This window comes from Anguilla anguilla, chromosome 1, assembly GCF_013347855.1.
Source record: "Anguilla anguilla isolate fAngAng1 chromosome 1, fAngAng1.pri, whole genome shotgun sequence".
Lineage (NCBI taxonomy): Eukaryota > Metazoa > Chordata > Actinopteri > Anguilliformes > Anguillidae > Anguilla > Anguilla anguilla.
This window is the reverse complement of record NC_049201.1, coordinates 29,562,967-29,635,055: the sequence shown is the minus strand read 5'-3', so window position 1 is coordinate 29,635,055 and position 72,089 is coordinate 29,562,967. Positions and strand designations below refer to the sequence as shown.

At 42.6% G+C, this 72,089-nt stretch overlaps 3 protein-coding genes across 5 annotated transcripts; 1 reads left to right on the top strand and 2 right to left on the bottom strand.

Moving 5' to 3' along the window:
- Positions 1–16,267: 16,267 nt before the first annotated feature.
- On the bottom strand, positions 16,268–55,737 carry rnf144aa (ring finger protein 144aa). Of its 2 annotated transcripts, XM_035432926.1 has the most exons (10): positions 55,587–55,722; positions 54,966–55,039; positions 35,916–36,032; positions 29,898–30,076; positions 27,806–27,910; positions 25,994–26,054; positions 24,068–24,278; positions 23,020–23,167; positions 21,601–21,690; positions 20,747–20,878 (listed from the first exon to the last, which is right to left on the bottom strand). In XM_035432926.1, exons 4-10 carry the CDS (start codon positions 30,030–30,032, stop codon positions 20,747–20,749), a joined length of 882 nt encoding a protein of 293 aa, XP_035288817.1. In that variant the 5' UTR covers positions 30,033–30,076; positions 35,916–36,032; positions 54,966–55,039; positions 55,587–55,722. The 2 variants fall into 2 exon arrangements, with proteins under 2 accessions (XP_035288810.1, XP_035288817.1); XM_035432919.1 differs by lacking the exon at positions 54,966–55,039 and having other exon boundaries at positions 16,268–20,878; positions 55,587–55,737.
- Positions 55,738–56,431: 694 nt separating this feature from the next.
- On the bottom strand, positions 56,432–60,260 carry rsad2 (radical S-adenosyl methionine domain containing 2). 2 transcript variants are annotated; one of them, XM_035385945.1, is made up of 6 exons: positions 59,860–60,260; positions 59,522–59,683; positions 58,525–58,796; positions 57,934–58,083; positions 57,442–57,474; positions 56,432–57,318 (listed from the first exon to the last, which is right to left on the bottom strand). In XM_035385945.1, the coding sequence occupies exons 1-6, from the start codon at positions 60,182–60,184 to the stop codon at positions 57,154–57,156; spliced, it is 1,107 nt and encodes a 368-aa protein (XP_035241836.1). In that variant the 5' UTR covers positions 60,185–60,260; the 3' UTR covers positions 56,432–57,153. The 2 variants fall into 2 exon arrangements, with proteins under 2 accessions (XP_035241836.1, XP_035241917.1); XM_035386026.1 differs by having other exon boundaries at positions 58,525–58,754; positions 59,860–60,257.
- Positions 60,261–61,109: 849 nt separating this feature from the next.
- On the top strand, positions 61,110–67,771 carry cmpk2 (cytidine monophosphate (UMP-CMP) kinase 2, mitochondrial). Its single transcript, XM_035394505.1, has 5 exons — positions 61,110–61,783; positions 62,684–62,798; positions 63,264–63,465; positions 65,274–65,507; positions 66,983–67,771. The coding sequence occupies exons 1-5, from the start codon at positions 61,184–61,186 to the stop codon at positions 67,101–67,103; spliced, it is 1,272 nt and encodes a 423-aa protein (XP_035250396.1). The 5' UTR covers positions 61,110–61,183; the 3' UTR covers positions 67,104–67,771.
- The last annotated feature ends 4,318 nt before the right edge of the window (positions 67,772–72,089 follow it).

The window sequence follows — 72,089 nt, the reverse complement described above, 5'->3', positions numbered from 1 at the left end:
GCCCTGGCACCGCGCGGGCGCGGGTCGCGCCGGCGCCCCACCACTCGGTCAGCGCAGACGAGCTGTGGGAAAGCGAGCAGCTGTGGGAGGAAGGAAGGAGCATAAGGTGGGAGCGCGTGCCAAATTTCATCATCCATTATGAATCGCTCGCGAAAGCGAGCTCCGCGGCGACCTGGGGGCTAGCTTCTCCAAACACGCTCGGCTGCCGATCCCGCCGCAACGACGGCGCGTTTGGAGAGAGCTCTTTCTTTAAATAAATGAGTAAATAAAGAAATAAATAGATAAATGATACCCTGCGCGGTTTTCTATTTTAAGCCCGCAAGTTAATTGCTCGTTGTTGACGTTTTGGAAATGTTTCGGTTTTCCAATAAACGGATTCCTCTGGAAGAAGAAGAAGAAGAAGAAGAAGAAGAAGAAAAAAACGTGGCTGGTATTTTTCCATTTATCAACGTTGCGCGAGGTATTGGGCAAATATTTTAAGCATTTCACTACACAGAGCTGCGGGCACATTTTTGATGAGCCAAAAATAAATAAATAAAAAAGTCATTTTTATTTTGCATAACAGCACTATTATAAAACATGATTTATTAATGAATTAAGTTGTTGGTTACTTCTACCCAGACTGGTGAACAGGGCTATCATGGCATGATATGCTGTATAAATAAATAAATAATTTGAAATAAATAAAGACCAGATACGTATAACCGAATATAAGCTAATTCAGAGAGACTTTCCAATTCTCTCTTCTCAAAGCATGGACAGGACAGAGAAAGAAAGAGCAACCACAGGGGTAAGGTGAGAGTGATTGTGAGACTCGTGATGAATTCACATCCCAGTGACACACAAATTGTGTTGTACTACAATTATAACATGATATGGGTGCACATACACATTGTACTGTACAGTATGTGAATCAAATGCATCTTTGAGACATGAGTAAGTAATGGATTTACTTTAGCACAGATGAGGTTCAAAATGTTAGCACACCTGTAGTAACTTTGCTATCCATAAGGTGTGTAGGGTTGGGGGGGTGGGGGCTGGACAAGTACAGACATGGACTGTAACCAGAAACCGTGACAACGGATTCAGGGGTAGCCAGCCAGAAAGATCTGGCCGTGGTGTAGGGTTTAAAGATCGATTAGGTGCAGAAGAGCTGTTCCATTAACTGCCCTGGAGGCCAGAACCTAGGCTTTAAACGTGATACGAGCTGCCACAGGCCGCCAACGAAGTGAGACGAGGAGGGGTGTGACATCACCACACTTGGGGAAGTTCCAATTAGACATGCACAATTTGGGAGAAAATTGGTTGGGGAGAAATAAATAATTAAAAGCTCAGAATAGCACTGCGTGCATCGATGGAGAAGACTTTTTTGGCTAGCTCCTAAGCACTGGCCAAAGCAGCATCGCGATTGGCTGGCTCCTATAGGAGTGCCTGTATGGGGTGCGGTGTCGCAGAGAGCATTTTGGCAGCCTACGTTAGCCGCGCAGCAGTCAGTCTCCACGTGCATTACAGGGCTAAGGTAACACAAACTGATTTGTATATCACCGGGAGTGGAGAGTGTGTCTGTCGTGTAAATTTAATTAAACAGCAGGTGCAAAAATCAGGTCATATGGCTTTGATGTGTCCCATGTGAGAATGGCAACTAGACAAAGATTCTAATACGGGCGCCATTTACATATTTTGTTTTTTTTTCAGGCGAGCCCCCCGCCTGTGCGAGACAGCGGCCTTCACCTTGTAGCGTATTAAACCCCTCACCCCCCCTCCCCCCCCAGCCTTGCCCCAGTCCAAATCAAATGGGATTTAAATGAGCCATCACCTTTAATTTAGGAAGATCTTCACACAGAAATAAATGAAGCTCTTCAGAACTGGGGTCCGCGTGTCTTATGGTCGTGATCGCGACCATTATCGAGATCTCGCCCCGGCACACGACGCCGGGATTTAACTCCGAGCCGAAGGGTATTCACCGTCCGGGCGAATCTGCCAACCCGGCAGACCCGGAGCCAGCGTTTCCTCATTATGATCGAGGAAAGCTCGGAGGTGATGTCATGCGGCGAAGCTGAAAACCTGTCCCATATGGGTCCGTGTGACCGGTGACACCTCTTCGGGCCCCCTTTGATTGCTCTGACTGGCGAATATGTCGGCGGTCGACCCCGGTGGCAACGTCTTTCTTTTTTTTTTAACGAAAGTGGCCGATAATTACCACCCAGGATGTGGCCATCTGCTGAACCCGCTAACCTGCTTTAAAAAAGAAAAGAAGTCTACCGGTGACAGAGACAGACCCCGCATGCAGGAAACAGGGGCCTTGCACTTGGGAAGTATTGAACAGGGTCACAACCAAATATTTTAAAGTCCCTCATTCATTTTTACATGCACTGGTTCAATTTTGTGTCAATAATCCAGCCACTGATTCTGATTCCGATTGTAAAAATGACACGCGGTTGGCCATAGTGACATCCAGGGAGCGAGCCTTTCAGTTGGAAGGGTATAATTAATAATTAATCTCACATTGCACCAAAAATATATTCGCATACTTTTCCCAGAAAGTATGCTGAACTGTTCGTGTGTCTACTGCTCCAACTTGTCTGTGTTCAACTATCCATATGCTGTTGTTATGATTATTACAAGGATTTAAAGACATTTGCAAGGGCACCACGCTAACCTGAAGTTTTAATTTTTGAGAGAGAGAGAACGCTTGAGTAGCGAATGATAATCTAGACAGCAGGCAGACAGTGATGGCCTACAACACTGAAATTGTGATCATTATCTTTGCTCATTTAGCAGACAATAATATCCAGAGTGAGTCACAAACACATTAAAAGGCGAGGGATGCAATGCATATCATAAGAATATTGCAGGCTAACAGTCGTGAGAAATGTGCCTCTACTGCAGATTTCTTTAGTTTACGTAGCCTGTGGTACGTTTATAGTCCCTGGCTTGCAGATGAGTCTATTGGAGAAACAGATACACACTCTGCTGCAGTGCTCCTTACACAGATGAGGGTAGCATGACCATGATGAGGACACTCAGGATATTACGCTATATAAATTCCAGTTCCAAAATTGGAGATTTGAGGGCGATGGGACTAACTAAAAAAATGAAGGCTCTGCAGGACAGGGGCAGGGATAATGATGCAGAACCAGAAACTTTATCCTTTTGACATATAAGGTCCCTTTTTTCTACTCTTGTCCTGTTTTTATTTTCGTTATCTTATTGCATTTCCTCTTTTGCATGTGGTACAATTGACGCATCGATGATGCGAGTGCATTTGAGTTCACTCATTTCAGGCACGTCCAAGCATGGACGACGGTGTGAACAACAAACACGATCATAACTGTGTTTTCTCCGTAAACTATTAAACCTTACTTACGTAATACTAAGATGCTTTCGGATGCTTTGCGTTGACTCTGTGATTGAGGGTGACACCGAGATTCTCTTCAGAGTTCTGGGTGGGGCTGCGCAGGGTCACGTGGAGGTCTTTTGAGTGGAAAACGGTCGGTCGGCAGGTGCAGCAGGTGTGGAAATGACTAGCCTAGGGTGATCATTTGTCATTCAGGCGGAGCCCTGTGAGTCAGTCGGGAACGTTCGGTAAGCAACGAGAAGCAGCACATCGCTTATGACACACAGAGCCTCAGCATAATAAACACAATTCAAATTCAAAAAAGAACTGAGCACATTATGTGGCGTCATATACCCCTCCTTGCATTCACCATAAAGAGAGGTCTTACTGTTCATATGTTATTGTATATTCCATTTAACCTAATTGGCTTGCATTAGTTTGGAGTCAGGGTCGTCCACACTGGGCATTAGGATTCTAGATTCCAAAGTCATTGGGTGGAACCAATGCATGTCTCATTAGGCTACTGGAGTATGTTTATGGGAAATGGAGTTGTTTGGAGAAAGAGAAATGGTCTCGGTCATTTTTTCACTATTCTTTTTTTACTAAAATTTGGCAAAGCCTAAAAATGAGCTTAGCTACAGTGTAAATCTATCAATTTTCTATCTATTTGTTCAGTCGATCTTCCATTACTCTTTCTAGCAATCTCTAACTCTTTCTAGAAATCTCTCACAGCAATTTGTCAGTTTGCCTTCTGACATCTACCAAGATGTTGTCAGTTTATCTATGTATATCAACCCATCTACATCTTTACATACTGTTAAGTCCTACTCTATCTGTCCATCTCAAACAATCTATCTATGGTAATTTACCTATCTATAATCTACTGTCAATATATTGGTGGAGGAAATAATGCTGTCACTGAGGCTTCTGAACTCAATGTTCCTCAGTTCAGTTAATGCAAGCCCGTAGAACGATTTTGGTAAAAATGTACTCAATCAGTTTGGCCCCTTTCAATTTCAAACATGTTCCTGCATCTGCAAGTGTTATAAGCAAATTCCTCTAGCCGGCCTGGATATGAGGACATGTCAATGCCAGACCCCCCCACCCCCACCAAAAAAGAGAGGGGGGGGGGAAAGCAGGTTTTCCCCTGGAGGGCAGATGACATAGGCTAAACAAATATGTTCCAGGTACAGTTGGATGACTGCAGGTGAAGTGCTGGAGGCACTGGTGGGGTGGGGTGGGGGTGGGGTGCAAGGGTGGGTTTGGCGCAGTGGGGTCGGAACCAGGCAAAGCTAGGGAGCTGACAAATCTAGGGCACATTATGGCTCTAATAATTTTAAATGTTCTTTATTTTGAATTCATTTGAAATACTTTTAATCAAAACCAAAAACGCATTCAGGCCCAGGTAGAAACAACATGGATCGATGATACCTCTGGTCACATCCTACGTAACAAAGTCCCCTTCAGAACCACCTCCACTACCTCTGTAGTAGTATAGTGCATAGGAATACATTACATATATAGACTATTCACAGGTGGACACTTTCTGCAGATTCAGAGTAAGTTCCTTGCTTAAATAACAATTGCAGCATCACACGAATAGTTTGAACAACAAACCTCTAGTTAGCTTTCCAAATCTCTGGGCCACACCTGTACTTGATAAGTCACTTAAAGGTCTTAGCTGTTAGACTGTTAGATAATAGTTGTGTAATTTGATGTGTTATGATTTCCAGAAGGTACAGGCAAAGGCATGTCCTTTCCAACCTTGGCCCATACTGTAAAACCTCTCATAAAGGAGTCTCAAACATTTTCATCTCAAACCCCCTAAAATGATCACCCTCTGGCTGAAGATGCCCCCACCCCTCCCTACTACCTCAGTAAAATGGTTAAAATGACACCTTTATCCAACACTCACCGCAGACTGCAATGCAGAAGCTAACACCTGAGTGCATGGAATCATGTCTAAATTTTAATGTAATTACATTATATATTAGCTATGTAACTACTGCAATATACATTTTTTTAAATTGCAATGATCACAGGTGTGTGACCTTATATTATGTATGAAAGTCTATAATGTGTAACTTAAGAAATATATAATTTAAGAAAAGCTATACCTAAATATTCTAAAACAGGAAAAGCATTTTTCATTTTGTGAGAGCTTGCACTTGGCTGGTGAATGGAAGATAACTGATGTGTATGATACGTGACAGAAGCACAGGTGTAGATTTAGGTTGGGAGGAGGGGTACAAATCCTCACCAATGTGTCAAAACTTAAATTGTCTCCTGTAATAATTTCCTTCAACTTTATTTGTCCATTCATTTTTATCTGCACCCCAAAAGGTTAACTGTTTCCACAACCCCTTGTTAGTCAGTTAATATGCTCGTTGGTCAGAGTCCACTACCTAGCTAGCTAACATTTGTTGAATATTGTGGTCCTATACTAACTGGGTAATGATTACATCAATTCAATTCAATTTTGTTTGTATAGCGCCACTGTCACACAGATGTTTTCCAAAGACAGGAAATAGGAAAGATTGTCTCAAACCCGGCCCCCTAAGAATCCAGAAAGTGAGGTAAAAACTTCCCAGCGGGAGAAAATATATATTTGTTTTTATGACATGTTTGATTATGCCCATCAGCCAAATTTCGATACTGGTTTTGCAGGTGACAAAACCACCAGGGAAGGAAAAAAGGAAAATATACATCAGGAACATAAGGGAAGAATCAGAGTCACCAGGTAGCTAGAATCAGATCACTTACAGTTAACTCACAGTTGATAATTATACTTAGCATATATTCCCTATTACTAATTTATTTAAGTTAGCACAGCCAGGTACAATTAGACAGCTCAGGCATAAACCATCTTTCATGGAAGCCTGCATATGTATTATGGTGCGTGTGTGTGTGCGTGCATGCGCGCACGTGTTTGTGTGTGTGTGTGTGTGTGTATGTGTGCACATGCATGTGCGTGTGTGCCTTTCCGCTCATGCTGGGAGGGCAGAAACATTGGTAGACTGTAAGACAATAGTCAATTGTGTCTCAACTAATTCTAAAATCAGATCTAATCGAATGTGTACTAGGTGACATTCCTATTTCTGCACTAGAAAGTAAATAGAAGCAGAATACCTATATGAACAATAGTTAGCTTCAGTAGGATGGGAGAAAAGGACAGGCAGCTGGACCTTAATGAAGCAAACATAATGCACAGGTTACACAAACAGAATTGCTCATGGATAATTTGAGATGAACAGGAGACGCATAAGAAAAGCAGTTCTTATTGACTTGTTGCTGTGCTTACAGATTTCTCATGGATTTCTCCTTGAATCTTGCAGTTATCTTGATTTCAGACAAATAAAAAGCATTGAAGTGAAAGTAAATCAAGAACATTGTAAGAGCTTATATTGTTCTCTTAGTGAGACCAGCAGGGTTATTTCTCAGAAACAAAATTTTAAAAGTATGAGAAAATAGTCGAAATCTCACATGGTGTTGAATGGAACATATTTCTGACTCAGGGAAGTCAGTGAGATAAGAAAATATCTTATTTCAAATTATCCTTTCCTCTGGGTGAACTCCAGCATTAGGATATAGATAACTAGCGGTCAGTCTTTTTCTGCCTTTCAAAATAAAAGAACAACCTTGAACTAATTTAAGAAAACAATCCTTTAGTTCCGGCATGTTGTTCTGTTCCTGGAAAGGCTCGCGGGAGGTCCTGTTGGGACTATGCAGGTTGATGCAATACTGTATGTCCTTCCTAAATGATACCAAAATGCTAATTTGTTCAAAGTAATGGGCTGTCCGTTAGTCTGCGGAGTCTCTAGAGTGGGCGGGCGGGGTGGGGGGGGGGGGGGGTGGGGAATCAGCACTGATCCTGAAGAGTTACATGGTCTGGTGGTTATCATTTTCACTTTAAAAGTAGCAATTGTTTTTGACTAAAAAAAGAAAGAAACCAGGTGAAGCAAGATAAATGTGTAGCAAACTGCTGTAATTGATCAATGTGTTGAGTTACCATAGAAATCAGCAGACCCTATAACTCCTCATGAGAAGGACAGCCCTGCTCTGCTAGGTAGCTTGATGTATTGGCACCTTCTGGTGTGATTTATAGGTATGTGACCCTTCACACAGAGCTGTAATCAGCTGTGGCTGAGAAGACCCATCACTGCATTCTCAGAGTGACTGTGAGGTCATGATTTTTTTTTTCTAGATGCAGATTTATTTTTGATATCATGTCTCCAGAATTTAATTAAAAACCATGTGACGTATTTCCCATTAGAGGCCATGTAATGTAGGTCAGCGTGGTACACTTGTAGGTTACATTGAGATGTAGGCATAGGAATGAGTTTGAATTATTTGTGGCTGGTTGCTGGGTGGCTCATCCAGTTAAGATACTGTTCCAGTGTGTGAATGAGCCCCAAGGTCTAGTATCAAATGTAGACCATGCTGGTGATGACTGTGACAGGCAGCCAATCAAAGGGAGTGCATAAGACTGAAGCAACACCTCTGACGAGAAGCGACTTTGTAATCGCCTCCATCATGTCCGCAGGGCATGCTGGGATAGCTGGCAATGCGAGGTAAGCCGGTGGAGCGACCGGAAGGACGGGGAACATGGTGCGATAACCAATCAGATGAAAGCTCTGACGTGTAAACAGTCTCCGATTTCTAGTTTTATTTCTCCGTTCTACATAGTTCTGTTCAGGAAGACTCGTAAATTAATTAATAGACTTAATGGTTAATGAGCAAGGGTGTGGGTTATCGCGTTATAGCTGTCATGAATAAAATTCTTGAGTTTGTGCATTAGCCTCCCACTGATTTTCTTAAAATATTTGTAGGTGTAAACAATCGAAACAGAGGTGGAGGGACCAGAGCACTACTGTTGAGGTGATGACCCAATTGTCTGGAGTTTGGTAATCAAGATTGTGTTCCCGCTAGCTACCAATATTTATTGTTACAACTGAATTGGGAATTGAGTGCACAGCCAATCAGACAGCACATAAGCAGAGATATCCAAAACTGTTTAACTGTGTGGAATTAGCCTCAACTCAGTTTGTCCCCCAAACAGAGCTCAAGGAAAAGGATTGCTCTGCTAGCATCTAATAAGGGCTAGGTAAAATTTCATTGATTTAACTGTAGGAAGCCCCTGTGTGTGTGCCAATTGCAGGCACGTTGGCCATTCCAAGCGACAGTGCTGGCCAATAGAAGGGGGATGGAAGGAAAAGGGCCAAAACAGCTGGGTGCACAGCAGCCTCAGACAGCAGCCTCAGCCTCCCAGACTGAAGGCACTCCTACATTTTAGGACCTATTGTCTATGGTTAAGGCTACGGCTGATGCTGATTAGACCACCTAACCTCTGGGAATCCCTTTCATCGTCCAGCCCTACAATGATGGAGTTAAGCCTCTGTTACAGCAGTGAGTAATTTGCTCATAGATCAGGAAGGCTGCCCCTGTGTTACGGTTTTGGTTGGAGGCTATGAAGGAGCAGCTTGCTCATTAACTCACCAAACTGATTTCCCTCAGAGCAGGTCCATTTAATGGGAGTGGGAGGCAATGTATTAGCAGCTCAAATTTCAACTACACAGGTCCATTATCTACAGCAAGAGGAGGCTACTGGTTTCTCCTAGTAGCAATAGATACTGTGTGTTCACTTGCTGGGTAGACGCATTCCCTAGCAGGAGGAGTGATGCTGAAACTACAGTTTGTATCTTTTGGGAACAGGTGTTTTCACGACGGGGATTTCTGAAACGACTGGAAAGTGACAATGGAGAACCATTTATTTCAGATGTAATGCTGCACCTTTGTACTTTCTTATGGGTAGAAAGACACTTCCACATTTCCTATCACCTGCAATCTAGTGGTATGGTTGAACAATTTAATTGCACCATAAAACAAGTCCTCGAAAAGGCTGTAACAGAGGCAACAGAAGAACTTGGAAAATCTGCTTCAAATGGGGTTTCAAAACTCCCGGGTGCTCTAATGGCTATTAAGGCAACACGGCTACGTACTACTGGTTATAGCCCTTTCGAGCTCACGACAAGCAGGCCAATGCAGATTTCCCATCCTTCCACTTCCTCTTCCCTTCACTGCAATAGCCACACATGACGAGTTTCTTACCCAAGTGCTGCAGGCACTTCAGAGTAAGCCTCTCAATGCTGCTAACAAGATGGGAGCAGCCCATCATTACACAGCACAGACCTATGTCCCCACATGCAGAGTGACTTTTTCCAAATTGGGGATCAAGTAATGCTTAATTTTTTTAAAGCGGGAGGTTGGGAAGCAAACTGGGAAGGTCCATATGAGGTCATGGACAAACTTTGCAAGTAAATTTGGTGAAATTGGCAATACAAAAGCGGGGTAGGCCAATACAGTATTTCTGGTGTCATGGAGATGAATGCAAATTATACAGCAAAGCCGAGCTTGACACCAATGTCAGTGTGAAAAAAATGATTCAAACTGCATAAGAATATACACTCACACTTGGTCTTTCTCTCCCCTACAGAACTAATCAGGATGACGACAATGGTCCTGGTATACAGGAGCAGACTCTGGTTTGGGGGTCAGTGCTAAGTTCCTGTCATATTCATAAACAACACAATGTGTCAAACAAGGACAATTTGCCTAGTTGCAGTTTAATTCACCGATTGGACTTCAGACATGGTGGAAAGAAGGTGAAACATTTCCAACAGACGAACCATGGAAAGTGTTAAGTGAATTATTATATAGACCACATATGACTGAGCGTGGAAGAATGACGCCACATTTTCCAAGAATAGAACAGTTCAATGTGACAGTAAATGCATGCGATTGGACACATTGCGATGCCACAATAACTACTTGGGCTGAGGGGCAGGAAAACCAGGGGAGATGGGAGGTATGATTCAACATATTACGTTGGTCCAACAATGATGCACCTACATTGATATGGTTAAAAATATGAAGGTACATGAGAATAGACAATGTCAACCTCTAAAGGAATGGGAAGAACTAAGTGGTTTGACTGGCATAGAGGTGGGGAGTGCTACCATCTGGGCCCACAATTGTACATGTAAGTTTATAAAAAATATCACTAACTACATGTAAAATAGACAAACCAAGCAAATGTCCCCCGCTGCACCCTATTCCATGAGAAGGCATACTTTTTGCACCGAAAAAAGTTTCAAATTATGTAAATATGGTATTCACATATGCTATTTATGATTTGACAAATGCAATTGTCCTGTTTGGTCAGTATTGTGAAAGGTATGAACTGATAAGGTGCAGCGTTGTTTAAAACAATAGATTATACACAAAACATGCTGCTATGAAAAAAACACTCATGTAAATGTTAAGCAGTTGTATCTATTAACTATAATTTGACACTGAGATGGAAGTTCATCCATTAGAGGAGATGGAGAGGGTGGTACAGGTGGGTTAGCATCACTGGTGTATTCTGAGTCACCTCACAGGATTTCTCTATGATAATATAAGGTGTAAATCACCCCCTGGTTTCTGTCTCGCACCAGCCTACACTGTTCAGATGAGGAACATTCCTATACCTACCTACACCTGATGCCGGTGAGTTCAACATCCTGGCCACGTAGGACGATACCTACTTGGCTCCTGAATCAAATGTGTTTGCAGGTTCCCACGCTAGGTGAAGAAATGTCTTATGGAGAGTGATTCAACACGTCTCAAAGCTAAAGTGGCCCAGGCAGAGGCCACAGTCCTGAAGCCATACGGATGGCCTGGTGAAAACAACACATTCTGTGACTGGACATTCCTGGAAATTGTAGAGCTAATAGTAATTATTGTCCTCAAAAATCTCATACAGTGTTGTTAATGATATAACTTGAAAAGAAAAAAAAGCTGGAGAACGTCATTGATAGAAATGAAATGGGAATGGCTCAGACAGAACCGATAATTATAACAATTTTTAACGTTATATTTTTTGTTTGTTTGCATTTTTGTATATACATTTTCTTCATGTTAACTTTTTATTGAAAGGTTTAAAAAAAAAAAAAAAAATTTAAGTAGGGATCACTGGAAGACATGGGAGCCAAGTACACCCCCCGTGAAGTGTCTCACAATATAGTGGGCCAATCACAGATAATCTAGTCTACCCCCTAATCCAGCCAGATTATCTCCCCTTCATATGCAGTATCTTTATGTAACATCCTATACCCCCTACCTAAAACCACGTCTCCCTACCTCAAACCTTGTTTCTTCCCCATTTTCTGTGATGTGTTCTCATTCGAGGCAATGACCATGATGGTCCTGTGTTTCTCCCTCAGTTGTTGGTTCTTGTTGGTCTTTACCAGGGGAACAGACCCTTTAGTTCCTTAACTATATTAAAACAACCTATTTTAAAACAGAGACGTTCCTGCATTTATATTTCTACTTTAAAAAGTACAGAGGAATAAATAGAACTCATTTAAACATTCCAGTGATTAATATAGTTCATGAACTGAGAAGGATGAAAATTTCAATCTTTAGTGAGTTCAGCATCTGTGAATTCATATAATAAATTGGAATATTGAATATTGTGTCAACAGAATTTATGATGCAGAAACAACTGTGACACACATTTTGTGTAGCACTTTAGTTCCCTCCTGTGGCCAATAAATGTATAGCTTTCCTAAATAATGAATTTTGGGCCACATTGACAAAAATGGCCATCTATATGTCACAAGGAGGTGGAAAATGAATCCAGGTATGCTCAAAACAGCTTTGATCATGGGGACAGTACTATAACTAACCTCTGTAACACAAACAATGAAGAATGATTAACTTGCAGGTTTACATTAAAAAGCACCTAAAACATGGTAGACTCCAGTTATAATGTATATGTATATGGATATGTATCACGCTATAACTTTAAATACAGAGATTTTTTTCTGGAAGTATTTGTAGATGATCAACCAGGGAAAGGATTCAGGTGGCCATTGCAAAGGAATGTATTTTATGATGCCATTCTGATTATGTAGCACACTAGAGTAGCTGTGTGCACATCCAACCAGTCATGTGGCCAGGTGCACGATAAAAAATGTGAAGATCGAAGAAAAATGGATATCCGCACATTGGATTACAGCTCCCAGTATTTTATTGACTAAAAAGCAAAGCAACGTTTCAACCCAACAGGGTCTTCATCAGGCAAATGACTCACATGCTTTGCTTTTTAGTCAATAAAATATTGGGAGCTGTAATTCAGTGTGCGGATATCCATTCTGATTATGTGACATACAAATACATAAACTGCGCTGCAAAATAAATAAATAAATAAATACATAAATAAATAAATAAATAAATAAATAAAAATGAGATCTTTCGTGTTTTACTCCAGTAATGATACTTTAAAAAATAAATAAATAATAACTTTTTTCTCTCAAGTAGAAGATATTTTGGCCTTATTTTTGCTTGTCAAGTGAAATTGTCTGAAAGATTATTGGCAATCTTTCTGTCTTATTTAACAGTGTAATAGAAATAAGATTTTAAGTTTGAATATAAGACCGTTCAAATTCTTATTCTTTGGTTTTCGGAGTATGTGGAGTCTTTGTTACTGGAGGACTGAACTGCTTACACTGGCAGCGCAGGCAGACTGTAGGCACCCATTTGGCCAGGGAAGTTGCTCTGGTGCCATCAGGTGGACCAACAGTGATTCAAACCCTCCTTGGGGGGGGTAACTCTCAGTTATTCACAAGTTAAGAAACCTGTATGTCCACCCTCACCTCCTACTCTTCCTGTACATCATTGAGCCAGTTCTCGTATATGCTTACAGTCTCCAATAGGAATGAACCTTTCACAATCACACGTTCAGGCACCAAAATGATTGGTCTTGCCACTCCCTACATGTCTGATCTCATCTCCACAGCCATAACATGCAAGGCAAACATAATTGCACATGACTCAGAACACCCACTGTGCTGTAGCATTAACCTTCTCCCCTTGAGTAGCAGATACAGACACCATGTGCAGGAGAGCTCATTTCATCAAAAGCTTTGTACTTTCTGCCATACATAAATTGAACAACACTCACCTCCCACTGTGATTCCTGTTTAACCACAGCTCAATATTGCACAGCTCAATATTTCTGCTTTGTTGCGGTGTTGTTATGCCATTGTGTTCTTTGCTGTATGGTGTATAATTGAATATGTCATGTATAATTGGCTTTTTTATAATTGTTTTTTTTGTGAATGGTGCCGATTGTGAAAAAGAATTTCCACAGTGAGGACACTAAAATATTATTGGCAGAAATCAATTCATTAAATGGGCAACAAGTGTAAAATGCCCAGAGCAAGTCTGGTCAGGAAACTCTTTGTCGGCCCTTTGTCGGCCTCAGTAACCACATGTGCACATACTAATCCAATCACATACACACATTACAACATGTTCTGATACTCACATGTCACTAAGTGTTCAGATACAGATACTCAACCAATTGCTTACTCACATCACTACACGTTCTCATACTCAACCTATCACATGCACACACCCCTAATAGAGCACTTAAAAAAAAAAAAAAACAACAGTCAGACCTCTCCCGTGCTGGCCATTGCCTGCGCTGCTCTTTGCATGCTACGCTTGCAGCAGCTTACAGAATTACGCTCACCTGCCACCAGTCCAGTTTCCACCTTGTTCTGCTTGCAAATACTGGGTGGGTATTGGTAGTTCTCCCATTTAGTAGGAGAGATTTATTGCGCTCCCTGTTAGGTTGGCTAGCATATGCTGGTGCATGGACAGACCAGAGAATGTGAGAAGAGTAGAGTGGTGGGAAATGTCGCTCCTTGTTCATGAGTTTGTTTGCGCTCCACTGCCTGGCTCCCCGTACTTTTCCCAGCTCCACTCCAGAATCACTCACCGCTCACAGAAGGAAAGCTATCACTCAAAATGTGCTTAGTTCTTCTTCTTTTTTGTTTTAAAGCATCACTAAACCCAAACATGTCTAATCCTGAAAATATTTTTAACCAAAATTTGTGAGTTGCCCTGACCAAATTCCACTTTATTAGGTACACCTTGCTAGTACCGGGTTGGACCCCCTTTTGCCTTCAGAACTGCTTCAAGATTTGACGTGTTGTGCGTTCAGAGATGCTCGTCTGCATACCTTGGTTGTAACAAGTGGTTATTTGAGTTACTGTTGCCTTTCTATCAGCTCAAACCAGTCTGGCCATTCTCCTCTGACCTCTGCCATCAACAAGGCATTTTCGCCCAGAGAACTGCCGCTCATTGGATATTTTTTCTTTAACGGACCATTCTCTGTAAACCCTAGAGATGGTTGTGCGTGAAAATCCCAGTAGATCAGCAGTTTCTGAAATACTCAAACCAGCCCGTCTGGCACCAACAACCATGCCACGTTCAAAGTCACTTAAATCACCTTTCTTCCATATTCTGATGCTTGGTTTGAACTTCAGCAGATTGTCCTGACCATGTCTACATGCCTAAATGCATTGAGTTGCTGCCACATGATTGGCTGATTAGATATTTGCGTCAACGAGTAGTTGAACAGGTGTACCTAAAAAAGTGGCCGGTGAGGGTATATATATACACACACACACACACTGCATATATCTCTTCAGAAGGCAAAAGATGAGAACCAATGGAGATGAATGAAATGCATTAAACAAAGTATTAATGGTGATGGTTTGGGTGGGGCCAAGAGCAAAGCACAGATCACATAACATTGCCCTGTAACTGAACAAGCTCTAGGTGGGCGGGGCTTTTGGGGGTTTACCATGCTTTACTTCATAACTTTCAGGTGACCTCCGTAGCCGCCACCTTCTGAGTACGGTCCATACCGCTCTTGCAATCCCCCCCATATGGGCCCTCCAAATGGCTGAACTTAACGCACAGGGACAGCTGGTGGGAGACAATGTATCACCGGGGTTATTATTTGGCATTTGCGCTTTCATTTTGGGCTTGTGGGTCGGTGCCCTCACCCAGCATCCGTCGAAGAACAGTAGTGTAACAAAACCGGCTAGGCCTCTTTGGAAAAGTTGAACAAAGCGCTGGTGCACAGGTGGTACAGAGCTAAAGCGTACACAAGCTTAGCCGGGGATGGACGAACGGGAGTTCACATCAGCTGTGTTTCCGTAGGCTTTCAATTTCTGTCATCTGTCCTTATGTGTAACTTTGAATTTCGTTTTTTATGCAACGTCATTTGGAAATAATAATGATTCAATCTGTCATGCATGAAAATTTGAGGGGCACAACGACATCATGCCATGGCAGCAGCGGAAAACCAGTCGCTGGATCTGAAGTGTGATGTATTGCAAGCCGTAACAGGAGGCATGACAATCTCCAGTTAAGGATTCAGAAACTTGTGAAAATTGTGTTCCGCTGATAACTTGGCGTCCCAACGGGGTGAGAGAAGAGATCTATAGTTGGGAAGGCCTACGACTCAGCCCCCAAGAAATGTAGCCTATTGAGCTTTGGATGGAGATACAAATCTCTCGCCTCATCTTCCAAAAGCTTATCCATTTGCCGACATTTTGAAAGCTTTTTAGCAGTGTTATTCGTTAGGAGACAAAGTGGGGTCGGTGGATTTTTCAGTTTCCCCTCATTCACAGAAACACATAGACCACAGAACAGCCCGCAAAATTGCCTGCTCAAGAGGGGATTTTCAAGTAACTGAAGTAAAACTCATCAAGGTGGATTAGCATGTAATTTGTATGGACTTGGTAAGTATCATAAATTTAACAGTAGGCACGACTATCACGCAAAGAATGTAATTCTTTATCTGGGCATCAGAGGGCAGAGTTGTATCAAGAATAGTATTCCTGTTTATGTGTCCTCATTAAGACCATTAGGAATTACGACAAATTCAGCATTCTTACAAAATTTATGCGGTGTCTATCTTTGGTCATTGGCACATGGAATCCAAGGTACAAAACTCAGGCTTTTGTTCAGTACTTACAAACCCACAAAGTCACTGGAGATATTTCTCACATAGAAGCCACATACCACAAATGTGTACATTTTCTTTAATGTCACAGTGTTAGGTGGCACAATAGATACGTGTAAATACATAATTTTTTTTCTGCAGGGAGAACTACAATTTTGTATATACAATACGTTATCCACACATGCCAAAATACAAGATTACAACTTTTTTTTTTTTTTTTTACAAGTAGAATTCCTTCCTCCTTTCAGTAAATACAAATACAATACGTAACAATTATAACAAAATAAAAGAAAACAATTACGTGTTACGTATTAAAAAGGCAAACTAAATAATAGTGAAAGGCAATTTCGTCCTTGGGAGGAAGGAAAAGAGATGCTCACATTTTATTTTATTTTTTTCAGATGAAATGTCAAGCTGTGCTCTAGTGTTTGTGCAGGCCACAGTGGTCTTTCTTTTATTTTTTATTTTTTTGAAATGTCAGAGCAATTCTTTCAATTCTGTTATAAAACCAACGAGTTGCCGTGAAACATATGCAGTGAGAGAGGTGAGACGTGTTATTTTTAATAGAAATGACCTAAATCTACCAACCCTTCACGGAAACGCCCAGTGTTAAATTATCTCAACACTTACATACGATCAAGGAAAAGTATTCTATAAAAGTATTCAATCATTTTTACACTGAACATTTGGTCATTTAATGAATGCACTTGGCCTATTAAAAACTAAGGAGACCTAGGCTTTGTGCCATATGAATTAAATCAAACATCAATGTGGAATAAGTAGCTTTTTAAAGTTCAGTTTGGCTCCGTATAATGATTGCTGCATGATGTTTTAGCCCGCTGTAGACCTTCCTTTCACTGGACGGATTGCATCCAAATGTGTTTGGGACGGAGGCGACGTTTTATTTAAACACGTCTGTTGATAAAAACATCCGTTACATGAAACAGGAAAAAAAAACTTAAATCTTGAAAGAGGAATTCGTAAGAACTGAATCAAAGAAAGAAAGATGCTGCCTAACCTGTACCAATCGTTCTCGTTCGCTGCCTAGCCACCCTCTCCACTTACAATTCCAGCCCTCAAGACAGGTACTCTAGGTAAAGGTAGCCCTTACGAATACAATTCTTCAAAAAGTAGAACAGAGGTACAACAAAATTACAGATCCACCAATGAAAAACAAAACCAGAATTCATTTTTTTTTTTTTTGCGATAATTCTCAAGCCCCCATCAGTTCATGTCAATCTAACCCCAGTTTTTCTTGATACAAATGGACGTAAACCTACACACTGGTTATTCCAATTCAAAAACAAATTTCCCGTCATCACCGCGAGATACGCTTGTATACATGGCACGATTGTCATTATGAAATGGACCCTTCTAACAGTGCAAATCTCCGACCAGCCTTGCTCACAGCGACTGAAGAAACCTCAGACTGAATACAGAAAGACTGTATGTGGAAATCACATCTAAAACAATTATGTGGGATCGGGGGAAAGAACACTGCATGAGCCTAGAAATGAGGGTCCCAAAAATTAAGGCATAGCTACATGTTTCAGTTTTGGCCGACTGCTGCTACGAAGGACCACAGTTGCACAGTTCAAGTGTCCGGCAGTTCTACACACCACAGTTCAAATGTTAGTCCTCTTTCAAGCCTTAGAATTAGTGAGAGAAGGTAAATCGAATCAATGCATTATTTGAATTGGCAGAACCTAAAGGTTGCAGACACTACAAATCTCCTGGCCAAGAGTTGAGTAGACCTGCTGGCACTGCTGCCCTCCTGGCCAGGACTGGATTGCTCTGCAGGCACTATTGCCCTGCTGGGCCAGGGTCAAGTAGCCCTGCAGGTACAGGGGCCCTCAATGGCTCCAAAGCTCACACTCAGGCATAAACAATCGGGCCAGGGAGCTAAAAATAAGCATCCCAAAAAGTTACGAAACCAAGCAATTCCACGTCTGAGCCGAAATTAATCTCCTACTGCCTAGAAATCCCTCCAGAGTCATCGCACACACCTGCACTAAATGAAGAACCATGATTACTGGGTTTGACACCACCTTGTCTTAAAAATAAAAAATAAGATTCATGACTTCCTACCATAGCAGGAATGCAGGGTATGCAGGGTTGAGGTTGCTACATTATTGAAGGTTGCCTCGATGCAAATTAAGTATCAGCATGCATGAAAAAAATGCTGTGAGGCCAGTTCAACAACAACAACAACAAATGTTTTCAGCCATAATTTGGTGTAGACAATGAGATATGTGGTGACACAAGGAAACTGTTGAGGAATTTTCACCGTGTATGAAACTGCCAAATGCAGACGCCTGAACAGGCATGACTTGGCACTTCTAACTAACAGGCTACCGTTGTTCAAAACCACAAACATACTGTAGCAATACCTCACTAAACAATGGGTAATGGGTGTGTTATTAGATTGTACAAACATGTGATCATTTCAAGCAAAGGATTAAAATAAACTGAAAAGGGTAGGTGAGGCTAGCCTTTCAAGAGAAAATAATTCAGGAAGTACAGAATCATAAATCAATGTTAATCCTGAAATAATCTTGAACTTCCTGCATAAAGTTGACAAGCACTTGAAAAAGAACCACTTTGAAAGAGTTTCATCGAACATACAGAGCGCATCAACAGTGAAATCAACGTACCTTTAAAAAAAAAAAAACAGCAGCTCTAAAGACCTTTTCAGCTAAAATAAAAGAAACAAACAAACAAAAAAAAAAAAAAACATGAAAGCAGAAAACATCTTGTTTGTTTTTATACGGAACTCACGAAACCACTGAACGTGTATTTTGGGCTACATCTGTGGATGAGGATGACCTGCGTGGACTGAGCACGCTCCTTGTAATCACACGCAGAGAACAGAGTAGTTTACAATACCACCCACATATGGGTTAAATTCTTGGCACGTCCAACCAAGAGCATCCCCTGGGTTTTTGGCTTTTCCCAGAACTACCCAAGGTGCTACGTGTTGGAACAGCTACAGTGGTCCTGACCGAGTAACTCAAGACAGAGGGCTTTCACCTGATGAAAGGATTCAGAGATGTTCTCAGCGTCCCTGATATTATTTTTAATATACCAGCCCGTGTTTGTTTCATAGTAGTGACAGAGGTGCATCTGATATGATGCAATGTTAATGCATGACACAGTCACATTGTTTGACTGCTAAACCCATGTCGGATATGAATTAACTTTATTAAGTTCTGTACAACTTGATTTATATATTGTATATACACAGACATACACGCTGCAGCTAAATGCTGGGTTTGATAAGAAAAGTCCTGTTTTGAGCAAAGATTCTTCTGTTTGAGATTAATTACCCTGCAAATTATTTACATTTTGCATGAAAGCCCTCTTAAAATAAAAACAGCCGCATAAGAGCTTGTGACATTATTTTGCAGCACTCGTTGCAGCTATATCTTGGCTGACATAGCCCAGTTGTTGAATTCTAAAGTTTCTTGCAGTTGGTTTTACACCACGGTTGCATATTACTGTTGCAAGCAACAGCGGTTTGGATATTTACACCAACTGAGTTCAAAGCTGGACAGATACGGGTGACTGTTTTGACACTGATTAACAGTGAAATATTTGATATGGAACTATTGAGACACATATTCTCAAATGTCATCAAGCACAGGTTATGAACCGTACTAGTTTTGATGGTAAACCATATCACAACATTGTAACACCGATTACTTCAATGAGACATTTTTTCCCTGTGCTTTTTTTAACAGGCGACGTGAAAACCTGATTCCAAAATGGCACGCTACATGATTTAAATTTTACATTTTAACAACAACGTTTAAATGTCTGAAAATGATCATTATTGACCTTAAAAAACTGTAGCTTCATAGAGGTGATGGAGGAGGTGCGTTTCGGGGGGGGGGGGGGTTCGACAGAAACGTTACAGAGAAATGAAACGCAACGTCGAAACCACTGTTTAGGGTCAAAGGCAGAAGCGCTAAAGACGAAAGCAAGACGAACGCGTCCCTCTCAGCTGCCGAGCGCAATGGAAATGCTGGTGGGGTGGGGGGGGGTGGGGGTGCGAGCCTAGAGAGGAAAGTGAGAACAGACATCACGGGGAAGTCCGAGAGAGGTGGGACAGTGACGGAAGACAGCGTGAGAGAAAGAAAGAGAGAGAGAGAGAGAGAGAGAGAAGGGTTCAGGAAAGATTCACGCGTCCGCCTCCGCCCTCTTTGGCAGCCCGCCAGCCCGCCGCGCCGACTACGCCCCGCGGGCCGATGTCTTCTTTGGCGCCGTTCCCACGGCCGCCCGCACGCCACGACGACGCCCTGGATGGGGCCCACGGTCCCTCTGCGGCCAGTCCTCCCGTCCAGACCCGGGGGGGGGGGTGGGGGGAGCGGACAGGACGGGATGGTCTGTAAAATCATGCGGGAAACGTCCCCTCCCTAGTCGAACCCCGAAACAAAGAGCTCCGGGCCGGGAGGAGGTGGAGAGGAAAAAAAAAAACCAAAAAAACAAGAAAAAGGAGAAGCAGCCCCTGCCGGGCGGGGCCGTCCGGGGGCCGGCCCTCGTTAGGTGGGCAGGGGGTCGTCGTCCCCCTTGCTGCACTTGCACTTGCAGCACAGGACGAAGGGAGTGGCCAGGAGCAGGAAGGGCGAGGCCACCAGCAGGAGGAGCCCGAAACCGGCGAAGATGCCCACCACCTGCGGAGAAACGGGGAGTCAGTGCGGGACAGGCCAAAACCCATTCACTGAAAAAAACGTGTGAATTTTACAGTAAAAGTCTGTAAAATAGGCTACGGTACGAAACTGTAAACAGCTAAAATATAAATAATTGTATTATTTACAGTGAGACACCATTCAACATTTGTGAGATATACAGCCAGCTACCGTATGCTTAACATACAGGTATGGTTCCCTTATTTATAGGGTAAACTCAGTCAGCAGCATTTTACTGTTAAATTTATAATTATTACAATATTAATATCATTTCTTATACCCTATTTTTTTATCTTTCCTTCCAATTTGGAATGTCAGCTCTTCTCTTCAGCCGTAAGAATACATAAAAATGAGTAACACTGTAACCTCATCCAAACCTAATCTGGTAACTGAGACGGTGACGGACAATATGCGCATTTGCATTTACGTTATATGCAAAGCATAAAAATATGTGCAAAAATGCAAACTCGGGATTAAAAATAGTGATGGACTGCGTTGACGTAACACCTTCCATCTCAATCTCACAGCGATTTATAGCGAAACTCATCATCACAATCATCACAAACCCAGCGTGAGTGATAATGGCAAGTTAAAAAAAAAGTTGTCGACGAAGGCGACGACGGCGGTGAGGGGGGGATGCGTTCTCTGAACGGGCCGCCGCCGAGGCTCGTGGGAAAGCGCGTCGTCGGGGTTTGGGGAGCGCCCACCTGCGTCCTGTGCCAGATGACGGACGCTCTGGAGTGGCCCAGCTTGTTCCGGCACGGCCCTTTGTCGTAGTGGATCAGGAGGAAGTCGTCCTGCGGGGGGAAAGGACTGTGACTGACCCGCGCCCAGCCCAAATTTCACTAAGACCCCCCCTCCCGTCAGGGCTGGCCGAAGCTCTACTCCAGTGGTGTCAAACTCGTTGCCATGGAGGGCCGTGTGTATGCAGGTTTTCATTCCAGCCTCAGATCTTGATTATATAATTCGTTAAATTATTTGCTGAATTAGGGATGCAGGTTTGTGCACAATGGTGACCCGACGTCTATGGTGACCCGCATTGTCTAAATAAAAATGTTCTTATATTCTGTGCTTCAATGCAGTTAAACGCATATGGCTGAATGAGTAATTGGACTCAATTAAGGCAGCATTAATTGGTTGGAATGAAAACCTGCATACACACGGCCCTCCATGGCAACGAGTTTGACACCACTGCTCTACTCGGTGATTTAGCGCGTTTACTTTTTAAAAATGGAAACGGGAAACGTGGGCGTGGAGACGACGTGAGACTTTCTTGTAGAAAGGTGTATGCTGGTTGGCGGGACTCCAAACGGAGTGTAATAGCTGTGACAGAAACAAGCTTGGCAGTACAGCAAAGTCCAAAGCATTTTTTTCATAATTTACACTCGTGCAGTAATATCGTTCCATACTATGAAAACACTACTATGCTGTACAGTACAGTAAAATAATCACCCAATATGCACCATACCTATGAGTGAGAAAAGCAGAATGAAAGGTATTCATTTTTCTGATGGCCTTGTGACCGGAGTTACAGAGGGACTGTCAGAGCCTCACTCAGTGCCTCTGTGGTGTGGTATGGTGGAGTGCGGTATGGTTCGGTACAGTTTGGTGTGTTATGCCGCACTTGTTCCCAACCTCGGTCCTAGGGACTCTTGTGTATGCTGGTTTTTGTTACAGCCCTTCTCCCGCTCAATTAAAATGTTACACGTGTGTTAAAGCTAGTTCATAATTTATTCCTCATTATTAAAATGCAGGTCTGGCTTGTAATTTTTTTTTTTTAATCTTTGAATTCTTCATTATGTACCAAATGGAATGTTTTAGTGAACAGGTGTCCAGACTTTCACTAATTAGGAGCCTAGTTACTGACCTCAGTCTTTAAATTTTTTTGCCTCTTTTCATGTAATTGTTTGCAATACTGCACAAGAAGTACTATGCGAACATGGGTACTTTTATTCTCCATGGCACGCATAGCCATTTTTTGACATAATGTGGTTTAAGAGGGTAAAATAATCCCTCAAAACATGAAAAATGTCTAATTTACAAAAATTCACTGCTTGTAAAAATTCTGAGATTGCAACTGTGGCGGGAAGAAAAACCAGCATACGCTGGTTTGAGAATGTACTCACGTCCAGCGATTCCAGGCAGTACCAGCAGAAGGCGTGCTTGCAGTTCTTGCACATCATCTGGGCACACCCCTCGTCCCTCTCGATGTAAACCTTACACTTCGGACACCGCTTGATCGGAGCGTCATCCTCATCCGCCTTATAGAAAGAGCTGAGAGAGAGAGAGAGAGAGAGAGAGAGAGAGAGACAGAGAGACAGAGAGACAGAGAGAGAGAGAGAGAGAGAGAGAGAGAGAGAGATAAAGAGAGAGACAGAGAGAGAGAGAGAGAGAGAGAGAGAGAGAGAGAGAGAGAGAGAGAGAGAGAGAGAGAGATAATTCGTTTTCATTCAGATGATTCTGCAAGCATTCCGATGCCATGTTCTTTTTCGACAGCAGCACTCCATCACACGTAAAAACCGCAAACTGTTTCCATGTCAGTCCTGTACCCCGTGACACTGCTGTAGTTAGAGTCATTGGGTGACTGAGCGCAAAATTTGGATTTATCTGGTTAAATCTGACAGGCATACTGAGAAACATGCAGCAAAATTTAGAATTAGAAATTGTCGGTTGCATGTGGCTTCACTGTATGCACTGGAATCTTTCATAATGTTTGATCACTTGATCTTGTTTATTGTAATATAATAATCATTTTTACGTTCCTGAATCCTTATAGAAACTTCAGTACAGGTGTGCAGCGGGCCAATTCCTTACAGGGTTTTGCGGCAACTTCACACCCTCCAGTACAGGGGAGTTGAACAGCCCTGCTTTAAAGGCTAGCATGTGCATGTTTCTGTTCCACCCAACTGTACGAGAACACATTCACAGCCAGACCTCCAGGAATATATTATGTAGAAATGTCTTGAGCTTGTGGCTCAAGTGCAGCTTCAGCAGTGTTTAATAATTAGCTAAATACGTCAACCTGAGTAAATCGCTGGGTTACTTAATTACGAGAGCACATGACTGTGTGTCCATGTGTGTGTGTTTTGAGAGAGTAATCACGTTAGTATGTACACGCCTACAGAGTGAATGATGACGACAATGATGATAATGATAATGAGGAGGCGGGGTTACCTCGTCTCTCCAGGCAGGAAAGCGGTGATCGGCTGATTCTCCTGGCACGCCTGGCCCGGGTGCCACCGGATCTTGCAGGCTGAGCAGAACTCCAGGCTGCAGACGGCGCACTGCACCCGCTGAGGCAGCGCCGCGTCCGTCTCCTTCAGCTGGCACACCGCCTGGCACGTCGAAGACGGGCACCAGGTCCGGCAAGGGTCCAGCAGCACCTCTGCAACAGAGTCGCGATCACGTACGGTCGAGTCAAGTCACACCCCGCAGGCGAAACGCTCGAAAGATGACAGAGTACAGCTTCACTGACCGCGTGGTTATGATGAGGTTACGGTCAGACATGTTCAAGTCATCACAAAACACAGACAGCACTGAACGGTTACAACAACTGTACGGTAACAAAGCTATGGTCAGGTACAGCGAAGTCAACCCCCGATAGCACGCAAGACCTAGCAAAACCTTTACTGACGATATGGTCATGGAGAGGTTATGGTCATATGGTTATGAGTCAGTTATTCCTTGGCAAAACATTATATATAAGCACTACAGAGAACAGTTCACCAACCACATGGTTGTGGTTAGGTTAGCGGGTAAAGCATGAAACCACTTTGCATGCTGTACAGACAGGTCGCCAAACAGCATGTTTGACACCATTGCGTGTCACGCGGTCATAACACGAGACGCATAGTGGCATCCTGGTCACCAGGAATGCCGTGGAACAACACTGGCATTGAAGAGACAAGCCACAGGAGGAAACGCCAAAAATAAACAACCTGCAGCACAGAACCTCCTCCCCCTTTCCAAGGCACGTGCACGACACACCTCTACCCACACAAACCTCAGAAAACACAAACCCTCTCCTCATTCTTCGAAGATCCTTAAAATCCGGGCCGCCCATCCCTGTTCCTGGAGATCTACAGTCCTGTAGGCTTTCACTGCAATCCTAACAAACCACACCTTGTTACACAGCTGGAGACTTCACCGAGCTGCTCGTTAGTAGAATCAGGTGTGCCGCATTAGGGTTGAAATGAAAACCTATGGGAAGGTGCCGTAGATTTCCAGGAACAGGGCTGAGCAACCCTGCTTTAGATGGTTCCTGGAACATCACAGCTCATGGGACTGGAATGTAAACAAATTGCTAGAATTATGCCCATCTACACCTGCCATTCGCAAAATTGCATTGCTCTAGTGGTGTCGAAGATGGCTAACCCCTATTGCCGGCGTTTGACCTATCAGACAATGGTTGTTGTGGGAACAGTGGGCTGAATTACGTGCTTTGTTCCAATCATCAACAGCTTCTCAGGGCATTCCTTCACTTATGCTTTCACAGTTTTTCTAGTTGGTCGGTTGGTTGGTCAGTCAATCTGTTATTTCCATCGTTCCACCAATTCATCCATTTACTTATCTGTCCATCCATCTGTCCTTCAACTGTATGTATATTAATCTAACAATCTCTTACATTCATTCTGTCCATATTTCCTATACATCTATCAAGCCATCCAGTCCATCAGTCTATACAATCATCCATCTGTCTGCAGTCTATGTATCGTTCAGATCACCAGTAAATACAGCACAGGGCATAGACATCTGATAAGCCATACCAGCAGCATCTGCAACGTGCTACAGGCTGACATCTCAGCCTGTGATTTAAGACACAAAGCCATCAGTGTGACAGCTGAAATATCAGTCACGCATATAAACCCACTTTTTAAGAGTCATCACAGATTCGTCATCTACTTTTTACAACACCTTTCCCCAATGATTTTCATATGGTAGTCACAGAAAGCGTATTGCTTACTGTCGTCTAATAAAAGGAAAGGAAACTAAAATGCAAGGAAACATCTGTTCAATTATTGTGCCATTCAATGAATATTCTTAAGCAAGAGATTGCTTTAAGATTTTGCGAAAACCACAAAAAGGCAATGGCCCACTTACCCTTCTCAAACTGCAACTTCCTGTACTTCTGCATTATTTCCGTGGCAACCATGCACTCAATCTGTTGGAAAAAGAGCCAGCGACCTTCATCATTAGTGAGACCAAAGCACACACTCCAAGTCCAATCTGAAGTTACATTTTGTATTAAACAAGGACACCTCAAACTTTCTCTACAAATTTAGGTCAAAGTGAGGTTGGTTTTTCTTGAGTGTGCATCTTTATTTTGAAGTTCCTTCTAAGTTGCTATTCCTTGTCAAGGACTTTAATTGCTCTGAGCCTTAAAGAGTTCTGGTAATGGCTCTCTATCTGAATATTCATGCGGTGGAATGTATTTTGCTCCAGATCGACTCATACAATAATCCTACACTTATCCTTTGAAACTAAAGAGTCAGTGCTAATGACTATTAATGACACCTCCTTTCGCTATGAGTCTTCAGACTCTAAAATTCAAAGCAAAGCGGGAGAAACATCTTGTAATTTCGATTGATTTTTGATAATATATAAATGAGAGATGAGAGGACAAGGGATATCTAGTCCTGTGAGTTTAAACTGAAACTCGGGCTATAGATAATCAGCTTTTCATCTCTCATGTAGAGATTAAATGAAATTCAAAAAGCGATCCTCCACCAGAGGGTGAATTCAAAGTGAAATGTATTCATGAAACTCAGCAGCAGCAAGGTACCAGTAATTGGCGGATGGGCCCTCCAGGCGACCAGCTGTGGCAGACCTGAGTCAAATACGTCTTTGTTTTGGATTCAAATACTTTTCTGTGCTCTATTGATCTTGCCTGGTGTAACTGAGCCTGCCAATATAACCAGAAGGCAGGGTTTGCACTTTTTGTGAGTATAGCATTGGTTCCAATACACCAGACAAGATCAGTAAAGCATAGAAAAGTATTTGAATCCAAAACAGTATGTGACCCAGGTCTGATTCAAATCAAAGCCGGCTAGCGCTTGCTGTCAAAATGACTTCCTGCGTCTGACCTAGTCTGGCAGATTTGAGTGGGCAGGGCCACACCTACGTGCGACACACTGCTGTCTCTTCTGCAAACGTGATCACCGTTCGGGTGGGCAGCTTCAAATGGTGACTTGGAAGCGTTCAATTTTTTTATTTTTTTTTAATCGTAACTTTTATGCCACCTTTTACATTATGGGTCAAACCAAATCCCAGCAGTTTAAACTGATATAAAATTACTGCAATAAAAATTTTTTTTGATACTGTGCGTTTGAAACATGTATGGCCACCAAAATGACCCACAAATAATCTGAGATAAAAAACAAAAAAGGCTGTATTATTTTCTTAGGTATCACTTAGCTGGGGGTATCTTTACCATTGTATACAAAGTTGGTACAGGTTGATCTGGCCAAATTAGAAAAAGTCATTAAAAAATAATGTCAACTGGTTTTCGAGACATTAAACCCTGAACGGGGTCAAACTGACCCCAAACATAATATGAGGGTAAAAGGCATCCAAAGGTCGCGAGAGATCAAAGCAAAGCGGCAGATCAAAGCAGGATTAAGAAAAACATTGTTAAGACGGGCTGTGACTGTAACCACACGCTGATGCCTGAAACTAAGCAGCTCCCTTTTTGTTCAAATGGCTAGTTTGCCTCCAGTTTGGCACCATTAAGTGGATTTCACAGGCTCTCTCAACCCCGTCCAACTAACCCTGGAGCAAAACTGGCAGCACTTCCACCCCAAACTCCTTTCTCCTCTGGGCCGAATCTGCAGTCCGTGAACAACGAGAAGGTTTTACGGAGACCTGGATCATAATCTCGAAGGTCCAAGCATTGTGACTGTGGGCAAGACCCACCTCAGTCTCTTGTAGGTGCCCCCTTTTTGGACAGGCAGAGTCTGGACAGCTAATAGCGGTTTCGAGGCCCTCTTTGATCAGGAGTTCAACGTACTGCTTCAGGCACTGCGGGGGGAAGAGCAGAATGTGGGGAACATGTTGACAACACAGGTCATCAGAAAACCAGGAGTGGGGATGCAATTATGTTGTTCTTTCATGGTGAACCTGAAGATGCCAATGCAATTAATTAGCACTACAGGCTGAATGGAATTTCACATAATATGACAAAAATAACACAGGCACGATTCTCAGGTTCTCATTTCTAATTCTAAATTCAGACTTTTATTCAAGAGGATGATTATACAATGGGTTTTTAGAACTACCAGAAGAAATATGTTTGGACTGTGACCGGTGAATTTTCCGAATCTTTGGTTCTGAACCCTCTTAATTAACCTTCCGATACTGCAGGAAACATCACTGAAGTGAAAACTTCCCATTCAGAACAGGACTTTAGAAAACAAACCGTTTTTCACGGTGCTGGATAGGCTTTTCAAAAAGCATTACCTAACAGAAAACCAAGCACATTGTGGAAAAAGGGAAAAGAAAAAAAGGCACTTTCAAAGCCTTCAATTTTTCAGTCGGCATTGTTTTTGGTTTTGGGGGACCCAAGAGAGCCAAGAAGTGTTACATACAGTAGATTGGAGACAAAATTGAAAGCTTTTAAAGATTTTGTCTGGTCAAAGTGACCATTATAAGGGCCATATATAATGGACTGTACATAACACTGTGCTCTGAAATCTAACTTCAATATCCAGCACTTGGCAACAAGACAGGTAGAAATGGTTGTACAAAACACAACTCATTGTAAGTGTTGTTCAAAAGCCACCTAAATCAAAAGAAGCTAAGTGGTAGGCACCTGAATAGAGCACATGTTTAAGACCTGCTTTGTTTCGAGCAGCTGCACTTCAAATAAAAATGATTTTGACCAGAAATTAGAGAAGTCTGAGCTCAAACAAGGAGGCTCAAACAAGAGCTTTTAAATGTAGCAATGCAATCAACTGTTGGTTGAGAGGAGCTGTCGATGTAAAAACTGACTTGGGCCGCTTCGTTATTTTTACAGATAAAAGGAACGACTGCATTTAATCTTTTACATTCTTCGGCCTCCTCGGTTTATTGTCCAGCGAGTCACACAAGCGTGATTAATGCTGCAGTGGTATGCCAAACTGTCTCTATGGAAAACATTTCATGGACGTTTAGATGTTCAGAACCTGGAAGAACCACCTAGGACGCACAATGCGCGTGACGGTCGCCTGTGCTTCATTTACATGGTAACACTTTCGTCTCTGTTGCTGCTTTCAATGATCAACAAGCCAATCGGATCAGCTTGTGAGAACGCAGAGAAAAGCTGAGTAGGCTGTGGACAGTATCAAGGCCACCCAGGGCTAGTTTCTGAAAAATTGTCAACTATATTCTTTGAAATTACCATTGAAAACATTCATTATATAGGGCTGGGAGCGTGTAAATAATTCTGATGTGTTAACATTTTAAAAGCACATTCGAACACATTTTAAACATACATTTTAATAAGGAAGAGGAGGTCACAGAAAATGTGTTCACTCATTAAGTGGGGGCTGGAGGCTCACTGACTGGGAACAGTGGGACTAAATCACCTGAAGCTCCACGTGTTTTCAGCAGCTGGCTGAAAGGCATTTTCAAGGCCCACCAGAGCACATTACAGTACATTACATTACAGGCATTTAGCAGACGCTCTTATCCAGAGCCACGTACAACAAGGCAATCAGTTCAAGGTGCAGAGGTGCAGAAAAACACACTAGAGTGAAGTAAAGATCGTAGTGCCGGAAGTGACCACATAGATCAGGACTCCAACCCTGCAGGGTAACCTGTTCAGCAAATAAACAAAACAACCCTGCCAAGTACAAAACTAGCACTGAAATCACATTTGCCTAATCAGAATAAAACAAAACAATCCTGCACAGACCCCAAGGCCCAGAGCAGACCGGTAGGCCCACACCGGTAAATTACCGCTAACCACGCATTTCCCGAGGGCGGTTAGCGGCGAAACGGGTCGCGGCGCTGGCGCCGCCGCGCTTACCAGCGTGCAGAAGACACATTGGCACTGCGAGATGGTGGTCATTTGCTCCAGCGGGAACTCGCCGAGGCACAGTTTGCAAGACACGAGGGGGTCCAGGGCCAGGTCGCAGGTGGGACGGTACCGGGCGGTGGTCATCGTGCACACCGTCCTCCTGCAACGCACAAGAAGAGACGCCGCACCTGTCACAAAAAAAAAAGGGGGGGGGGGAGGGGGGGGGGGGGAGGGCAACGTTTAAACATCCCAGTATGCTTTGCAAGAGAAGATCTTCAAAGAGAGAGAGTTGTACTATCAGTGACACTGCTACATCAGGTAGAGAAAATAAGAATAATATCAACATGAAATGTCATTGAATGCATCTTATTTCATGTTTCTTAGGCCTGATTTACATTTCGTCGCACGGCCATTTCGACAAGTGTCGTGACAGTGAAAGCATCGCACGACATTTATACTTCGGCAACGGCCTGTGGGGAGGGTTCTGTTGCCTCCAACAGGGGGCAGCAAAATAAGGTAAACACCAGCTGCTTATTCAACTTGAACGAAATGAAAACCTACACGACTGCATTTAGCGCTGCATAATTAAGCACACGGCGGTCTCGTCTTCAATTTAAAGGTAACGAGTCGGCAAAAAGCAGTTTAATAGCTAGGTCCGCACCTCTACTGAAGTGCTAACGGATTTCCGAACTGGGCTATTTTCAGCAGTGTTCTTTAGTAGGCTTGGATGGAGTCGGGTGAGGGAATCGACTTTCTTCAAAATGAATCGATTCATAGCTCTCAGGAACGAAAAAATAAAATGCATTTTGAGAAGGGTGACCTTTTTGCACGGGGGAAATAAAATGTTCTGTCACACCAACTCCGCCCGCTGAAGTGCGTGTGCGTGTGCAGCTGTTTATTTTCGGCTGCTTCAGCACGGCTCTTCGACGTCTATTTCCCCCCCCCCCCCCCCCTCCCTCCACCCCTGGAGAGAGAAAGCGAGAGCGAGAGCCCTGGGTAGCTTAAGTCTGGAGTGTTTACAGGAAGTGCCTCTGCGCTGCCTGTGTCGCTGTCAGTAGTCTCACCGAGGCTGCTAGGCAACAGGGTCGCCAGGGCAAACGGAAAGAGTGTTCTCAGGGAAGAGGGCTGCAGAGGGCTGCTTCAGAGTGCACACAGAAAGGGTTGCCAAACTGGATGATGAAAGGGAAGGGGAAGCATACGGCACAGGGGTGGAAATAACACTTTTGATGCAACAGCAGTTTCAGTCAGGTCCAGAATCATCAACTGCCTAAAAAAAAAAAAAAAATCAGGGACCACAGCCATGCAGCTGAAGAGTTTGCGTTCGGTCCTTTTAAAAGCCGGTTAAAGCGAGGTTACGGACAGGTTCGAACGCAGAGAGGAATCTGCCAGTTGGTGACATTCTAACTGGATTGGACTGGCTCGCAGTGGGCAGCCGAGAGGAAGTTTTGGCCCGAGGCCTTTGAAGGGTTGCCAGAGTAGCAGCCAGGTCAGGGTCAGCCCGGTTTTCTGTTGCGTAACCACTCCGCATGTCCAAAAGACTGTAAATAGGAGGTGGCAAAGCGCACGCACACAAATACACATAAACACACACTTTCTCAACACCTTCGATGCCAAATCTGGCCAATCCTCGCCTATTTAAGTAGTGTTCCACTCAAGGCTTTATGACAGATGTGAGCATCACAGAGACTTGTTAAATGCTTTAAATAAAGACACTTGTACCACTTATATTAGTTTATATTCAAAATTTAGGTAGAAATAAAGTGCCATAAATACAATTATCCTGGTGACAATGCAAGAGTGATGTCGTTCTCTTTTATATTAAAATGAAATACTGAGATCGGGTAAAACTATATAGGTCCTGGATCATACCCCTTGACCACAAGTGTGCAAAATCTGAGGGTGATGTGTGAAACTTCTAAAAATCTATGCAGCAAAATGTAAACAGTGTACCTTGGTGTCCCTTAGGGTCTCCAAATCTATCCAAAATGTCTAAATTGTGCATTGCTGTAAAACATAACAATCATGTATTTCACTACAAGCTGTTTTGACTAATGAACTCACTTCTGCATCATTGAGAATGACCATCTTTTCATCAGTACAGGGTCTTAGATATCTAGGTGTCCAAACATAGACATGCATTTTTAACTAGACAGGAATGCACGCCATCAGCTAGCCTAAACTTGTGAAGTCCCAGAAGTAAGCCTGTACTGCACATGTTGAGGGCAAAACATTGGAGTTTTCAGTAAAGTGAATGGGGAATATTAAACTTCTGAAGGCAATTAAAATGTCCCCGATGGTGTTCTGAAACTCAGTTAAGGACAGTTACGTTTCATAGGAAAAGCAGATCGCAAAAATATGTAAAATGTAATAAGATATGAAAATTTTTAGTAAAAGTTTTTAGGAAAGTATTTTCCCACGACTTCTGGACCAAAACAACCATTGTTTCACAAACTGCTGCACTTAATGAAATTTATGATCACAAAAAATGGGCCGATGACATTTTCTTTGGTAGTCAAATCACCTTTGTTTTCCACATTGAATTCAACGGGCAGCAAGCTCTTTTGCCCTCAACATGCGCAGTAAAGACTGTTTCATGTTACTTCCTAGGCTTCACCGCCTGGCCCCTCCTACTCTCCAGTTCATACGTACTCTCTATGGATCCAAAATCCTGTCCAAAACCGCTCTAAAAATGAATAAATACTTTTTGTCCATTATGAAGCATATAAATTAGCCCCCCTTATGATGGTTTAAAATGAAACATAACTTGGAAAAATAATACAACAAAACCTGTGATACACTGTGGTACACATACCTAAAATGTATTCATGTAATATATATTCACTATTTCATTTTTTCGGTACTGTACAGTATGAAAGCTTTTGCATCACATGGGGATGGGAGAACATTTTACAAATGTTACTATTTGTGATCACTCCAAGGGAAATTTTCATTCATCTAGCACATATCAGCACACAGTAAATTTTAATGAGGATTTTCCATGCCCTAAGTGACAATCAAAGGCCATGGAGTTACTAATACCCTACATTATGAACAATAAGCCTTGTCCCCTCCTCTTGAATCTTGAATAACATTACGGTCAGAAAAATGTTGGCAATATTTTAGTTTCACAGTAAATCAATGCATCAAACATAACACATGACTGAGTCACCTATGAACGTTTACACTACAGTATGTGAGGCACATTAGAGAATAGCACAAACCTCTGGAAAGACACTCAGTTTCATTGTGAGTGGTATAAATGCTACAAAAAGCAGGCCACTATGAAACACTGATAAAGGGATAAAAACACAAAATCCAAAAACAAAATGCTGAGGTTTCCTACACAGAAAACATATTCTATTTTATGTTCTAGAAACATTCCACCTATCTACTATAGTCAATCAATGACCATTTGAAACATGTTCAAACAATCACCTGTTGCATCAGTGGTCTTGCCCACATCCCTTTCTGGCCAGGGAGAGGGATGAACCCTTCCGATTAAGGAGCCATTGCCAGGTATGAGCTGTTACACAACTGCACAATACAAACACGGCCACAGAGGACTTTCATATCTTTCTACCTGTCTCTCTCTACTTCCCTCTCTCTCTCTCTCAATCTCGCTCTTCCCCTCCCACTCTCTACCTCTATTACTTTATGTCCCCCTCCTTCCCTCCCTTAGTTTTCTCACTCCGCCTCACAGGTTCACTTTCTTGCTCTCTGTGTCAGCACGGATAAAATGATTCACTCATTTGCAGTCAAACTGACGGTGGGAACCCAAGCACAAAATTCAGATTGATGTGCTCTTGGCTTGGCGCAGTCCTCAAATAAGATTTGTTTTGTCTTGTTTTGTTTTGCCAACTCCACAGCGACCGTGGAACACCCACCCCGGTCACACATCAAAATGGTGGCCGGTGCTGCTTTGAGGGACGTGGCTTATCCTCTCCACGGGGACTGGAACTGCATCAATATAAAACGAATCGATGACTCATCTGACAGTCAAAACCCAACGCAAACACCCCCCTGTACGAGAAGGCTGCCAGTCTGCATTTTAAATCCAAAACCATAAAAGCAAAATATATTTTTCTATATTATTTAAATGTAAGTGTGTTTTTGATTGGCCCAGACAGTTCTGAATATGCAGAATATTTTAGATGCTTATATAAGTTACTGGCGACCTGTGGCTTTACAATAGCTGGTTTGTGATCTACAGCAGGAAAACAAACTTCAAGTAACTCCAAAGCAGTGTGTACAGCGAGCTTAAAACTGTGGGTCGTAGCCAACTTAGCAGTACAATAAGGACAGCGGTTGGATTTAGCACACTGGGCAGCTCCTCTAAAAGGTGCCAGATAGCAGTGGAATGCTCTGTGGGGCTTCCATGGTACTAAGGAAGATTGGTGTTTAGTTCACGCCATTTTAAGGTAATTCCATCAGCTGAACACTTATATTGTGACTTTGTAATCTGCCATCATGCACTGGGCAGTTTCACAGTCTTTTGTCTAGATAAGACGGCATATGTCACAACCACTCTTTTCACCAGTTTAGTCCAACTAACTTAAACTTAAGTTAATTTTAATGCCGCAAAGTGAATTATTTCTTTTTGTTTTCGATTCTGATAAAGCACTGTGCACAAACGGAAACGGTTCCAAACAAAAATAAAATTAAACTTGCCAGTTATTGTAAAGCCAGGAGGTTCTAAAGCCAGAAACTTCTCTTAATTTTTTTAAAATCATTCCTTGCAAGCAGAACACATACACTAAATGTAGCCTAAATAATATCAAAAGACTCCAGAATATAACCTTGTTAAACAATGAAGTGGGTAAAATTTGAGGTTGTTCTCTATTTAAAGACACTGAAAACTCCAGGCCTAAACCACTGGGTTAGATGCTAGGCAGACAACACAGCCTATGTGATTGGGAAATAACCATTGACAGGTAAAACCCTGATTACATTAAAGTCGGCCTTGTATTTAAATGTATTTAATATACATATCAGTGCATGCTCTGTGCCAGAATGGAATGTTGTTTAACATATGTCATCAGGGTTGCCAACCTGGGGGGATTTACCGGAAAGAAAAAAAATTCACAAATATAAAATACAAAGCTGACAGTAAGCGCGGAACGTTAGAGGGGAGTCGGGGGAAAGGCCGGAAAATCTGTGAGGGATTCTGCCGAGGACAAAGACCCTTATTGCGAAGGGATAAAAATCGCAAGTATCGGGGCAACACCGGTTAAAATGTAATGTTTGGCCAGATGGCCAGCATGGAAAGTGGGGCAGAGTCCCACGTTCGAAGAGACCGGGAAGGGAAGGGAAGGGAAGCCCCCGTAACGCCGCTGCATTATTTAGCTCCCATCAGCAGAAGTGGGTCAAGCTCAGCCTGCCGGGGGGGGGGGGGAATATGCGCAAGAAGTGAGTCACCTGGAGCAGCCGGCCTCTGCGAGCGAGCACTTCATCTCGCCGGCGTCTGGTCTGGACCTTCCGCGTTCATCCGAGACGTCCGGGCGCTCTCGTATCCTGCGGCCCGCTGTTCTTAAATTAGCACGCTCGTATGAGCGTAGTAATACACGGCCTTCCTAGAACTCCCGTCAACGATTTTTTTCTATATTCTGAGGGCTGGGGTTGGTCGAGAAGGATTCGCTGCATAGCTGTGGCTTTCGTTTTAACAGCTGCTGAGCAGTTTTTTTGTGCAACTGCATCGCGTCACATCAGAACAACGACACAAACTCTATTTATAATCTATCTGGGGCTAATATTAAATTTGAACGTGCACCCTTGCCAGCGCTACTGAGGCACGGGAGCCTACTGCTGCTGGAGCTCACGTTGGGGAATTCACCAAAAGAAAATTCTCTCAACAGGATGGCAAAGAGGCTTTTAAGGTGGATACAGGTTTACAGTCTTAAAACGGATGTCGAACTGGAAATTTCAAACAGCGCTCTGGGGACCTGCCCCTTCTGACGTTTCGCCCTTTGAAAGCAGGCGACTTTGAAAATACGAGCGAAAGTGACACAACAGAAAAAGAAAATGGGTCACCTCGGCTGCCGAAGGCTTTGTTCTCGGATTCTCAGAAGCAATTCAGTCCGCCGGCATCTGATGTAAGAGAAGCGAAAGTCTTCGGGCCGACGCCTTCGCCTTCAAAGGTCAAGAAAACTGTGAAGAGAAGGTCACACACAATCATCAGGAATAATGTAAAAAATAAGGCAGTCATTACCAAAAGAAAAAAGGTATTTTAATACTGTAAGCATTAGCCTACATCATTATATTTGAATTAATGCATGACTTTGCACATTTCCCCATTAGAAAAGGCCAATTAAAATAAAATAAATCTGGCCCACAACCTGAGGCTGAGCATGTCCAGTTCCCGCCCTAATTTGTGTGAAACCACAGACGTGTTCATGCGCAAACCCCACTGCTGATTTGGGAGTGTAGATATCCACGGCTCTCTGCCGAAGCACGCAGTGGCACCAGCTGCATCTTTTACACGCCACAGACAGCTAAGCTTGAATTGAGTAGAGTCAGAGGAAGCCCTTTTGTATGCAGCTTTAACAGGCAGTACACTGGGACTGGATCCAACAGCAGGGGTCAACTGAACCCTCCCGTATCCTGGGCGACGCGATCACAAATTGTGCATTGCCCAATGGAGCAACCGGGCAATCACTAGTAGTCTATAGTTTGGATTTCATTCAACACTTCATTCATGGTGCCATACACCAATGAGCCACCCAGCAGCCCCTTAGCCTAATTAATTATGATTAGTAGTACAGTTTAAGAAAAATTTCTCTAACTCTAATAGGCTTTTTAACAATGCAAGCAGATTTGAAGTAACCACCCTTAACCACGGCAAAATTTGATGGCCCTGAAAAACTCAGTAACTGCAATAATTTAACTAATGGAACAATCTGGAGATTTTACCTGGGCCACATGATGAGTAGTACAGAGGGGACAACATCAGGTGCAGTGAGAGGATACAACAGTAATGAGATGTTAAGTTCACTGAACCTTTTAAAAGGTAGCCTATATATTCTACAAAACAAAATAGAAATACCGCCTCGCAATTGTATGCCTCTGCCAACCAAGACAAAAATGTGTTTTGTGAGCGCGTTCATGAGAGAATGGGACGGACGTGAGGTTACAGTGACCTTGACCTTTGACCTTTTGACCACCAAAATCTAATCAGTTCATCCTTGAGTTCAAGTGGATGTGTGTGCCAAATGTGAAGAAATTCCCTCAAGGCAAAAACATGCTTTGTATTCCCTCAAGGCAAAAACGTGTTTTGTGAAGTCACAGTGACCTTGACCTTTGACCACCAAAATCTAATCAGTTCATCCTTGAGTCCAAGAGGACGTTTGTGCCAAACTTGAAGAAATTCCCTCAAGGCGTTCCTGAGATATCGCGTTCACGAGAATCGGGACGGATGGACAGACGGACAACCCGAAAACATAATGCCTCCGGCCACGGCTGTGCCGTCGCGTAGGCATAAAAACTAAATATTAAATTAATATTTGTATATTTATGTGAAAGAAAAAGTAAAGAAAGCTTTCCTTCAATAAGAACAGGAACACAGCTGGTAACATTTGCGACTAGTTTGTGTTGCGCCTTCTCTAAGTGAAAGCGCTCCTTGATGTTTGCTGAGATGAGATCGGTCGCTGATAGCCTGGCTGCTACATGGCTCATCACTCAGCCACACATGATTCTGCATCTTTCCAGGGGAGTATATTAGCTCAGTGTCACAAAGTTAACATATGACATTGACAAAATTATGCAGTGCGACAAACATGCTCTCTTTCATCTACATTTTTAAAAAAATATGCTGTTTACCTCGAGTTCAGAGGCACTGGTGCGAGATAAGATTTGGACCTGTGCCACGCTTCTCTTTGGATGTTCAATTCATTAATAAAATCAAATTCATCTGTAATAATGATGCGCGACCAAAAAGTCACTCTGAGATGAGTGTGCATGTCCAATTTCTTTCTGGAAATGGCGAATATCAAAAGTTATAATTGTCTGGTGGAATACGGGGGAGAGCAACCCCCATGGAGGAAAATAAACACTGGTACATGTGAGGAGGAAATCTATTTTACAGACCGGATGACAATGTTTGGGAACCCCTTGCCATGCACTGATAACTTGAACACTGCAGACCTGTTTTATTATTTAAAAAAAAGGACAACAGCTGAATAAGACCAAATGGCACATTTTCTCTTCCGTTCCATTCAGCTTGATATGTGCCACACACGCAAGCCGACGCGTAGGCAATCATTTGACAGCTGCTCAACAAACATATTTACCATGTCCTCAGTTGTCACAACCTACACCAGACCAGCACAAATACACAAATAAACTAGTAAACACATGTCAATGACAATCACAGTGAGAATAGGACACCGTAAAAGCAAATTGTTAAAAAAAGGCGTCGATGTTTAAAAAAAAGGGTATTATCATTTGGAGATTTTCCGAAACTTTTAAAATCTTTGTCGACGTTTATGGATTGAACATTCGGAAGTCACACCCCTAACTGTAGGCATACATTGCTTATACATTTGAAGTATCAAAATCGGCGGAGATCGGTACAGCAGTAGTACGGGTGGGGGTGGTGGGGGTTAAAAAATGCTTTAAAAAAAAAAAGGTATTTTCAGAGGAAAAACCTGGAAAGCCAAAATGCCTCCAACAAGCCACTTTTGTCCCCAGAGGAGAGGAACAAAGGGTTTTTTTCCCACACACACTGCACCACTTGTTCTGGCGAGGGCGCAAATGAGAACTGTGAGAATGGTGACTCACAGCTGGCTGCCATCTTACGGTTCCCTCCTTCCCCACTGAAACCTTCTCCCGTACGAGCAGGCCACAGTGACGGAGTGTTTATTTTTCCATGACGGCACCTGGTTATGTTCAGTAAAAAAAAAGCCTAGATGCAAGGCTTTGGCGTTACCTGTGCAGATCAGTAGATCCCTACACTATCTGGATGGGCTGACTATTGACACAGCGTGAGATTCATCCCAACCATGTTAATATAGTGTCATCTGTATAGCTCTGTCGCTGGTACCAGGGCTGAGGAATACTGTTTCTCTCAAGATTTTATGACGGATTGGAGTGAAAACACAAGTTGTTTTTCAGATAAGGAAAAACAGAGGGGAAAAAAAAAAACTACAAATCCCAGAGCTCTCTATTGTAAGATGAACATATCAGAGTGAGGTTTCATATTCCAAACAAGCAGTGACAATCAGGAATTTGAGATTCATGTCTGGTATAACCTGAGCAGACAGCAGTACACAGCTACCCTTTCCATTCGATACTCTGTTCCAATCACAGTCAAACGACATTTAAGGTCTTTGTCCTTACTGCCGTTCTGCAGTTCAGCTAAATCATCAAATTGGCACACCACTGGACTTAAAACGTTTTTGTAGAAAACTATGCATTTTATCAAAAATGTATTGTTCATCCTCAACATATATAAAATTCTTACTGCTTTCATAAAAATATGCAACATCCCGCTCTCACAAAGGGGCCATTCTTTTTTGTATACGGAGAGCACAATATAGCCTAGAGGATGACTTCCATAGCTTAAAATGTACAAGCACTTCACCGAAGACATCCAGGTGAAAATCCTTGCTCAGGACAGATCATGGCAGTGTCCCACCAGGTAATGAACCAACAACCTTCTTTTTGCTGAGCCAGGTCCATATCTAAAGGCTCACTGAAATTCAGATGAACCTGAAAAGGTCCAATAAATACACCTCCTGCCACCCTCATTAAAAAAAACATTATAGGCTTAACCTCAGTAAACTTAGCCGGTGCTCGTCAGTACCAAAACTCCATTAGGCTATATGCTAACAAATATATCCTACAATGCTGAACTTCCCCAATGGAATATGTATTGTGTCAAGTTGGTTAGAGCGTGTGTAACGTCATGTTGAACAAAGCAAACATATCATAAAGTAGCACTCTAGTATTACTGCAGTTAGTAGTTTTTAATTTAAAATCATACAAGCTTATAAAAGGAAGCACCAATAAAATATGAACTGGAGCACCCCGAAAAAAAAAAAAAAATGTTACAAAAAATACACAATAAACGCATAATAAAACCGGAAGCCCTGCTTATCCGTGGTGCCGCACGGCAACCCTGATGGATTCAGACAGTGTGTCTGCTGTCAGCATGGCGCGCTTGACGGGCGCTTTGAAGCGTGGCGGGTGGCTCCCTCACAATGCCAGCCGGCTGGCGTCTGGCCGCAGGTGGAGAGCGCGCCCAGCGGTGCCCACCTGCCTTTCATTGGCTGCGGCACTCTGAAGGTCACATCTGGATGTTCGCCCCCGAAAGGCCCAGCCAATTAATCCAATTTTCCTCAGCACCGTGGAAACCGCGGGTTCTTAGCACGGTGAAACACCGTTTGCCACAGGATTTCAGAAGGCAGACCCGCATTCAAAGTTAAGAACCAGTACCACTGTCTAGTTTGGAAATATTAGGCCGTTGTTCTATGATTTCCTAAAGCTTTTTTCTATATTGTTACATTTTTTGTGTGCTAAAAACACACACGTTACTATTGCACATTTTATACATTACCTACCGGCTGGTGACAAATTACAGGGCCAACTTACTTGAAACAATGCAGGGAACATTGTGTAGCATTGCTTTGGAATAGAGCTTGTTTAATTTGTGTTAGCAAAGATTGCCAATATTGTTTCATGTAACCTGGGGCAATTATGATATCAATACTTCTAATAGTAGGCCTAGATTTGAATTAATGACTTGGAGACAGTGCTTTGTTTGTGTGAGTAACTTGGCTCTTTTTTTTTTTTTTTTTTTTTTTTTTTAATTTAAAGTGTGTTTTCATCAAATAGCCTACAGTTAAGCAATTAAAATCCTATCAGGCTCTGTGGCATGTATAAAAACACTGAGCAGGCCCAACTGACCTCAATTTCAAGATGACAAGAAGAAAAAATCCAAGAGACTTTGGGTTCATTAGTGGGGCATGGATGGCAGGAGCTTCAGTCACAAAGACTGCTCAACTGGCTAGTGTTTCCATAGGAACAGTGACTAAAGTGACATCTGCATTTAGATCTATGAGAAAGATTTGGGTTGGAAATTGTGGTCGAAAATACACATTCAATGACCGTGATGCTTGTGCATTAGTGCAATATGTAAGAAAAAACAGAAGAGTAACTCTTCCTCAGGTGACTGAGAATGTCAATGCAGGATGGGATCTGTGTCTGCAAGAACAGTCCGTCAAATACAGAGGGATTTTTATAGTAGGGTTGCAGCACTTAAACCCCTCATTACAAAGACAAATTCCCATTTGAGAGTTCTGTGGTACAAAATAAAAAGGCACTGGTCGACAGAGATGAGGAAAAAGTGTTTTGGTCAGAGGAGTTATCCTTCACCATTTTCTCAACAATGGGAGAGTGCATGTGTGACGTACACCAAGAGAATGGTACAGGCCCGAATGATTGACCCCTACAGTGAGGGGGTCTGGTGGCTCTGCTGTGCTGCAAGAGGCATTTTCCTGGAATGGTTTAGAGGGACGGGTCACTGCAAATCAATACAAAGTTATGATGTGAATCATATGCTATGGCCTTCACAGTCACCAGATCTCAACCCAACTGAACACCTATGGGCGATTTTAGACTGATGTGTTCAGACAGCACTCTCCAGCACCATCATCAAAACATCAAATGAGGGAATGTCTTTGGGAAGAATGGTGTTCCATCCCTCCCGTAGAGTTCCTGAGACTTACAGAATCTATGCCAAGGCGCATTGAAGCTGTTCTGGTGGCTTGTGGTGGCCCAACAGCTTACTAAGACACTTCATGTTGGTTTATCCTTAAATTTGTCTCTCGTCTGTATCTTTACATTTAAAAAAATAATTCTTAATCTACTTTGTGTAAAATCTGTTTCACGTAGCCTAAGTGCGCGTGTGTGTGTGTGCCTGGTCAGTCTTAAAAGGTCTTTTCAGGTGCCGCTTTGTGAGCACGTCTCTGTGTGAGGCCCGCTTGTTGTGACCTAGCCAACTGACCCAAATAAATAACGCGGTGGGATTTAGCGGCACTTTATTTCCCGTGCTCCCTTTTTTTTAGCCCGTGGGACGCCGAGGTTGACACGCACGCTGGCGCTGGACGAGTGACGGCTGCCTTAAGCCCGCCGTGGGGCAGGTCAGGTTGGTTAGCTGCAGGCTAATTTCACGCATAGCGCACCAGTGTATCATGCCCTTATGAATCCCATTCGCCATCACAGTGCTTAGGACCAAGGCCCAAGAGTCTTGCCAGACCTGAAGTTCGTGGGGCACAGCCAGCCGTGCCTGGGACATGCCCGAATAGAGACACACACACACCTACATACACACACACACACACACACACACACACACAAGCGCAACATGGAACATATTCTCAGGTACACGCGAGCACGTACACGCACACATACACACTCGCAAACACACAGACACAGGCAGACACGTGCAAAACCAGCGTGCATATGCATGATACAAATGTATGTACACACAGGCACAGATGCAAACACACACAAACAGATACACACTGCAGTCCCCCACAGTTGTACTTTTTTTTAGATCTCTGGCATTAGTGGGAAAATCCAGGGTTGTCAATACTGTGCTCTGGCTTGCATTACTTCACTGTGTTACGAGTTTTTGTGTTTAAATTTGTCTCTGCTGCATGTGTGCCATGTTCTTCCGGTTCCTCATCAGATTGCCCCTTACATGTCCGGTTACTCGGTTCGAAAAGGCGTGGCTTGCCATTCAACAGTGGAGACATGGATTTGCTCTGCTCATGGATTGTGATTATGTCCTTGATTTTGCATGTTTGACCTTATTTTGTTTGACTCTAATACTCGTCTAGTCCTTTTGCCAATTGGATTTCATCTCTTCAGGCTGCACCTCTCCCCACCCCTCCCTAGCCTATAGTTTAGCTCAATGTACCAAGTTAGGCTAATGTGGTCACGTTAGTTTTTATTTGACAGGATTGTTTTGTTTGATTCTGATTAGGCAAATGTGATTTCAGTGCTAGTTTTTACTTGGCAGGATTGTTTGTTTGTTTGCTGAACAGGTTACCCTACAGGGTTGGAGTCCTGATCTGTGGTCACTTCTGGCACTACGATCTTTACTTCACTCTAGTTCTTTTGCACTTCTGCACCTTGAACTAATGCACTTGTTGTACGTCGCTCTGGATAAGAGCGTCTGCTAAATGCCTGTAATGTAATTTAATGTAATATTTGACCAGTGACTCGTTTGATTCAACTCCGATTCTTGCCTAAGCCTTTCTAGTTTGTCAGCCCACTGGATTCTGTGTTTGACTCCAATTTGTTCAATTCGACCTCGATTCCCCCCTCTGCTTGCCGTACAGTGACTCCGGTCAATTAGTGTTCCTAGCTGGATTGTTAATCTTGGCATCAGTACACTATTTTGTTATTTTGCTATGTTTCTCCTTTGTTATTTTTGAAGGTGTCTTCTTTTTTTAAGGAATTTTAAATCTCCATTGGGGGGGATGCTATTTAAACTCTCAGTCTCAGTCAGCAGAAATCACTCTCATTACCCATTCTCCACCCATTTCCTTTTTCCTGTTACAGTCTGATCGAGACTGGGTCGTAACAACTGTCACCAGACGGCTAAAATTTAAAACCTAAATTGACTGTGGGCATAAATGGGAGTTCTAGTCGAGGCAGCGGTAAATGACAAGAATTAAATATTCATAAGTCTCCACGGCAGCGTTATACAGTTTTGCTTCCTCCCCGACCAAGAGCTGAACTTCAAGAGATGACACCTTTGAAGCGAAGCCATATCTATGCATCTCTCAGTGTCCCCTTCTGACACAATCAGACAGTGTGAGGATACCGCAGAAACCGTTTGCTGAGCCCACACACACACATACACTCTTCAAGACCTTTTTAACCTTTCCACACTGAGAGCTACAGGACAAATTTTTAATGTCCAAACAGAAGGGAATAAAATGTGTAAACAGACTTCATGGACTATAATAAGACAGTATTATCTCCCCTTGGTTGTAATTTTTTTCTGCAGACCAAAAACAATTCTTGCTACCACGGTGAAGTTGAAAGTGATGCCAAAACTGTGTCGAGTAGACAGGAAATCACTGCTTCCACAGCATTAGCTGTAACCCCGAAAGTCCAGAGATGTTTGCTTTCAGCCAGAGAGCTGCACTCTGATATCTTATAGCACACATTAGCTTCCAAAAAAGTCAGGAAAAATTGAGTTCAGTATGGACATCATCCCTATCGACACACATGGAAGTACGATACTCCCCCTGCGATCTGCTATCCTATTTGGTGTTCCATTCTCAAAGAAATTCCACAGTGATTGAGCTCAGGTAAAACCTTTGCATGGAAGGCTTTCAAAAGCAGAATTAAAAAACACATAGGCCTACACAATGCATAAAGCTGGGCGGTTTTTGATAAGGACCCGAATCTGCGGTATCATTTCATGAAATCAATCTATCATGATTTATTTTAACTGCGATAAACAAATCTGAATATAATCTGCACCAATGCGTTCCTTTTCCAATCAGGAGCATTTTTTTGTGATTTTTCCAGCGGCTGAATGAGCCTGATAAATGCATGAAACATGATTAATGATCAGCAGCACGATCGCCCATCCAGAATTAATGAAATATTTCACACATTTAAAACAAGTCTCCTCACTCATCATGCATTTAGCCTACACTTGGATTTTAGGATTATGATACTAAAATGCACTCTTAATGCTTCCTTTGTATTAAGTTAGAAGTATGCTTTGCCTTTTTATTCGTACTAAGGGTAGCCTATATATGTTCAGTAATCTATTCTTTACTGTCAAAAGAACTTTCAGTTTCATTGCACTTGGAGGTTAATCACTGATCCTGCCAGTGTTGAATGCCCACTCCAGATGCAGTATTTTGTAAGACGCTCTGGATAAGAGCTTTGTTAAATATTAAACTAAACCGAAACGGCGGCTTCAGTCTACAAATTGTAAGCTGTACACTGAAACAGCTGCTTCTCTTCATACCGCAGACTATAGCCAAGCTCACAGTGTGGAGCTGGAGGAAGACCTTTCATATGGGGCTTTGACATGTAGGCTAGTCTACAGATCACTAGAGAGCGATGAAACATGGACCCCAACCAACAGAACCCTAGCATATTCTGGCCAATCATCCATTTGCATTGCCCTATGGAGCTACCAACAACAGTCTGCACAGTCCCCAATTTGATCAGAGTGTAGAGCTCATCCAAGCACCACAGCGAGGTACCTCAACCAAATGGGCCCCCCAGCAGCCCAAATGAGCCAACCGCCGTGTTTATGTTCTTCAAGTGCGTGTCACTGTGCATCTTTGTGTGTCTGTATGCATGTGTACGGCCACATGCCACCTCCAAGGTCTGTGTGTTTCTCGACCCCTCAAACCGTAGCAGACATGCCAAATGACGTTTACTGGGAGGAATCTAGCCGTTCTGAGGAGAGAAGACTGAAGGGGGAAAATACACAAACGTAACTTGAGACGTAACGTTCTTCTGGACAGAAATATCCACAAAGGAACATCCCCGCATTCCACCAACGTCTCAATTATTGCTCACAAAGAGCAGCTTCTTTTGCTTGGAGAAATGAAAAACAAATTGTTCAGTATGATAAAAGTGCCAAAAATATCAGCTCAAGATCATTACAGGCCCAAAATGACAGAGGTCCTCCTTCCCACTTAAAATCATTTCAAACAGAGTGTGGCAAGTTTTCTGTGGTAAACAGTGTGCGGTAAGTTTTTGAGATGAACTTCGCTCAAACCGAGTGGCACAACAAGTGGCAAAAACATGGGTAGCACGTAATCCTGACCCCAACCTTTCAAATAAAATTCAGAGCCTGACACCAGCCAGTTTTGGCCAGGCTAAAGAGTATAGCTAAAGATGCAACTGCCCAAGTAACATTTGAATTAACCACACCTGCTATGAGAACAAAGGCAATGTTTCTGCCGTGGACCAATCTTCCATGTTACTATGCTACATGTAGGATTTCTTTTTTAAAGGGGTTCATACACATCTTAAATATTCCATTTTAAAAGATGAGGACCTAAAGATTCAATTATCTATCAATCAACGTCTAGCGACACAACACAGGATTAAAATAGGCCTATGCCACTTCAAATTAAGTTTTTAAAGCATTACTTCGGAAATGGGGGAATTCAGGATCATATACCTTGGCCCACTTATTAAAATAAAGCATATTAAATAGCAGGAAGTTCTCGGTTAACACTGGTAGCTCAGCCTACTTGGCTGTTCCTAACACATGATGGTAATCAGCCCGAGTTATGACATAGCGTCAATTAGGCTACATTAACTACAGGAAAGAATGGGTCATCGCTAGCATTGTGTAATCCCCTATCAAAAGTTGATTTCCTAAAAAAATCTATGATTTCTTATATGCTCAAGTATTCTGAACTGGTTCAAGCCAGTCTAGAACATCACCACCCTACTTACTTCAATAAATGACGCAAACCAGCATGAAGACTGGAGATTTAAAACAGTGAACAGAGAAATACAAATGGCCGTCAAACCTTAGTCTTTCTTAGAATAGAAAGGCATAGAATAAAAGAGAATATAAATAGAAAATAGAAAATTTGCCTTGGGCTTCACCTCACATTGTGCTATACATATTTACTGTGCGTGCATACTGTACATAAACACATAGACAATTACATTGTGCAGCTTACATTATGCACAATGCCAGTTTCTCACAAAGTCCTCCCCTTGTGCAAAGCCACATGCTGTGCCTCTCTCAGGGAGTCTAGTCATGCGAAAGAGTTTTGCACTACCACCATTGGGACATCATGTGACCGAAGGGGAAATCTGAAGGGCCGGGGGCCACTCGGGCCCTGTTAGAAGTTAAGGGCCCAGCCAAAACAAGACGGTGAAGCAATTTTATCCTGAAGCAATTTCTACTGCAATCTGAGTCATTTAAAGGACCCTTTCTTGACAAGCCTGTTTGTCAAGCATAAATTAGCTTTGATGCTTAGTAGTAAAAGTCTGGATCTCAATATAGGCTACTCAAACCACAGACACAGCACTGGATGTTCTGAGACAAAAATAAAAGCCATGGCACCTCTAAAATACCATCGGAGGCAGCGTTTAAATCCTGCCTCTAATAGCCCATGTAGCCTATAGCTTGACCCTACACGCACCACACTTCTGATTTGATAAGCCGTACATCAATTAATCCAATGGATTCAACTAGCCAACGGAAGAGTTTTCAAAAAATCCACACGATGGAAATACGCCACAGCGAAGGGGAATTTTAAGCTGTGAAGGGACGCCTGGCTGACCAAGTGATGGGAGTGTCGCTAAACCGCTATGATTTTCATTTTGCAGTCCGCCTAATATAATCCCGGTGCCAAATGAGTCGATTCATGTTTCCACACAGTCCGCCTCCTTGCAGAACTATGGCAGCTCAACTGCGGACTATTCAGAGGGGTTGGAAACTGTCCATTTGGTACGGTGCACTCTTGACATGTTTTTCATGGTAACTTCATCCCAGCTACATGCGGCTCAGTAATCGGCAGGAATGTTGAAAAACGTTTATTAGCAAGATAAAAAAAAAAATTAAAAAAACATTCCTTTCTTTTTTAAGTACTCGCAGGCCATCAGGCCACGATGCAGCCCACACGGTCAGGACACAGCACTGGCAGCAGCGCACTTCGGACACTGCTATGCCTTATCACGCGGACTAATAATAACAACCCTGGGCCGTGTTGCTGTAGCCTACTGAGGAGATGAAAACAAAAATATACAAACTGTGAAATCTTGTGAAAAGGCTCTGCGCTCAACAAAAATGGGGTTTGTTTGAAGTAGGCCTAATGGTCGCTGAGGGTCGAGAACAAACGGGTGTTTCTTCACGCCAGGCGGCTACGCGCCCTTATTCTCCGGATTCCCTCGCTTTCAGATTCCGATCGGATAAAATCTGCTCCTCGCTTCATCTCCACTCGACCTCTGGATGAGCTAGGAGCTAATGAAAAAGCTTTCCAAGAGTTTGGAGGTTTTCAGGGTTTCCCACAGAAATAGCCTAACTACAATGACCACAAACTCTCAGCCCTTAAAAACATTACCTTCAGTACCTTCTGCCCTTGTATAAACACAGAATTTAGATACAACTTCACACAGCCACACAATAAAGGCCCAGACTTGGGTTATTTACCGGTTTTTTTCCTTTTTCCTGCCAATTTCATCATCACAGATGTTCCAGTGCCACCATCCATAATTCTCCCCATTGGACATTTAGCTACATCAGCCAATAACAACACCGAATACACATGCAAAATAGGACATGAAAGTGCACTTTTTTTTACTTTGTGGTCAACACCTTTGCTTTGCGTGGAAGCTAGCTTGCTTGCTAACGAATAAAACGATTGCTTTTTCAGCTGCATAATCTGTGGGAATTTTGCACATACACAATTCCGACAGCAGCCCCTCAATTGAGAGGCGAGGGGCTTGTGTCCCAGGCTGGCGAGCCCCGCCTCGATTGCAGACGCGGGCCCGGGACAGAGGGTTCCCCGCAGCAGGGTCGCAAGCAGAGGAAGCCTAATCTATCAAAGGAAACTGACACACTTCCTGTTGTTCAGTGATGAACTCTTGACAGGGCCCAGCCTGGGAACAAGCGTTGAGAGGATATGGTCTTACAGTATGACTGCCACCGTGAGAGACAAAAAGCGCCGCCGGCATGGTCAATAATGCCATAAAATTGGGAGTGCATTTTATGAATGAGCAATGCACTCATTTCATCAAAGCTTATTTCCCTACTTTTGAGGTCTAATTGAATTATATGAGCAAAGCAGATACTTGTCCCAGATTTAAAAGACCCATACATGTATTGTTCTAAATGGATTAAAACATGAAACTGCACTTCAGCATTCCATGTTCTACCGCATATGCATTAGTATCATTGTCTGTTCATACTTTTAAGGAACATAAGAGCACTTGAGGATCTTGCTTTTCCTGTGGAACACAATCTGATTGTAAGCCAGTTATTTATCTACTCAGGAGATGCATTTAAAGGACCTCATATAAGCTCTAGCTACATGCAAGACAGAGTAACTTAACTTTGCAAGACAAGGTGTTCCTGGATTTCTCCCAGGCAAAGCGAGAGACTAACAGGAAATTTATAGGCTATTATATGTCACTGCTGCAAAAAGGAGGTATAACCTGTTACTAAGCTGAGAGTGTGTGCATGTCTGTGCGTGTTAGTGTGTGTGTGCAATTAAATTTTCCCAGGACTGCCATAATATAAATGTAAATGTGAATATCAAACAGATTTATATGTCCCCACCCCTGGATTTCATTTCACATTTTACCCGATCGTACAGTCAGGCACTTCTTGAAACAGTTCGGTTTGCTCTAGGCTACAACAGCCGAACCCACTCAGAGTTCACCATTGCAAACTAATGGCTTCAGCTCTTTAACCTGCAGCACTATCATAGATAGCACTATCACGGATAGTGTTACACCCCTCAGACAATGCACCCTGTCATGCGTCTTTCCTGCAATAGCACAGAGGCTCATGGGATATCTCAAGTGTTGCATTTATAACCCTGCTGTTGGACAGTTTGACTCTGTCTGTGTGTCATGCTGGTGTTACCCCTTCCAACCCGTGAGTTGGTGCATTCCACCACCCAGTAGGGCTGTCAACACTGGCATGAAATTGAGTTCAAATTTTACGTTCTAAAATTAGCTCGAATTTGAATCACAGACTGATTATATTCCAGGGTATTTAATAGTGCATATGTTTAACCATTTTACAGAAACAGCTGTTTTTCTGTTGAGTCCCCCCATTTTCAGCTGAACCAAATCAAGTTAACGGATGGCAGACAAGTGCTAACCAGTGCTCAGGTGCTTACCTTTGGATGGATCGTTCACACGTTCTGCAATTAGTGCTACTGATTTGCCGGAACGTCCTCACACCTGACTCCCAGGTAATTAGAGGGTGGAAAACCAGCAGTACCGGGCCCTCGAGGGCCATGATGGGAGTAACATGACCATAGAGTTAAACTTCAACAGTGCACTGCTTAGAAGAAACAATCCTGTTCTTAAAAAAGCTAAAGGGAAAAATGAAAACAACTGCAGTACTGCATGCTGAAATCGGCAATAAGACCAGTTTTGGTTTGTTGCAGAACAACTACACGAACAGCCTCACTGAAAATGGAAACAAAGTTATAAATTATAAGCTGTGACACTCATTTCTCTTCTTCCAGAACCACGTACACACTTCATGTCTCAGTGCAGTTGCACAATGAACAGCACTGGCCAGACTAAACAGTTGCATAATCCAAAGGCACAGTCAAGGAAACTCCAAAATCGCTTAAGATTGGCTAACACTGGGCCTTCCTGCATAAAGTGGTGTGCAAGGCTTCTTTCCTGCATTGACATGTCTTAGTGTTTTTACAAGCTGCCTAAGCCATCTATAAGAGAAACATGGATGCATACACACACACACACACACACACAAAAGCACCCGTAAAACAATCTGAAATGATCTGTGCATTCATTGGTGCAATTCATGACCAAATTGCACCAATAAATGATCTGAGCATTTATTGGTGAAATTTGGTCATGAATGACACTGCACTTCAAGTTTAAGTTTTGACTCCTTTCAAGTTCACGTGCAACCTCGGAGACACACTAAATTAACTTCAGTAGAATCAGTTTAATTGCATAAGGACTGAAACGGAGTGCCAATGACTGCGCGTGCCACTCAGGCGTCCACTGTTGACGCGATTTTCAACAGAAACCACCGACATTCAAATTTTATGGCGGTTTTGTGTCTTTATAGGCTAGGTCAATTGTCGTTTTATTTAGGCTATACCACTTCTGCTGACTTTTAATGAATATTTATAGATCATTATGCGATGTAGCCTAATTGGACATAATTCCATGAAAATATGCAAAATATGCAATAAAGATTTATCCAAATGGAAAATCTCTTTACAATTGAATGAATGCGATATGGTTAGAGATTTGGCAATTCCATGGCAATTAAGTGGATACTACTACCTATTAGGCCTAACCTACACTGTTTCTGTCCATATGTTAGGGATGGGCATGAGAACTCAAGTAATCGAAAGACAAGGACTGCTTCAACACTTTACAGTACTCAAGGAAAAGAAATTACTAGAAAATTCATGTGAATTAACGTGCTTAGTTCCATCATTTATTTTTACATGGCAGATTTAGCAGTTTGTTGTTTTTCTGGATAATGTTAGTTTTCAGAATCCTTGCTCTGCAGTCTGCAACCATTGCAGGAGCGATTGTGAATTTAAAGTGGAGTTTTAAACATAGCCGTCCGCATCAAGGATACAACACCGATATCTGACCGCTTCTAGCCGATTCTAAGCAATCTTAGAGTGTTCAGTTACTACGAAAATTACATCAAAAACTAAGTCCATTGCTCAAGGGTACAACTGCAGTGCCTCACAACCTGCAACCACTGAGCTACAGGAACAGCTCCCTCGCCGCAATACTGCACTACTTCCCATAACCAGACTCCATTACCACAGAGTACTCCTCACAATGTTACTGAGATGGAGCTATAGGAATGTAATAAATGTTGTCTGCTGCACAACGCAATGCGCGGCTTCACTTTTCATAAAAGCCGTGCACGTGGGCCAAGTGTCTAAGTGTCCACTCTTCAACCGAACTAATGGATCTGATAAAGGCAACATTTCTTAACCTCGTTTTAAAATCCATACCTTTAAACAATGAAATGCCTCACCGCAGATAGGCTATGGGGCGGCTAAAAAGGAAACCACACTGCGCGTCCTCGAAATAAAGCAGTCGGCGGGCATTTTTTTCCCCCCAGCGGCTGCGAGCGAAATCTAAAAAACCCAGCCACTGCGTAAGTGTGTAATGAGCTTCGTCAGTCACAGTGATTCCCAAATCACTCCAGCGCAGACGGAGAAATGCAGTCGCTAAAAATCTGCCTGTTCCAACTGAAACAGCTCCTATGCACAGGCAGAGTGGGAGTCCCAATGGAGGTCGGGGGCGTTTACTCTCGCTCCAGAGCGGGACGGGTGAGAGGTCTGAGGATGTTTGAGAACAGAACCCGGCGTACACGGTGCCCTGGGGCTCACGCAAGAGACGCACTCTTTCCCCTTCGACGGGAAACACGGACGGCTCTGGCCTAAAAACGTGCAAGCGGCCACTGAATGCCGCTTTTATTTCCACGCTTGGCTCTCTCTCCGAGGGATGGAGAGCTGGCCGTGAGAACCGAGTTTGTTTTCACTACCCCCCCCCCCCCCCCGAACGACAGAAACACGACATGCCTTCGGAATTAGAAAAAGAAAAAAAATGCCAGAGAGAGGGGGACAACAAAACCCCTTTCGCCCGTTCAGAGAGTTCACTCCATTCTCGAAATCCAGTTTTGCTGGCACAACAGTCTGCTCTGTCGCCAGCATCAAGGAAACTAACAACAAAAAGTACACAAAATGACTGCCAAGAAGGTAGTGTCATTTTTTGTAAGACTTACAGTACATGTGACCATTGTCACAAGCTTATTCAGATTCAGAATCAGACAATTTTATTGATCCCAAGAAGGGCAATTAATGTGCAGCTTACCCAGTCCATACACACAACTCAAAAACTCACAGACAAGGGAGTTATATGTCAGAGGCAACAGATCAACATACATGGGTCAGTACAAGGAAACAACCAGGGGGTAGGCTACTTGAGTCGCACACTGTGAAGCACCCTGGTATGTACATACATCAGCAACCCAGTGACTATGCATGCGAGGAATAGCTACATTTTATACAATAAATGGTACAGCTAAAGTTTTGTACCATCACTTCTGCTTACATTTAGGCCTACTGGATCAGCAAGTGCTCAGTTTTACAGTTTACACATTTTCTGTCTGCACAGCCAGATATTTTCTGATGCAGTTCAGGTTAAGTTGCTCAAGGGCTTGGCAGCAATGTATCATTCAGGTTAGGCAAGCTTCAGGTTGGCACCGCATTTGATCAAACCCTCTATGGACAACAGTCGCCTGCAGGCAGATTAGTTTGAATAATTACAAAGTCATGCAGAGACATTTGTGTTGTGAGCACAGAAATACAGAAGGACTGAAGAACAGTTGTGTCATTTTTAAATTTCAGGCAAATACAATAGATGATATGGTTAACTACAATGGGTTACAACAGTACAGTCACTATGGTCATTTGCAAGTGTCTGTAACACACTCGCACATGCACACGTTTGCACAGAGACACATGCACCTTTATCCGAATTCCCATGACTCTTGCCAGCCAGAAGTAATCATCGAAAGTTATAAGTCTGCAGAACTCTTCCCTAAGCCTCACCCAAAAGGATGTGTTATGATAAGTCCTAACATTCTCTGGTCCATATGAGGGCTAGAGTGTAGCTGAGACAATACGTCTACACCCTAGCTGTATTACACCTGGGCCAAGGGACAATCACTCTGTAAGTGATGTGAATCTTACTTGCATTTGTGTGTTCTGATGACCAAAACAGAAACCACAGCTACGCTGCCACAAATGCTGCATATTTTAATAAATCTGTAAACTGTGTGAGTCTCACTTTCCATATTCAGTTAGCTTAATTTGGTTTCGAAAATAAATTATTAAATAAAACAATAGGTCTCATTGGTGACTCATTTTGCAAAACTGTAGGAGTGTACTGAACACACCACCATGCGACACTGTTCAAACTGCAAGAAAAAACAGAAAACACTGACACTAAGACTAGCACCTGTCACACTGAGAGATACAATGCCATGGTGAAATCACAGGTCAGTATACAACCAACCCAAAAACCAAATGCATCTCAGGAAAAGTCAAATGAGACCAAGCCTCATGCTGCAGTGCAGGCCCGTAGCTTTTTTCTATGCACCGGCTAGAGAATGGATGCCATGAATGGAATAGGACCTGTATTCTGAGAAGGGAATAGCACATCCAAAACATAGATCACAGCTGGATTAACAAAATATGGGACCACCTTAAAACTGATCTTGAACCTTGGTCTTAAAGACGCCAAAACTAGTGTAGCTCAAAATAAATGATCAACTAACAGCTTGGCGGAGGTCCAAACGTGTGAATCCAAAGTATTTAATAACTGAAAGATGTCAGTTACTAAAGAAACTATTCAAATATTTAAAACCAACTGAACCCTCAACAGCGTTATTGGTTGTCACGTGGGCAGCTCATCATGTTTTCGAGACAAACTAGGCAGTGCAGAAAAACAATAATTGACGTAGGATTTAAGCACAACATTAGACGTAACACAACCACAATTATTTAAATAGACCGGGAAAAAGACAATCTTAGCTTCTCATCGCTAAATTCTGTCTGTACTGTCTCAGGTCCCTAATATGTACTAAGCACATTTCTAAGTCAAACGCATTAAAATCTAAAGCCACAGCCCAGTTACAGCGATTAGACAGCAATTAAAGAAATATGGAATGGCCACACTGCACTATTCCAGACTAGCTACAGCATTTCGCGAAGCAGTAACAATGCAAAAAGCAGGTCAGTGTTAGCTGCTGTTCCTGATTTCAACGTTACTTTAAGTCGCCGGACTTCTTCAAATAACACAACCGTGAGAAGACTACACGGACTTCATGCGTAATAACGCAAATAATGTCCCCTTTCTTGAGGTTGATTTTACATTACTTTTTCAAAACCCCAGTTATTGGACATATACATGTGCAATCAGTTAACCATTTAGCTGTACATAAAACGGACACAATTGTGTTCCTGTAAAATATCTTTAAAAACACTAGACTAGCTACGTGCACCTCTCGCTTGTGGACTAAATTGGTAGCTACGTTTTATTCTGCATTTCAACCGCAACCATGCTGACTGATCAGCAATTCACTAATATCGTAAATCTACACAACATATAACGGAACACATCTTGGCGGAAAGTAGGCAACCGTTAACCGTTAACGTTATGTCCAAGATTGACGCTAACCAGCGATCCCTGGTTAGCGTCAATCTTGGACATAACGTTAACGGATGGAGGAAAATGAAAGTAAACCCGTTAAAAGGATGACAAAATAAATACTTCGCTAGCTATAATACAATCATTTAAGAACACTAATTACCTTACCTTCTGTGGTACTGATTGTATGTTGATCTCCGTTTAAAGTCGGAGATCCGTCAGAAGGGATAGCTGGTAAATCGCTGGAGTTTTCACAAATAAATAGGATTACGGATAGATACAACGAAGCGCCAAGTGTGCCTTCTATTTTAGCAGTACACCGGATGAATACGAAGTATCACATGGAATGCTGGTAGACGTCCTTCTGAATGTCTGTGACGTCCATGTCCATGGATGAAAATATCAAAACACTAACGTTACCGAGCCAGCCAACGTTATACGAACGAAAGCCCTAGTTATACTATGAAGAAATAACATAGCTAGTATAGTGCAATTCACCGCTCATGCCCCACGACTGACTGGATGCACAGCCGGAAAAATGGAAAAATGCAGTTTAATACACCAAAAACACCTGTCAATCATAAAGGGAAATGCCTAACGCTTTAATGCTGAACATTCACGAGCTAACGGTTTGATACAAAGCTCAAAAGCTCAGCACCTCAGCCCTAAGCAACTGGGCGATGTCCCTAATATTATTCTAGCTTTGCTATCATAGCGGTCTTAGATAGCTAGCTATATACAGCATTGTAACATAATCATTTTCAATACACTTAGAGATTATTATTCTACCTTGGAAGTCCCATTGAGTCAAGAGAATCAGCTGTACCGCAACACCCGCTCGAAAGAAGACGCCATTTATCCAGCAATGTTTTCTTTCCGTTTTTAGTTTGAAGGCTACGAGAAGACCGACCGCAATTCTGGAGACTGAAAGAAATCGAAAGGCGCTCCCTCTGTCGGCACAGAGGCGTCACAGGCACAGTAGTCTGTGAAAGCTGAGCAGGCTCGAAGTATGGACAATTGTAGGCTATGACAGACTGGTTGAGGTTTTTTTTTTTTTTTAATTTTTTTTTTTTTTTTTAATTTATTCTAGGCTCAATTTTTGATGTGCCATTTGGGCAACAGATTTAACTTTATGGTTACGGTGAGGAGACTTTGCAAAAAATACTAAACCAAAACTAACAAGCGATAAACTTAGTACTTAGTTAATTTCACAATTTGGTTGCCACTTTGCAAACTACAGTAATATGCCCTTGAATGTGAGATGTGTAGGCTACCATTGGAGGGAGGTTTCAGATGAATTATCTCTATCCACAAAGTCCTTCACGTCAACATTCACGTACTGGGCGACGTCACTACATCATATCGCATTCTATTCCTTGCAACTGTACTTAATACTGCTGTTTTCTTCAACGTGTTTCTATTTATCGAGCTTTACATTTCTCAGTATTACCATTTTCCAGTTCAGATTAACTTCATGGGTTTGGGTAGTATTTTTGTTTTTCCTCCAGTACCAAAACATTTTCAATAAGTGCTATGTGACCACCTGTTTTAGATGGCCCTATTCAAAAAATGGCTGATTTATGAGTTTTATGTCCATTATGATTAACACAAAAAACAGGCAATATGAAATGTTGTAACAAATATAATATGGTGTCATGTATTCCAGTCTCCCGTGCTAAGACAGTGAGAACATTCTTCCAGGCCGGTAATGAGGCATGCCCTATAGTTGGCTATTAATGCCACAAAATTACAAAAGTGCATCACAATTAACTGCATGACAACTAACACTATAAATAAACAACAATTTATTTAAGCTCTGAAACATAAGCTCTGAAACACACATTTCCATGCAGTGACATGAAAATGTAAAGTGACATGAAAATGCAATACAGCAAGGGTTTTTGTACCCTGTCCAAACAAAATGCATACAAAATCTGGAAAAAGAGAGTTCACAACAACAAATCAATTTAAATTAAATTAAATTACCTATATATAACAATTCCATTTATGTGCATTTCTTATTAAAACAAAATCTATTATAATCATAGAATACATTATTTAGTAAATTACATATTGTATTGCTTATTAAACCAGTGAGTTCAATAAAATACATTTGACATTGAATAATACTTGAAGAGTCAACTTCATATGTAGCTGCTGTCTTATGGATGTGTTGCGTATAAACCTACAGTTAACGTAATGTGCTACCGGATAAATATTCTGAGAACACACACAAGAAAAAACGCAGAACTCCCTGGCAAAAAAAAGTCCACATGTGAGTTCACTTGGTCAACATTTGCCTTACAAGAAAATACACATTCCTGAAAAACTTCATAGTTCTCCTCCCTTTTGAAGGCTACCACTCTAGCCTCATGTTAGCCTTGCTCCACACGTACTTTCCACCTCTCTTCAGAAACATCTTCTCATCGAAGCCACTGAACTGAATGGCGTTTTCCACCCCTACGTCCAGGATGGACTTTGAGGGGTCCTTCCTGCCTTCGCGGCAGTCGAGGAACCTCATCTGTAGAAGGACGGAATAATGAACTCTCAACGTTCCAATGGACCAAACAATGTAGAAAAGGCAATTCATGGTAAAAATAAATAGTAGAAAGGCTTTCATAAGGCTTTAAATGGTGGGACTTACATATTCATCCAGGATAAGATAGGAATCTCTCATCTGAAAAGACAAGATAAATAAAAAATAAAAGAATTATCTTATAAGTTTATTATACATTACAAAATGAATGATCATAAGCAACAACAAATAAACAGGGAGGAAAGAACAGCGTAATGCTTGGCTTCAGTGTTTGTGCTTCTTTTACTGATTATGTATTATGCAGTACACACGTATTTTGCATATATAACTTTAGAATCTTTCAAATCACCATTAACTTGAACCACATTACTTACTTTTGTAACATACAGAAACAGAAATTTTGCATCAATGAAAAACACAAATACACCCAACCTTGTTCAGTACTATAATAGAGCCTGTTTCTGTGGAAACTGCGGTCAGCTGTTACACCCTCCCACAGTTCCACAGTGAATTATTATTTTTGTAACAGAAAAAAAAAAAAAAAACACAACAAAACACTTGTACAGTTCTACCATCTCCCACAGCCACATGCACCCTCACCTTTTGGTTGGATTCAGGGACTAGGCAGGTAATGTCATTGTGGCGGTCCAGGAAGTCCTGGAACTGCTGGTCACTGATCACAAATCGCTCAGCCTCCCGAAGAGCATTTTCCCCAGCATTCTCCCCCTCGATTACCAGACACTGGAATACCTGTGCATGTAGAGATACTGTATATAAAGACCCATTCACTTACTCTACACAGTTGCCGTTTATTGAGGGTGTGACCTAAAACGGCTGAACACTGCATTGAATAAGTAACGTTAAAAATCAATTTTATGCGTTAGTTCTATTGGCTTGTGATAGCTACATCACACGGCCTCGTAGAATTGCGATAAATAAAGGCTAACAACACACTAGCACTTCGTGTACGTTTGATCACACTGCAGTGACGTTAAAACAGTCAACGAACTACGTTTTCTGCGAGAAACCTAGATTTACACCTCCCTAGACGTCTATATTCAGCCTGTATTCGGGCTTGTGCTCACTGGGTTATCAGGTAGGCTCCTCCACAGATCCACTTATTCATACGTCACTTTGATCAGCATGAAGGCAGAGTGTAACTAGACCGCAGCAGCGTTCAACAAGACGCACCTTCCAGCGCACAGGAGAAAGCTCCAGGATTTGCACGCGCATATCCTCTTCCACGTTGAAGCTGTTGATCACCGAGTTTATCTTGAAGGCCACCTTATATTCCTTGCACCAGCTCCGCACCCTGTACAAGTTGTCGAGGTGACTTTTCCTTCCCTGGGTCCGGCCGATCAGCTTGTTGGTGTCCTCGTCGAAACTATCGCAGGAAATTGCGATAATGTCCAAATATTCCCCTATGAGAGAACGGTGCGGAAATATAGGCTGTTGATGATAACCTAATAAATGATCGAACATGAAGGTGATTGGAAAATATCACGTAAATTAAAATAAACCAATGCATAAACAAATACAATCGTGTTGTTCCCTCAAACCTTTTATCATTTTAATAATATCTCCGCTCAGTGCAATCGTGCTGTACCTCCCACACAGCCAGTTTTATATGTAGCAATGCTACAACCTAGAGTCAATTCGAGATAGTACAGTAAGGTGAAACCACTGAGCTCCGCACCATTTTATTGGGGGGGGGGGGGGGGGGGGGGGGGGGTCATGAACTTTTTACTGCAGCGGATTTAAATATGTATTTATGTGAACAAGTCAATCAAAATGAAAATGATCATTTAAAGATGTGCAATTGTCCGGAACAAAACCCACAGTTCTCTCCGCAGTAGCCTAAAGCAGTACTCTGGCTATACCGGGTATGAAACTACGAGTAACCTATCCTGCTGAAACCCCGTAGAAAAAAGTTTAATTATTCTGACACAATACAAGCTGTGGATACAATGGGAAAAAGGTGCAGTGAAAATATTTTCAAAAATATTATTTATTTTATTTTACTGAATGTCCCTTGTTACCAAGGTTTCAGCATAAAATATACATTTTATGCTGAAACCATGGGTCTTGAGATTATAACCGGAGATTAATTTCCCCTATGGGACAAATATATACGTGAGGAAATGAATTCTAAAACAGAATGCATAGCCTATTCAGGAGGTGACCTTACCGTATTTCCGAAACCAACTCTCTCGAATCAGGCTCCCGTTGCTTACTATACTAACACTCGGGAGCTGGAGATCTTGTTTGCAGAACTGCACAAGTTTCCCAACGAAATCACCCTTTTCTTGTAAAAAGGGCTCTCCGCCAGAAAAGTTTATTTTTTCCATTCCTATAAAGGATATATTAGAAAATTTACACAAGACATGCACCCATAGCTTATACAAACTTTTTAATGTTGAATTAAAGTCATACAGAAGCCTACACACGATTGCAAATCGATTATTTTGTGCTTATTTCGTTTCTTTTGCTGGAAAAAAATAATATGTATCAACTTCTTCAACTCACCAGATTCCTTCAATAAGCTAAGTCCCCTTTTAGCTTCTTCAATTGGCAGGACAAATGAAGTTTTCGCTGTATGGAAACAGAATCCGCACTTGTAGTTGCACTGTCGCGTGAAGTGATAGTTGACGCTGCTCGGAATCGGAGATTTCAGGGTGACCGGCTCGCTCTTGTCTGCCTTGTGTGCAACGCGTGCCGCACGACCCTGGCCAACGTTTGCTCCCATCCAGCTGAATACCCTGTCAAAGGCGCCCAAGAAGATGATGTGGAGGTTGGTGATGCACACCTGCAACATCATTTTGACAAAAACGATCTGGGATGAAAGCAACATGATTCCCCACGGTGTGGTCTCAGGACTGTTCTTTCGTTGTTTAAAAAGCACAGCTGAATTAATTTCTCCGGTCACAGTGTATTCATACTTGTTTTCTTTGGGCGTGGTTAAAAGATAAACGCAAAGTTTCTCTATTCTAGAAAGGAAAGCGAAAGTAGCGTGAAGTAATTTAAACTTGGGGATTTGTGCGAAGCCTACTGCATGAATAAATGAAATAATAAATGAATAGCGTTCATTGAAGAGTCACTCCTCAACACACAAATACCGGGTAAATTGTATTAATGCATACATAAATAACTTGTTACATACACAAAAAGCATAGTAAAACAACATGGCATTTCACATAGCGCGCAAAAAAATATTAACATTTACATATTTTTAAAGTGTACTGGGCCACTCAGGTAGAGCCACGAGACACCAGTGAAAATACACAAAAAAGCACAATAAACCGCATAACATCAAAGATCCACTACCCTTTTTCACCATACGTATGACATCCATTTCAATGTAAACATACTTCTTCAGGCACGAACCCCCTTTCTGGGATTTGTGGCCAAAAAGCTCAATTTTGACCTCGTCTGACCATACACCCGGTTTCAAGTTCAACAATTTTGTGTTGTGGTCAGATGAGACTATATATATATATATATATATATATATATATATATACATATAGTCATACATATATATATATAGTCATATATATATTTTTAGAACGTAAAATGTGTTTAGAAATAACATTTTTTAAAGTTTAATAACCCTTATTTAAACAACAGGGTAAGTTGACTGAGCACGCATTGGCTTTTGCAGCACCGTCCTGTGAATCTAATCAAAATATATTCATGTCAGCATTCCTAGGCTACTTTCGTTTCAGTGTTTACGATGGAGTAATTGACTCAGAACTTTACTTTCTCTTTCACTGTAAGTTTCGATTTATCTTGAATTGTCACACCCTTCCTCTCAGCTGATCAGCGCAAATAAGTTTAGGTGACGGTGCGTATGTTCCTTCGTCTAAACATGGCTAAACGGGTGCTCTGTCGTTTGGGTCAGTGGTGTTCACGTGTTTTCGCAGTGGAGTGCGAACCTAACTCGGATCCGGTTTATTTTGGCTTGAGCAAAAATCCGCAGGCAAGCCTATCTGGCGAGCAACAGACTTTTGAAAAAATATTTGGTGGGGCGAAAAGTTATTCGCTCCACATTTGCACCGATGACCGATTTCAAAGAGCGATGCGGTATGAAGATCTTAAAAATAACTTAATTTCGGCGTTACCAAGAGGCAGCTTATTGGACGTGTTCTCTTTTCTCCCAGATGTGAAAAACTCGTTGTTCAGGGGGTTTCTCATCAAAGATGCAGAGGCAATACCGATGTTCCATGAACTAGTTATGGGTTCTTGGGTGAATGTGTGCACTTACGTCCAGGAAGAAGACGGCCAGTGGTGGCAGCACTTGTGGTCCAAGTCAGAAGATGCCACGGAGGTGCTCGTGGATAAATATTGCCTTGTACCAGCTCGGATGCCACAGTATCACCCATCAACGCTAAATATAATGGGTAACGATGTGTTCTACAGCTTTGGAGATGCCCACAAAGTTATGGAAAAGGTAAGGAGTCTACAGTGATACATTTGGTTGTTCGCAAATTGAAAGTTCTGTCTGCGCACGTTTTTCTGCCTTTCTACAACTAGTAGGCTATGTTGACATTAACTGCCTACGTCACACGCCTCTCCCGAACAATCGGTCAGGCGCTCAAGAGTATAATATTCCCATCTAGCGACTGAAACAGGTATTACATGGAATAAAAGCGAGGAATGCCAGCAGGGATCTCGAACTCATATCCTGAAGGGCTGCTGACTCTGCAGGGTGTTGTGATTTACTGTCAATCAGCAGCCGATAGCCATTGGAAACAATGTGTGAAGACCTTTGCTAATCAGTGACTTAAATGAAGCGCTTAAGTACATCAAAAACCACCTGACAGTGGCCCTCCAGGGTTTGAGCTTGAGATCCCTGTGTTGAAGGGTTCACTTTCTGTTTTTTTAATTGTGTATCATTCCGAATTCTGTGTATTTTTGACTGACCCAGTCTGTTTAATGTGGAATGAACAATAGCTTAGATACTTAGGCTACGTAAATTTCTGACGACCGAGTATTTGGGGACTAGCTATAGACCAAGAAAATACAAGTAAACTAAAAAAAAAAGCTGGTACTGTGACATCTATTAAACTCATACACCAAAAAACATTTTGAGGTGGAAAATTCAGGTTCAGGAAGAAAAACTCCCCAGTATTTTGTGCCAATCACTTGCTAATTAACACAATTTTTCAGCCAGGAGGTAGAACTAATTAGTGAAATGGGTTTACTTTCTGACCCTGGGACTTTCACACCTCTGATTTTCTGTGTTAATTTAACTCAAACAGTGTTTATACAAATCCAAGAGGGATCAAATGCACTCTATTATAGTCTGTTTAACATTGAAAATTTTACTGTGTACCTTTCTCTTCAACAGAGCGTGGAAATAATTCCAGAGACAAAGGAATTGCTGGAACTGGTGGATCAGAATCTGACACTAAAGAGGGATGGGCAGTTCCCAGTCATAGTCATTGAAGGATTGGATGCAACAGGTTAGTTTAGTACACAGTAGCCTACATTTGTCACTCACTGAATATTCTACGCAGTAATTGAATACCATTGGGGGGTGTTGAGCTACGGACCTACAGTGTAAGAGGGGCAGTTTGTAGAAAATTCCCCCTTTAGAGCAAATGATGTGAATATTTTATTCTTTACATTGCATACTTGTACCTTTAATATTCACACAAGCTCTGAAACGAATACTAACACAGTTTGGGTCCCTGTGGTTTTGGGCCTTTTGCTTTAGTGATTGTCCTGGAAACCGAGACTGATGCAGCCTATTCATTCTGAATTACTTGTAGCCTATACTGCTGTATCGTCAATACATGTGTCACTGAATCAGTCAGTGTTTACGCAATTGTATGTGCTGTAATGCCTTTCTTTACTTCATTCACTTTTTCCACATCTTTTCTTTTTCATCCTTTCCATCCTTATTTCCTCTTGCTGTCATTCACCAGGGAAAACTACACTGACACGCTCTCTGACAGCGGAGCTCAGTGCCGCTTTGCTGGGATCTCCGCCGCAGTGTCTGTCTCCATGGAGACAGCGCTTCGACTCAGAGCCCGCCCTCCTCAGACGGGCGTTCTATGCCATGGGGAATTACATCACCGCTAGCCAGATTGCTGTGGCAAGCCAGCACAGTCCCGTCGTGGTGGACAGGTAGGAATACCAAATCAGCCTCTCATTTGCCCATAGGAATTGGCACCCTATACTGATCTCTGTTCAGAGCTGGATTTAAAATCAGAGCCCACTGCCATCTTTTCTCTAAAGGGCATTATTCATTTGTTTAGCACTGGGCTCGGTCCAGGGCAATATACTGTAAGTAAGCTTTTTTTTGTTCCAGATGCTTCCAGTAATTTAGGTTTGATCAATTACCTAGTAGCTGTACCTATTTAAGTGCTTGAAGGGAGAAACATTGCCAGTGAAATATTCACGCATAGCAGTAAAATACTGCTAAAACTGTCTATTCAGCATTTTTTGTTTGTGGATATTGGACATTAGGCCCTTAAACAATGTCATGGCTGCTGTCTCAGGCTTAATTGGTTTTTCAATCAATTGTTCCAGTCCCTAAAACAACCTATTGGAACATTGAGTTAATTGTAATCAATTACGATGGATACTAATTGGTTCCGGGCACCACGGTGGTACAGTGGGTAGCACTGTCGCTTCACAGCAAGAAGGTCGTGGGCTCGAATCTCGGGCCTTTCTGTGTGGAGTTTGCATGTTCTCCCTGTGTCCACGTTTTCCAGTTTCCTCCGAAAGTCCAAAGACATGCAGGTAGGCCGATTGGAGACCCTAAAATTGCCCATAGGTATGAGTTTGTGAGGGAATGGTGTGTGTGTGCCCTGCGATAGATTGACGGCCTGTCCAGGGTGTATTCCTGCCTCTCACCCAATGCATGCTGGGATAGGCTCCAGCACCCCCCGCGACCCTGCACAGGATAAGCGGGTATAAATAATGGATGGATGGATGGACTAATTGGTTCCGTATATATGTATGAGGGACAAACAAAAATACATTAATTGTATCTTTCACAATTGCACCTGCTACACATTTATTTAAGAAGCTTCATTCATGGATGTGTGTAGCCAGATCCAGATTTGAAACCCAAATCTAAAATCAGTAGGTTTGTGGGCTGCTGGGCGGTTCATCCTTTAAAGGCACTACTCTAGTGCGTGGGCGAGCCCCACAGTCTGGTATTGAGCCTGGATAAAGCGGATGCTGATTGAGGCCAGCAGCCCCGCAGGGCATTGCAGTCAGCCCTAGTATCACCCAGGGCAGGGAGGGTTTCAGTCAGCCTGGTTGACAGTACAACAGAAACCCTTGTGGTCTGTCGGGCACCCGCTACACCACCTGTTAAGCCACGCGTGAAATCTTCCTTTTACTCATGTCTGTGTGGGTGCGACCTCTGAACTGCGGTGTTACACACAGCAGCAACTGACGTCACACACTTCGACACTTCAAAGGAGAGCGCATTCCTGTTTGCATTCTTCGAGAACTGATAGTGTATTTTGCGCCACTAAGCACTGATACATGTGACTGAATGTTACACACCGGGGAGCAACAGCAAAAGAATGAAAATATCTGTAGCTCAATTAAACCTACCTGGAACAATAACCAGTGCACATGCACACACACACACACACACACACCTTCTTTTCATACTCCATTGCAAAGCTTATCAAAATTCATGCACTGTACACATGAATTAAATGAGATGTACAGACATTAGACACAATGCTAAAGATCAAAGGATGCAATGAATGGAAATATTCCCCATCTGTAATAGATCTGCAGTAGAATAGAGGATAGTAAACTTTTGACCCTTTTTCAGAGAATGGGCCTATATGTTATTTTAGGTGATTTACATGTTACGAACGAATGAATGTACAAGATAGTATCAGAGTTACGGCCATCTTGCGGTTGTCTGAAGTCCTGAGGACCACAACGGCCTCTTCCGCCTGCAGGTACTGGCACAGCACTGCGGCCTATGCCATCGCCACGGCGGTAACGGGGAAGGTGAGCAACCTGCCTGGCCCCGGGTCCGAGGTGTACCGCTGGCCGAGTGACCTGCTGCGCCCGGACCTGGTCCTGCTGCTGACCGTCAGCCCGGAGGAGCGGCTGAGGAGGCTCAGCGTGAGGGGCGTGGAGAAGACCAGGGAGGAAGCGGAGCTGGAGGCTAACCACCTGTTCCGCACCAAGTAAGTGCAGCAGCGCCACCTTGTGAAGGCACAGTGCATGGACACCGTGTAATCAATACAGCTGTTCATTCAGCCCTGATTAACAGAAGTGTTGTAAGACTGGCAATTAATTGCTCGTGGTCTACCACGAGCACTCCTTCCTTTCGTTAGTGAATCATCATTCTTTAGGTAGTGAAAAGCCAAGACAGGTGTGTACGGGTCAGAAGGGAGCTCTCAGTTAGCCTGAGCCCTCAGGCCGGGTTCAGGTCAAGAATTTATTGTCATTGATTCGGGCTGCATAGTATACAAAATGTCTGTCTGTTTGTATTAAACTCACATTTTTACATGTGAGCAAAGTCCAATGTGCAGATTTACGTTTTTGAGTCAACCAAATTACATTACATTACATTACAGGCATTTGGCAGACGCTCTTATCCAGAGCGACGTACAACAAAGTGTATAACCGTAACCAGGAACAAGTATGACGAAAACAAATACTCAGACTTTCTCTATTTGTTAAAATACATCAATTTTAATCACCCAACAGCTCCTGTTTGTTGTAACTAACTACTATAGGAACGAAATGGAGGTTGGGGGATATCCTATCAATGATAAGTTTACAACAACAAAAACAAAGTCAGAAAAAGATGCGACAAGATGGATGCGATACCAAAAAAAAAAAAGTGAGTCGACGATTGCCGGAAAACAGCTGCACAACTTGCATACGCTGCTGTCCTCTCGCTCTCTCCCTTTTGCACAACGTGTGTGCGAGTGGTCTGAGCTGCCTATGTGAGTTATGCAGCCGTTTTCTGGAAATTTCTGACTCGCATTTTTTTATTTTTTTTATTTTTTTCAGGTTGGGTGGGGTTTAGCCTTAGTAAAATGCATGTGATCTCAGGCCGGGTTGGGTCTGGCTTGAATTTTCAGGCCTGTTGAGAACTCTAGAGGGGAGCCATAATCTATTTCCATAATTATAAGTAGTACCATTATTACTTTGGTAGTACACAGCTACAGACATGCTCATATTGTAGCCCACCCGTCAAAAGCTATTCTGGAATTTCTGTGCGCTTTTATTTTCTGTGTTTCCACTGCTTGTCTGTACGTCAGAACAGTTTGCATTTGATGCTTTTCTTGGCCTAACAGCTTTGACTGCATTTTTTTTTTCTTTTGTCCCTTTTTTGCTATAAAATATGAGGTAAAGCAAAATTAAAAAGTATGTGGCCTGGAGAGGCAGACAGATTCAGAGTTCTGCTGACCTCATCAGACAGAAACCTGCAGAAGCCTGTACTTTCACTGTCATTTTACAAAACGGCCATTTACGTTTTTTCCACAAGATAGGGAGAACAGTGTGTCCACAAAATGAATACATTTAGCATTATGTGTTTTGTGAGCAGCAAAGAGCACTCCAGTTAAAGTATGCATCTTCCCATTCTCTTCATTCATGAAAATGACTGGGTGAGTAGTGCATTTCACTGGCTCCTCTCCATGCTTTGCAGAGTGGAGCAAGCCTACAAGAGGGTCGAAGATCCAGCCTGTGTCGTGGTGGATGCCAGTCCTCCTCCAGACCAAGTGCTTCAACAAGTGCTGCTTTTAATTAGAGACAAATGCCACTTATAGTCCCGTTTCTTAGAGAGAGCCTCTACGGAGGCTGCAACCTGTTCTGACCACTGGGTGGCACTGCAGTCCTATGAAAGAGCTCCCTCCTCGATACCCCATACAGGACTGACTTCATTTAACAGCCACGGATATTCACAGTCCCAGCAATTTTGTTTGGAGAACAGAAGGCACAGTGCATAGCCAATGAGCAGCCAGAGAACACACAGACTGGTATGAATGCCTGAATGTGTCTGCCATATTACACATTTGGTTCCGTTATATAGCAGGAATCATATGGTTTGGACACATTAAATTTGACAAGCACACATAATTTTACGGTGACTGTTTAACAATGACATCTACTATTCTCTGCTAGAGGAAATGAAAGTGGAAGGGGATCTGTATTCATAAATCAAAACAATTCTATTTGCACACACATGGCTTCAAAGGCCAGCTTTGAACCTCTCTCTTCTTGAAGTTGTTGCAATTTGGCAGTACACAAAGTGTGGCCTGTTCAGGCTTTGTCACACAGTGTGATAGCACAGCGGCCATCAAGCCTAATATTGTACATAAAATAAAAGGTTTAATACATGAGAATAAAATCCTTCCCTGTGGCTTTTGACAACTTGCTTCACACGTGTAGCATTTCAAGCTTATGCTAATAAAAGGAGAGTTTGTTTTCCTTCTCATTTTGGGGTGTGTTTGAGGAACACTAAATGTCTGAGCCATTCAGGAACATTATGGCATCCATTTTGGCATTCTTTAAGTACCACACAGCATGGATGTTCATATCAGAAGCTATGTTCAAAACAGAATCATTCAGGCCTCCTTAGTGGCCAATACGGCTTAGACATTGCAAGATAATAGGCTGGGCTACATCAGTAAATGACTATGACCGGGAGTCTGCAGAGGCAGCGTTCAATTGGCTTTGTGCTGGTGGGTTTAAGTTGGCCAGTATTCTTTGAGTTATTGTTGCATAAGCATGCCCTAGCTGCTCACCAGACTCCAAAAGATAATGAAATGTCATCAGTGAGATGTGCGAGTGCACACGTGCAAACACACACACACACACATACACACACTTGCACTAACACACACACAAACATACATGTGCGTGCACACACTTTCATACACATATGCATACATACACGCAGCAAAAACTTTATCTGGCATCCACATAGACTGCAGGTACAGTAGCTTGTGGCCAGAAGATTAATTTGTTGATTTAGTAATTAAGTCAGGCAAGACTGTGGTCACAGTCTCCACAACCCCCTCATTCAGTGTATCAATATAACTGAGTTATCACACACAAGATAGTGGAACCACAAATCAGTTGGAAACCTAAATTTTTTCCATCCTCAATTGATCTTGTTTTGGAGGTTCCAGTTGATGTATGCATTATTGTGCTACCTGTGCAATTTCTGTCTTAACCAACACCCTGTGGATATCCATAATAGGATTAGAATCGGAACGCTTAGAGCTTTCAGGAAGTGTAAAGACAGAACTTTTAGTGTTGATAAAATGCAGCTGACCATCTGATTGGCATGTATAGACAATTGGTGGTGTAATACAGCAAATAAAATCCACCATACCTCATTTAGCCACAGCTCATAAAAGGTATGAGTAGTTCTATCTGCCATATTCAATATAACTGAAATGTACTCTGCATTCATGCTGTACACGTTTGTACGTAACTCCATTGGCTGACACACATCTGAAAGAATCTGTTATGTACATTGTCCCTAGCATACAACATGAGTAAATGCCCTCAAAGCCACTGTAATTGGCTATAATTTCAGTGCTTGCAAACAGAATTTTTCCTTATTGTTAGTGATCAATGAACTCATCATGCCATAATGCATCATAACAGTTAATAGTCAGACTGTATTCAAATTAGAATTAGCCTATACTATAGCAGTGCTAATCAGGATCAAACCAGTAGTTACAAACTGGTGCTGTGTAGTGACGAGGATCATAAGCCAGGGTTAAGACGGACAGTGACATATTCACACAGTAGTACCAAAGTGGAACATAGCAGCTGCATTTGTTTGAACGGCTAGCTCACTTCTGGGTTTAGCATCAAAGCGCTAAAGCATACATCACAGCCGATCTTAAATCTCCTTTTATTAACTGTGGCGGGGGCAGCCCTGTCGAAAACTCGCTCGCAGCCGCAACCTGAAGGTTCAAGACGCTGACCACTGGTCCAGAGCGAACGAGACTGTCATCGTCGTGCAGAATAAGCCGTCCATTCAGTACCTGACAGCACTGTACCGGCGGGGCAGAAGTCCCAGGCAGGTGAATAAATCTGGGGACCGGGTTGGCGTTGATACACCGGGAGGAAACTTCTGCGGAGTTTGGCAGCGGACGGGATGCGGACACAGAAACTCGGAACGCGCGGCGCATGTGTTTGGCATTCAGGTCCCGTACATTCATTGGCTCAAACGAATGACCCGCTTCAGGTTTGTGTTCAGGGGGTGGGTGGGAGGGAGAGCAGGGTCTTTTTTAAAAAAACGGTGATGCATTCTTTGCATGCATAATTCAGGAGGTGGACAAAGGAGGAGGTAGGCTGGACAGGAGAAGCATGGATCTCGATGCTTTCCCCATGCCACTTCATGACTATACAAGCGCCAGTTAAATATTTCATTAAAATCAAAACACACACGCACACACACACACACACACACACACACACACGCACATACTCAAAACAAGACCGAATAATCCAACAAATAATTAAAGACCTCCACCAAATAATTAAAGAACCGGCAGGAATGTAGCAACACGTCAGGTTTCTTGTAAGTAATAGATCAAGAGTAGCCATCCCCTCAGACACATTTCTAATGAACACGGTCCATAGTTACTTGCACAGGGGTGGGGATCAGGAAGGTGTCCCATGGGTTGAAGGCTGGGGGTTCACACAGTAATATGATTGGCTGGTCTGTGGTTGTGAGGTGTGGTAGAGGGTGTTGGGGGGAAAGAGTGATGGAAAATCAGGGGGAGCCTCTCAGGGCCCGAACCTTCAGAGAGGAACCCTCTCCTAAGCCCACCTACAGCAGGGGAACATGGCAGATGCGCAGTCTGCTCCATAAAAAGCATTAGCTTAGCCTCTTGGTTCGTCTTCCACCAGATGAAAAGTTAGGAAGCCAGGTGCAGACAAGTAACCAAACTAGGTTCAGGACAGCAGATTCCCAGTAATCAGAAAATTGAGGGTTGAATTGAAGCTTTAAATAAATTAGACTTTTGCGAAATTATCCCCTTAAGTTGCAACATGGTGAAATTTTCAATTAGCCTGATCACATGATATATTTGAAAGTTTTAAAGCTCACAGTTCTATCTCTATAAACTATTTTATGGTACCAATGTTTTAGTGACAATGGTTCCTTATTTTGTATGTGGGGTGGCAAAACAAGCTTGGGGATCACCTCACCTATGCATTTTGGAAATCCTCAGACAACATGAATCACAGTGGAGTCAGTGTTTTCATGACGGTAAGGAACCACTGAACAAAATTCACAGTAATTTTTAGTCCAAAAAACATGCTGTCTTGGAGAAGCATGAATAGAACATCCATTGTTTACTTTGTTTACTCTCCTGAGGAATTATCATTGTTGTCTGTTTTGCCATTATACGCCAAACGTATTGTGTACATATGAATGTTATTATCTACAGTTTGGATAGACTCAAGATGAGGCCACCTACAAGCTTCTTGAACGAGTACTGGCCAAGCAGTCCATCAGTGTAGCCAATAGGACCCACCGTGGGCCATCTTCCATAGTTAGTTTGTGTTTTATAACTTTATAACTGCTTTAGACGAGGTCCCGAAAATGAACTGGGAGGCGGACAACTGGGAGGAGCAGCGATGCCAGTCAGCAGGGACAGCTAATGTTGCTAGTATTCACGCTGTACAAATACAATGGAGTAAGCTCCACAAAATCGCTTGTGTTATACCAAAGTGAAATATCCTTTGAAGTCGTAGTGAATGAACATCAGGGGAAGCGTTTAGTTGTATATGCAGCATGAGATACACCAAATAAATGAATGGCCCTTTACAAGGCTGTAATATGAATGATGGGTATGTTGAACCAAGTACATTCTTTTTACAAAAAAAGCAACCCCAGCTCATGATTATGTGGTGGTGGTCCTGGGGAGGGTTGGGGGGCTGGGGGGGGGGGGCTGTTATGTGCACTGAATATGTTCCCCACTTTTACATAAGCTGCATGCACAATAGCCTTTCACTTGAGGCCTTGGAGTCTGGCTCTTTCACCTGCAGTTGCACCCTTCTCCTCTGATTTGGGATGATAAGGTTTGTGAACTCTGCCCCGTCTTTCCCTGGCGGCTGACAGAGAGACTACATTGAGATTCGCTAAATATTTAAACAAGGCCCCAATCTCATTAAAAACTGAACCGGGCTGCACTCCCCTGAAGGCTGGGAGCACGCTCAGTCACTCCACTGGCTGGATATCAGTCATTACTCAGCGGAGAGTGACACAACACTTATTGTCTATTGCTTCTTAAAGCAAGGCGCAGGGTGCAATAAATCATGATTTTCTGTCAGATTTTGACAGGTCCCACCTAAAATCGGCATATCTGGAACTAATTGCGCTTCGGCTGAGATCTGACAGCTCAAGACTAAAAAAAAAAAAAAAAAAAAAGAGAAAACGTCATGCCCTACCAGCCTAATGTTTACTCAATGTAGCGTTTAGCTCGCCCTCACACAAATACGGCTAAACCGTGAGCCCAGAAGGTAAAAAAATACGTTTATTCTATGCATCTTTCAATCTTCTTTCCAAATAATTTGGGCAATTAATTTACAGGACCCGAATTATGCTGCGTTACGTACGGCTGTCGCTATTGGGCACACCCCCGGATTGTATTTCTGTGGCGAGCTCGGAGTGGCCCCGTCCGCTGTTCTGTGTTCCCGCCCACCAAATACGGATCGCTCCCGCCCAGCGAGAACAAATCAAAGCCAAGTGCACCACAGCTGTGCGTACGCTCTCGAAAAACTGT

What these genes read in the sequence shown, in the direction of transcription:
- rnf144aa (XM_035432919.1), bottom strand. Translation starts at nt 30,032, where the DNA reads ATGACCACCGCCCGGTACCGTCCCACCTGCGACCTGGCCCTGGACCCC. An exon ending in TTCCTGCCTGGAGAGACGAG is followed by an intron (nt 23,168 to 24,067) that starts GTAACCCCGCCT and finishes TCTCTCTCTCAG; the next exon opens with CTCTTTCTATAAGGCGGATG. An exon ending in ACTGCCTGGAATCGCTGGAC is followed by an intron (nt 21,691 to 23,019) that starts GTGAGTACATTC and finishes TTCCCCCCGCAG; the next exon opens with GACGACTTCCTCCTGATCCA.
- rsad2 (XM_035385945.1), bottom strand. Translation starts at nt 60,184, where the DNA reads ATGTTGCTTTCATCCCAGATCGTTTTTGTCAAAATGATGTTGCAGGTG. An exon ending in GAGTTGGTTTCGGAAATACG is followed by an intron (nt 58,797 to 59,521) that starts GTAAGGTCACCT and finishes ATCATTTATTAG; the next exon opens with GTTATCATCAACAGCCTATA. An exon ending in TCCCTGAATCCAACCAAAAG is followed by an intron (nt 57,475 to 57,933) that starts GTGAGGGTGCAT and finishes TTGTCTTTTCAG; the next exon opens with ATGAGAGATTCCTATCTTAT.
- cmpk2 (XM_035394505.1), top strand. Translation starts at nt 61,184, where the DNA reads ATGTTCCTTCGTCTAAACATGGCTAAACGGGTGCTCTGTCGTTTGGGT. An exon ending in TGAAGGATTGGATGCAACAG is followed by an intron (nt 62,799 to 63,263) that starts GTTAGTTTAGTA and finishes GTCATTCACCAG; the next exon opens with GGAAAACTACACTGACACGC. An exon ending in AACCACCTGTTCCGCACCAA is followed by an intron (nt 65,508 to 66,982) that starts GTAAGTGCAGCA and finishes CATGCTTTGCAG; the next exon opens with AGTGGAGCAAGCCTACAAGA.